At 37.1% G+C, this 72,089-nt stretch overlaps 2 protein-coding genes across 2 annotated transcripts; one reads left to right on the top strand and one right to left on the bottom strand.

Moving 5' to 3' along the window:
- Nucleotides 1-48,097: 48,097 nt before the first annotated feature.
- On the bottom strand, nt 48,098-61,784 carry BBS12 (Bardet-Biedl syndrome 12). The gene is made up of 3 exons (XM_008689492.2): nt 61,684-61,784; nt 54,223-54,285; nt 48,098-52,431 (listed from the first exon to the last, which is right to left on the bottom strand). Exon 3 carries the CDS (start codon nt 52,419-52,421, stop codon nt 50,280-50,282), a length of 2,142 nt encoding a protein of 713 aa, XP_008687714.1. The 5' UTR covers nt 52,422-52,431; nt 54,223-54,285; nt 61,684-61,784; the 3' UTR covers nt 48,098-50,279.
- Nucleotides 61,785-62,017: 233 nt separating this feature from the next.
- Nucleotides 62,018-66,598, top strand: LOC103661807 (centrin-4). Its single transcript, XM_008689491.2, has 5 exons — nt 62,018-62,139; nt 63,359-63,505; nt 64,124-64,252; nt 64,859-64,996; nt 65,183-66,598. The coding sequence occupies exons 1-5, from the start codon at nt 62,137-62,139 to the stop codon at nt 65,270-65,272; spliced, it is 507 nt and encodes a 168-aa protein (XP_008687713.1). The 5' UTR covers nt 62,018-62,136; the 3' UTR covers nt 65,273-66,598.
- Nucleotides 66,599-72,089: the final 5,491 nt, after the last annotated feature.

Raw genomic sequence — 72,089 nt, 5'->3', positions numbered from 1 at the left:
AGTATTTGCTTGGTTAATTTTTCCTAACTTTTCTCAGCTGTAAAATGGGCATACTGTGGTATCCATCTCACCAGGTGTTTGTGAGGATTAAATGAGTTATTCCAGGTGAAGTACATATAATAAACATTCAGTAAATGTTAACAATATGATTATCTGCTATAAACCAATGCAAAGCTGACTCACTGATAATTACCAATTAAAGGCCAAAAAAGTAAAAGATAAACTCGTATTTACTTATAAATAGACAAAAATGCTTTAAAAATTTTGCAATGTTTCTGTATGGGCCAAGGGCAGCCAGCCCTAAAATGTGCTGGGGCACCTGGGTGGCTCAGTCAGATTAGCATATGACTCCTAATTTCAGCTCAGGTCATGATCTCAGGGTGAGATTGAGCCCTGTGTTAGCTCCAGCTCTGTGCTGGGTATGGAACCTGCTTGGGATTCTCTCTCCCCCTCTCCCTCTACCATTCCCCCACCCCTGATCCCTTTCACGCTCTCTAAAATAAAATAAAATAAAATAAAATAAATAAAATAAAATAAAATAAAATAAAATAAAATAAAACGTGCCACTTTGGCATATTGATTTTTTTTTAAAGATTTTATTTATTTATTTGACAGAGATAGAGACAGCCAGCGAGAGAGGGAACACAAGCAGGGGGAGTGGGAGAGGAAGAAGCAGGCTCATAGCGGAGGAGCCTGATGCCGGCTCGATCCCATAACGCTGGGATCACGCCCTGAGCCGAAGGCAGACGCTTAACAGCTGTGCCACCCAGGCGCCCCAAGGCATATTGATTATTTTGAAGTAAAAAGTTACTTAAGAAACAGCCAGTACAGGGTGGAACACTCTGACCCCCTTTAGTCTACAAAATATCCCACATGAAAGGGACTCTCCCTCTACCAGCAGGTAAAGAGGCATCCTTTTTACCAGAGATAGGGAATTTAGAGCTGAAAAGGCTGTATAAAAAAACCTTGTTACTTTTACTAATTTACTACCCCAGTCCAAATTTTGTTTAGAATTCCTTAATAATTGGACGTTCCAATGTACATTTTCTTGAGCCTCTTAATTCCTCACTTATCATTTCTTTGTCTAAAAAGTATAAAACTGCTTGCCTTACTCATTTCTTTAGATCTCAATTTCATTATTGGACCCCCCCATGAGCATGTAATTAAACTTTGGTTTTTTTCTCCTGTTAATCTATCTCAAGTCAGTTTAATTCTTAGACCAGCTAGAAGAATCTTGAAGGGTAGAGAAAACTTTTCCTCTGCCAAATTTCTTTGACCCAAATATCTGAAGCTAAGAACGATTATGCGGCCAAGCTTTAGTTTACACTGGTGAGTTTCTGGAACACACTGGATAGTTGTACTTTTTATTTAAAGTACTAAGCCCATTTTCAACCATGCCATTAATTTTGGTTTTTAAACCAAAATAACATTCCTTCTTCATCTGTGTTTCCTAGAATGAAAAAAAGTAATATTTTCCTCTGACTGGTTCTATATTACTCTTTTTATTTAGCTGTCACATATATTGTGAACTAAATTTTCATGTCTTTTAAATTCTTCTCTAGTAGTAGGCATTTGTAGGCCACATATTCATTGCTGGCTATTTTAAATATCTTTAACAACTTTAAAATGGTTTCTCTTCCTATTCTTTTCCATCTTGTTCTTTTCTCCAGGGTCCAGATTCTGCAAGTCTGGACATGCCCTTCTGAGAGCAGCCCTAGGGGAGGTGAAATGATCTAGGGATTTCCCCTATTGAGCATAAAACTAAAACTTCTAAAAACTCTCATCTTGATTTCTTTCCACATTCATTTTTCCATTTGCCTTTCTGACACACTTCCTCCTCTCTAACAAACTTCCTATCTTTCAAGTGTCTCTAAGATGGGACGTGCATTTTTCCGTGCCTCTCATGACTGTGACAGGGTTGTGCCCTCTCTAGTCTGAAAACCTCCTTGTTTCTGGAGGGTCTATTAATTTGGTTGGAGGCATCTAGTGCCTCAAGGAGGATTAGAATTCTTAAAGCANCAGGAATGCAAAAACAAAGAAGCAATTACTGTTCAGCTTTTGTGTTTCAAGAATAGATTGTGAAACCCATAGCTGGGACAATAGTTAAGAAAGAAAAAACAATCAGGGCTTTTTAAGAAAGAAAAGGTTTTTGTTTGTTTTTTTAGTTCCAAAAGGCTAATTTTAAATATCAATAAAAAGAATCCCCGAAATGAAGTTTAACAGAAACAATATCTTGTAGAAAAAGTAGATGAAGAATTACCCAGGCCACAGCCTAGAAAAGCATTGCCCCAGCAGAGGAGAAGAAAGTGACCCAGAGAAAATGGCTGGCATATGGGTCAGAAAAGGGGCATGTCCTACTTCCTGATGGGGTTGAACCCCAGGAGAGTAATGGAAAAGAATCTACCAAAAGGTTTTCAGAATGCCAAGACTGGGGAGTCTCATGTCCTAAGATGTAGCTCTCGGATGGCAATAAGCTTGGTGCTGCCTCAAGCACCTTGTTCATCCAGCAAGGTACAGAGCACAGTCAGTGCTTTCTAGTCCCTGGGAGGAACGAAAGGATTTGGGGGGGGGTGCTGTAGGGCTCTCAGGGATAGGATGCAGAGGTGCTACAGTGGCTGCATTTGGGGATCAGTTGAACTCTCACTTGTCTCCATTGATGATGGCCACTTGAAAACCAAATGTAACAGCACGTCTAGGTGGCACAGGTGTCAGTAACTGCTGATAAATGGAGACTGCTACATGATAGCATGGTAGGAGACCAAGGATGTAGAACAGTGGCCTAATGCCTGGATACCTTAGAAGTCCCTTCTAGTTAGACACTGTTGGTCCTATCCAATCCCCTTTATTTGACCAGTACACCGCCCTCAGCTGTTATGAATGTTGGCTGATAATAACTCACCTTTTGGAGCCACCCTTCTCCAGAGAATTATCCTCATCAGGGAACTGCCCAAAACTATCTGGGAGGTTACCTCTACCCCATCCCAACCAGGGAACCAAGGACTGACTGACATGGGTACAAAAACCTGTCTCCCTTGCCTCAGGGGTGTCAACTTTGTGGTGCCATTCACACTCCAGGGCTCCATGGCAAGCTGAGGCTAGATTTCAACAGGAATTTCATTGTGTTTAGCTTCTTCCTGAGGTATCCTGCTTAACCTCACTGCCTTACAACTTTCTTCTGAGAGGACTCCTTCAATCAATCACTTCCAGAAGAATCCCTGCTTTAGGCTCTGCTTCTAGGGGATCTAAGACACTCCCTCAAACAGTTGTCACTTTGGGAGAATTGAGGGATTGGGGAAAATTCTTGAATGACTGACCAAGTTTAAATTTGAAATAACTAAGAAACTCACTGAAATGATCGAATTTACTGGATTATGTTTTGAGATATCAGGCAACACATGTAGGGGAGGAAAAACTTTTCTTCTACCCTCTTAGGTTTCATAGCTAGGGGTCCTAGGAATTAAATTTACAACAAACAGATTAACTAAAAATAAAACATACAAATTCATTAATTTTTAATTTTACGTGTATGGGAACATCACAGAAAGAAGTGAATATCCAAAGGAGTGGTAAGATTTGAGCATATATACCATGTTACTAAGGGATGAGGAAGGGCAGACAGGCATTTCTGGGAAAATAACTGACTTTTTAGAACGGAAGGCAGAAGGCACTTAATGGAAACACAAATGACTTTTCTTAGAAGATGAAAGAGCACTTAGAAGAACAGATGGGAGCTACAACAGTTTGTGACAATGTTTGGGTGTGTTGTCAACTTTTCAGCTTTTTCCCGGGAAGAGATTAGATTTGCTCCTGGGGAAATTGATGACAATTAAATTCTTTTGAGAGGTTCTGCTTTTAGGCAGATAATGGATTGAGGAACTCCAATGCCTCTAGCTCAAAGTAATTCTTTTTTTTTTTTTTTTTTGAGAGAGAGAGAGCGAGAGAGTGAGCGTGGAGGGGGGGAGAGGGAGAGGGAGAGAGAGACTCTTAAGCAGGCTCTCCACTCAGTGGAGAGCCTGATGCGAGGCTCTATCCCATGACCCTGATGCCAAAATCGAGTCTGACGCTTAATTCACTGAGCCACCAGGTGCCCCAGCTCAAAGTAATTCTTATGTCAAAAGGTAAAGACTAAGTTTAGTTATAAAAAATTTAAAATGTTACATTCCTTCACACCAGAGGTCATGCTATAAAGTATTGACTCTTATATCTAGAAGGCACTTTTCTTCTTCACCCATCAGAGCTTTTCTTGTCCTTTACAGTCCTGATCACCTGCCACTTCTTCACAGCCTCCATTTTATTGGCATGTTTCTAGTGTCAAATCAAAATACAAAGACCAGGAGAGCTGGCCAAAAACCAATACGGAGCAGAAGTGAGTGTATTCCTTTGCCAGGGAAAAAAGAGCCATGTCACTCAAGAAATGACTTGAACAGGAATTTAGGATTAGAGTTAGGATAAAGTACAAAGGAGGAAATTCACCAGTGACGCCTGAGTTCACATCTCTGGTTGCCTCACAAGGCAGATTGTAAATGCTCCTTTCCAGCTGGGTATCACATGGGCCCTAATATGGAAGGGAGGTCCAGTTCTCAGAGCTCCCACAGCTCTTGTAGTTCCCAAAGAGGTCCAGGGCCCAGTACATTGGGCTTTCTAGCATGCTCAGGGTTGCATGGTGGCCAGACTGCTTTGGCAAAGTTTTTTCTTTAATTGTAGTTAGTAGTGCCCATGCTTGCCTTCTTCACCAAACTGGAAGCTTGTCAAATGAGCCCCAAGTTCTCACACAATTTTGCACCCCCTACAAAGCTATATACAGAGTATAATACTCCATTACAGAAGTCTGAGTAGGGTTTGAGTAAGCAGCATAATAACTGTTTAGCTGTTTCTTGAATGACATGCCTCAACAGTGGCTGCCACATAGCTCCAGAAGGTTGGTGTGAAGTAGAATCTCTGTCCTCTCAGATCAGAGGAAGGCTCAGTTACCTTTTCTCATTAGTCCACTAACCCTGGTGAAATTATTGACCTTACAATGCCTAAAACACAGAGTCTGCCCTGAGCAATAAATTTCAGTGGGGTGAGAAAGGGAATGGTAGCAACAAGATCTGGGAGGTGCAGAGTAAGCAAGGGCCCCAAGTACCACGGGGAAGAACAGACAGCTCACTGTCTCCTGGTCACCAGTTTGGCTTCATTGGCTCTTGATCCATAGTAGGGCTGGAATCATCAGCTCTCATTGTCTATTGTGATGAACTGGAATTTTAGGAATTTTGGCAATGGCAATAGTGGGGAATAAATGGGTAATTGAAATCTCTTCATGAAATCTCTCTAGATACTGATGAACTGACATGGAGTACAAACCAGCCAGCCAAAAAATAGCTTTTCAGATCACGGATAAACATTTTAGCCCTTTGGGATAGAAATCTTTATCAAATGTATGATATGCTTTTTGTCTTTTTCGAAGAAAGTATGCTGAACATATTTAGCCTTTTCTAGAATTGCTCAAGAGCACCATTAAGGGGGCAGATTGAACTCTAGACTGGCCTGCACTCCACTATTGTCTGCATGTGCGGTTTTATTTTCTTGTATGTTTATTTGTCTACTTTTGAGCTTTCCTTTCACTCTTCTTCTGCTAGTCTGTCAACCACCTCTTTATAAACGTTCTCAGTATACCTACTTGTAACAAATCTCTCTGTGTTTGGTTTTAAATCTTCTTAGAGTTTGGACATGAGGTGATCATGATTGTGAAAATCCAGAACAAGGATTGCCATTACCTAGCATGAGAGCTACTTGCCCCATCACTACCCATCAATCACTAAAACCCTGGATGTGGTCTTCAAAATAATTCACAAAAGATGTTCCAAGTAGCTCCTACTAATTGATTAGAATTAGTATGGGAGCTGAAACTTACCTGCCATGGGATGGTGGTAGCAGTCAAATCCTGCAAGAAATAAATAGCACCTCAAACTTGGGCGATCTGATGAGAGTATAATATTCTATTTACAGAAGTCTGAGTAGGGTTTAAGGAAGCTGCACCCTGCCATATTCTGGAGTTACTAACAGTGGGAACAAATATAAACTCTAAGTCTGAAGGAGAGGGAGCAGTTAGATTCTAGAACCTAAATCTAACTGCTGCCAGGAGCTATGGTCTTGGTGGGAGGCTGCAGCCAACTTACAAAGACCCTGCTGGGAGAAAGATGTGAGAATTAGTCCTTGACCTCCCTCATTCTTCTCATATACTCCAGTGTCCTTTCCAAATGGCTAAACCGAAGTAGAAGGCAAGATAGATTCCTCTGATGCAGGCCATACCATCTGCCTCCCAGAGCACAGAGGAGGGAGAAGGGATGCAGGAGGACCAGAGAACCTCTGGCATAGAGAGGAAATGTACTTTCTAGGATGCTAGAAAACTGGAAGCAGAGCTATCATCTGGGGTTACCTGGGCACTGATTGTACACTGATGTGTCCTGCTGGTGCTGAGTTTGGTTCAAGAACCAGGAAAGCCTGGTATTTATAAGCCCTTCATTAAATGTAATGACATATGGTGTTAGTGTAAGCTCTCTCATGGTAATTGAACACCAAGTATGAAAGGACAGGATTGTAGGGCCACCTGGGTGGCTCAGTCAGCTAAGCGTCTGCCTTCGGCTCAGGTCATGATCCCGGGGTCCTGGGATCCAGTGCCACGTTGAGCTCCCTGCTCAGCGGGGAGTCTGCTTCTCCCTGTCCCTCTGTCCCTTCCCCCCACTTGTGCTCTCCCTCTCTCTCAAATGAATAAAATCTTGAAAAAAAAAAAGAATTGTAGCCAGAATGATGCTTCTAGGTGGAAAAACCCTACCTCTACCTTGTATGGACAGTGTCAGTTTCATCCCCTGGCTCTTATCCCAACTATCCTATCCCAGGGACTCTGGGCTCAAAGAAAGCCATGTTGAAATATGCTACATCTGTTTCTGCTCTGTGGACATCTTTAGCTCATTAAATGGGAATTTAATTTATTTGACCTTTTATTAAGTATATATGTGGGTGTAGTTTCCTGTCGCCAGACTACAGCTCAGGAGAAACATTTCTTCTTCTCTGATCTAGACTAGAGTAAGTTTAATTCTATTTTGCAAAAGAATCCATTTTCTTTTATGTAAAACCATGAACTTAACTGAATATAATGACATTGATTTCGCCTGTTCAGACTATTTTTGATTCTTGGTTCTTCATTGTATTCCAGATCGTAGAGGTTGCTGGAGAGCCAGGTTCCAGATAGGCCTTCCTTCCCAGAGCTCCCCATGTGTGATTTCTCCTTTTCTATTGGCTCTCTCCCCTGGGCCTACAGCAGACTTTAGGCTCCCCTATTGTAAAATGCTTTTTTCCATCCCATTTCTCTCCTTTCCCTCACCCCTGACCGTTTTCAAAGACACATCTACACCTGCAATCCACTCTCTGACCCACCGCCCTCCCTCTTCCCTACACCATTATTAGTTTGACTATTCCTTCCCACACTTTGCTGAAAAATAGATATCAGCGATTAGATTTTTTGGCCCCCTCTGGTGTAGGATGATACACATCATCTTGCAGTGTTCTTGTCTTTGGATTTCCTCTCTCATTTTTTTGCTTCTCCCAGTGGCTTCTTCTCTGCTTCCATTATTACTGCCTGTTCCTTTTCTTGCTCTCCAAATACAGCAGTGTTTCCCAGGTTTCTTTCCCCAGCTCCTCCACCAAGCATTCACACTCCTTCTTGCATTTTTAGAACCCTTTCCATACTTTCTTCCTCAAAAACATCCGCTGCCTTTGCTTCAATTATCACTGCTCCGAATGTGAGTCCTAGATTTACAAACTTGGCCTGTCTCTGGACACACAGCCCTCTCATCCCCACTGACCTGGTAGATATATCCACCTCCATAAGCAGCCAGCACAAACTAAACTAGCCCAAGGCACACTCATTATGTTCCTTTGCAGATGATTACTTCTTGATGATTTACGTTTTGGCACCCTGGCTCAATACATTGGATTTTTCTTTGTTTAGCGGCTTTCTAGAGGCTTTTTTGTCTGCCACCCCTGCTTCTTTAAGTACTGTCCCATCCTAGCTACACGGCCATGGTCTTCCAGGATTCTACTTTCTCTGGCTTCAGTGGATCGGTTCCGGTGTAGATCCACAGTGTGCTTCTAAAGAGCAATTGCACACAGTGGTAAATGCCTCGACTCTGGAGTCAAATGCCTGGATTTCCATCACCGGGCTACTGTCCTCTAGCTCGGTTGCATGGGTTTTTCTAATTATAAAGTCAGTATGGTAACAGTACCTATTTCATAGAACTTTAATGAATATTAAATAAGATAATACAAATTTCTTAGCACAGTGCCTGGTATATGGGAAGCATCTAAAAATGTTACAGTTATATCCTGAGATGTTTGTATTTGAAAAGAAAGCAATGTCTGTCAGTTCCTCTCAGTGTCTTCTCAGACATAAACCTCAGGGGATATTAGTGCCACATTTGCCATGTGGAAAAAGCTCTTCTGGAAGAGGAAAGCTTGGTGTTAAGCTGCAGGGGAGACAGGAAATGAGAGACCTGGTGGCATTTGGCTCCCTGCCTCTTCTTGGCTCTCACTGCTCTCAGGGCTGGATTTTGGGAACTCTGCCTAAGCTGGTTCAATTTAACCTTCTCTTACCTGTCACAAGAGTAACTAACACCTTTAGCTCCCAAGTTCTTCTGATCACCGTGTCCTAAAGATTCTGCTTCTGAAATATCTCTGGCTTTGTGTCTTCTTCTTCGCTTCCGCTGCCTCTCTGTTTTTCTGGGCAGTGCAAGTACCTGCTCCTCGGTCTCTGTGGCTACAGTCTAACCTACAGTCTCATTTAAAACAATTGTTTTGAACTGCTGCTTGAGCATGCCATGTTCTTCCTCCAGAACCTCCAAGGGATCTGCACTGTGTTCTGAATAAAGGACCATTTTCTTCTACCTGTGGTTTCACTTCCGTTCTCAGGCTTCTCCCCACCTTCCTGCCACACCAGCTACTCACCACTTTACACACTGCAGTGAGCAGAACGACTGGCTCCGAATAGCTCTACGTGGGGCTATCTCTGTGCCATTGCTCGTGCTGCTGGTTTTATATCAGTCCTCTCAGCTTTTCTGCCATCATAACTATACAAATCTCAGCATCCCGCAAAGCTCATACTTTTACTTCAAGTAAGACTTGTTTCCCCAAGTAAAATGAACTCCTTGAATTCCTATACCATCGAGTTCTCATACATGGTGTTTTTGACTCCATTTTCTGTTATAATTGTATGTGTGTATAGACACTCAGTTCTTGGAGGACCAGTGTCTTACTTAACTTTAGCGACCCCAAAGTGACTAGTACTACAGAGACGGCTCTCAAAACACATTTTTTTGGAGATAATTAAATTAAGAAAAAAACACTCTCATGCTCGCTCCTGCAGCACATACACTAAAATTGGAACATTAGGTGGTAGCTACACTTGTGGGGAGCACAGCACAACATACAAACTTGTTGAATCACTATATTGTACACCTGAAACTAATGTAACACAGTGTGTGAACTATACTCAAATAAAAAAAAAGAAAAATTGTTCTCTGGTAGATTGGGCACAAAGCAGTTGAATATATGTGTGTGTAAGTATGTGTGTGTGTGTGTGTGTGTAAAGAAGAAAAGACAGAGAGAGGGAGAGAGACATATTTGAAGAACTGAATTAATTTCCACACCACAAATGAATTCAAGCTGCATTCAATTCAGCCAGTGATGCCAATTTTGCCTTGTATTGCTATTTTTGTTTGCCACTATGACAAACTGATTTAGTACATTTTACCTCAGTTCATATTCTATTTAATTTACTTCCAAGTTTCTATGTGTTTTATTTTTATGAAGTGTTATAATTGTATAATTCAATTTCTAACTTTAAAAAATAATCCAAAACATACTTTTTATCTTATTATATATGGTTCTTAACAATGTAAGTAAATAAAGGCAAATTGTGCTTTAGTCAAAATCAATAAAAAGTTTCAAACCAAATGTTTCCTATTAGCTTAAATGATGGCATACTTAATTTAATGCAGAACTAATAACTGGAAATTCAGGGGTTTTTTGTAATATACTTACTTTTTCAAAAATATCCTTCTATTTCTCCTCTGTAACATATTTCAGGATAAACTGATCTTTTGAATGAGAACTTAAAAATATAAGAAAGCACTGTTCATTCTGGAAAATTTTTAATATTATTAAAAATAATTATCCATGGTGTGCCTGGGTGGCTCAGGTGGTTAAATGTCCTACTCTTGGTTTGGCTCAGGTCATGATTTCAGGGTCGTGAGATAGAGCCCCACGTCAGGCTCCACACTGTGGTGGAGCCTGCTTGAGATTCTCTCTCCCTCTCCTCTGTCCCTCCCCTCTTGCTCATGCACTCTCTTGAGAAAAAAAAAAATTGCCCGCAAAAATAAAATATTTTGCTTAAAATATATAGATAGTATAATTTTTTCATTTTTATTCGAATATTAATGGTGATTTTTCAGGAGGAAAAACTTTTGCATCACGAAAGTTTTAAGCTGATCAGCATGAGTTACTAACAGAAATTTTGACTATCAAAATATACAACATTCATCTGTGAAAATGGGTGCATATTTTAGTTTACCGAAGTGTGTCATTTGAAAGTTCTTATCACATTTCCTCCTTAAGTACCTCCCTCTTTAGTGCCCACCCAAGGCAGGGGGTCAAGTAAAAAGCAAGAACCTGGAAAGTAAGTAGAATCATTGGAAGATGAGCTCTATGATTACCACAATTTCAATTTTAGGTATACTCATTCCAGACAGACTAGACGACCAGCAAACAATAAAGAAAAGGTAGTTTAAAAGAATCTGAGCCATTACATAATGTCTGCACTTGGGGGAACAAAACTTTTCTCCTGCTTAGGGTCTCCAGCTGGGCCTGAGAAGTAAGTTGAAATAAAACAGATTAAGAGGAGAAAAGCATAAAATTTTATTTTTACATGTACATAGGAGACTTCGCATGAAAAGGAAGAGTAAAGAAGTAGCTAGGCCTAACTGTTTATATACGAGGTTGAATAAAGAGATGCGATTGTGGAAATACTACCCAAAGCAATCTACATATTTAATGCAATCCCTATCAAAACACCAACAGCATTTTTCACAGAGCCAGAACAATCCTAAAATTTGTATAGAACCACAAAAGACCCCAAACCCCAAATAGCCAAAGCAATTTTGAAAAAACAAAAAATGAAAAACAAAGCTGGAAGTATCACAATTCCAAACTTCAAGTTATATTACAAAGCTACAGTATTTGAGTGCCTGGGTGGTTCAGTTGGTTAAGTGTCTACCTTCGGCTCAGGTCATGGTCTCAGGGTCCTGGGATACAGCCCTGCATTAGGCTCCCTGCTCAGGCGGGAGCCTGTTTCTACCTCTCCCTCTGCCTGCCACTCCCCCTGCTTGTGATCTCTCTCTCTGTGTCAAATAAATAAAATAAAAATCTTTAAAAAACAAAAACAAAAGAACCCCAAAGCTATAGTATTCAAAACAGTATGGTACTGGCACAAAAATAGACACATACATCACTGGAACAAAATAGAAAACTCAGGGGATGCCTGGGTGGCTCAATCAATTAAATGTCTGCCTTTGGCTCAGGTCATGATCCCAGGGCCCTGGGATCGAATCCCATATCAGGTTCCTTGCTCAGTGGGGAGTTTGCTTCTCTCTCTGCCTGCAGCCCCCCCTGCTTGTGCTCTCTCTATGTCTTTGACAAATAAATAAAATCTTAGAAAACAAAACAAAACAAAAAATAGAAAGCCCAGAAATGAACCCACAATTATATGGTCAACTAATCTTCAACAAAGCAGAAAAGAATATCCAATGGGAAAAAGACAGTCTCTTCAATAAATGGTGTTGGGAAAACTGGACAGCTACACACAAAAGAATGACTGGACCACTTCCTTACACCATACACACAAATAAACTCAAAAAGGATTAAGGACCTAAATGTGAGACCTGAAACCATAAAGATCCTAGAAAAGAGCACAAGCAGTAATTTCTCTGGCATCAACCATGGCAACTTCTTTCTTGATATGTCTCCCGAGGCAAGGGACACAAACATAAAAATAAACTACTGGGGCCATGTCAAAATAGCTTCTGCACAGCAAGGATATCAGCAACAAAACTAAAAGACAACCTAGTTAATGGGAGAAGATATTTGCTAATGACATATCTGATAAAGGGTTAGTATCCAAAATATATAAAGAACTTATACAAAACAACACCACGAAATCCACAAATAACCCAATTAAAAACAGGCAGAAGACGTGAACAGACATTTCTGCAAAGAAGACATACAGATGGCCAACAGACATACGAAAGGTGCTCAACATGACTCATCATCAGGGAAATGCAAATGAAAACTGCAATGAGATATCACCTAACACCTATCAGAATGCCTAAAATCAAGAAGACAGAAACAACAACAAGTGTTGGCAAGGATGTGGAGAAAAAGGAACCTTCTTGCACTGTTGGTGGGACTATAAACTGGTACAGTCACTGTGGAAGACAGTATGGAGGTTTTTCAAAAAATTAAAAATAGAACTGACCTATGATCCAGTAATTGCACTTTTGGGTATTTATCCAAAGAATATAAAAACAATAATTCAAAGGGATATATGCAGCATGTTTTTTTGCAGCATTATTTACAATAGCCCAATGATGGAAGCAGCCCAAATGTCCATCAACAGATAAATGGATAAAGAAGATATGGGATGTGTGTGTGTGTGGGGGGGGTATATATGATTCACTTATATGTGGAATTTAAGAAACAAAACAAATGAACAAAGAAAAAAGAGACTTTTTTTTTTTTAAGATTCTTAACTATAGAAAACAAACTGATTGTCACCAGAGGGGAGGTGAGTGAGAGGATGGGTGAAATAGGTGAAGGGGATCAAGAGTACACTTAGGATCACTGAGTAATATATGCAATTGTTAAATTGCTATATTGTAAACCTGAAACTAATATAACATTGTATGTTAACTTCACTAAAGTTGAAATAAATTTAAAAAAGAAAATTAAGAAAAAAGAAAATGCGATCTTTAGATCATGTTTTCTGATCTTCTTAAATATACCAGGCTTAATTGGAAGTAAAATTTTGCAGCATAGAGTACTTTTGTTAGTTTTATAGAAAGGCAAAACCGAAGGTTTAACATTTTCAAACTAGCGGTGCCTGGGTGGCTCAGTTGTTAAGTGTCTGCCTTTGGCTCAGGGCGTGATCCTGGCATTCTGGGATCGAGCCCCACATCAGGTTCCTCTGCTGGGAGCCTGCTTCTTCCTCTCCCACTCCCCCTGCCTGTGTTCCCTCTCTTGCTGGCTGTCTCTCCCTCTGTCAAATAAATAAATAAAATCTTTTAAAAAAAATTTTTTTTCAAACTAACTGAATAACATTATAATTCCAATATAATAGTTTTGATTTTTGATTATTCAAAAAACAATGGGGTAAGAGAGAAAAATAAAAACAAAAGGAGAAAATGTACATATCACAAAGTGATTTGGTACGATGCTGACTTATACTTCTAAGATTCTTTTTATATTTAAAAGTACTTTCATGTGTAGTGTCTTTCTGATCTTTACAACAAGCCTATCACTAGAAAGAGTTTCAGACATGGAGCCCAGAAGAATAACCTCTTTCTCCTTGTAATTGAGCAACAAGAAAAAAAAATTAGCTGGAAAACAGTATATTTAATAAAATGCTCATTTAATGACAGGGTTTTGTTGTCATTTTGTTTTGTCTTTTACTTGGGAAAACATACACTACAAAACTAAAGCGGAACGGAACAGGTTGGCTAAGGGACTCGTAACGGAAGTCTTCATTCACTCTAAAAGCAGGAGTTGGCATCGGTATATGTTCCAATAGTAGCTCATAAAAATGCTGCTTGTTTTCCAATATATAAAACTGCTTTTAAATCCCATGTTCCCTTAAGCTGTTTATATTATAACTTCATCAAAGTCAAGAACCTTCTGAGCTTGAACAGAATCTATTTTTTTTCCTTTTTTTTAAACTTTACTTTCCTTTTTCTTCTCTAAACACTTTGAGGAACTCCTCGCAATATTTGCTATAGAGTGGACAAAAAAATAAAAATGCAGACTTCTCCTTTTTAAAAAATTGATAATGAGTACTGAATACTCATTCTCTTTGAATTCTCTGTGCATAAACAGTCTTAATGAGATTGGAAACTATCATGCAGTAATTCTTGGAGAGAGTACATAAGATTAATGTGCCATTTAGAGAAAAAACAAAAAACAAAAACCCACTGAAATTCCAAGTATTATTACTGCTATTAAGAAATCAGAAAATCTCTCTGCTCCATAATCAGAAATACTGTAGAAAGAAGGAGCAGTCAACACCTGCTTGAAGGTTAGCAAGAAAAAAAATTATGACAGCTTGTTGTTGGTGACTTTCTTGCATATTTATTTTCAAAAAATGGTGGGAAAAAAGAACAGAGAATTGAAGTTGAAGTTATAAGAAAAGAGACACTGAATAGTGTTGATAGACAACTTGACAGCATAATATCCTGTCAGCTAAGAAATTCAGAATCCCTCCAGTCAGAATGGCTAAAATTAACAACTTAGGAAACAAAGATGTTGGTGAGGATGCGGAGAAAGGGGAACCCTCCTGCACTGTTGATGAAGCCACTCTAGAAAACAGTATGGAGGTTCCTCAAAAAGTTAAAAATAGAGCTACCGTGTGACCCAGCAATTGCACTACTAGGTGTTTATCCAAAGGATACAAGCACAGTGATTCAAAGGGGCATATGCACCCCAGTGTTTATAGCAGCAATGTCCACAATAGCCAAACTATGAAGAGAGCCCAGATGTCCATCAACAGATGAATGGATAAAGAAGATGTGGTATACAGAGATGGAATATATGGAATACCACTCAGCCATCAAAAAAGAACAAAGTCTTGCCATTTGCAATGATGTGAGTGGAACTAGAAGGTATTATGCTAAGTGAAATAAGTCAGTCAGAGAAAGACAAATACCATATGATTTCACTCATATGTGGAATTTAAAAAACAAAACTGATAAACATAGGGGAAGGGAAGGAAAAATAAAATAAGATGGAAACAGAGAGGGGGACAAACCATAAGAGACCCCTAACTATAGGAAACAAACTGAGGGTTGCTGGAGGGGAGGTGGGTGGGGGATGGGGTAACTGGGTGATGGACATTGAGAAGGGCACTTGATGGAATGAGCACTGGGTGTTATATGCAACTGATGAATCTCTAAATTCTACCTCAGAAATTAGTAATAGATTATATGTTAATTAAATTGAATTTAAATAAAAAATTTTAAAAAAGAAATTCAGCATTTTATTTTGGGTGAAATCTTTTTAATGAAGTATTAAACACTGCCACTTCTTTCCCAGTAGACACCAACATTTGGATCCATCTATCATCAGGTCGGATTTCTTCTCTTGTGTACATGAATGTACCAGAATGTTTTACTCTGAGTCAGGCATTAAAGCAAGCTATCCAGCACGTTTGTGTAGAAACTTGTGGTGAGTACATTGTTTAGATATATTCTATTCACCCCCATTAATTACTTAAAGTCTTAAAGTATTTTGCAAATCTATAAACAGGAAATCCTATGTGTAATGCCTTCTTCTAGCCTGTGTCTTCTTGTAATATTATACTTCAAATGTAATTCCTAGTAATCAGATGGCTAAATAAGAACCAGTTTCCAGAATTAAAAGAATGAAACACAAGATTAACTCAGACTGAAATACTAAGGAAACTCGGCCAACTAGAGGCTAATTTCCTGTCCCATCGCCTTCTGTAATTTCTGATCTTTAGGCAATACACAGACACAAACATGCATATAAAGGATCTACTAGAAAAAGTGAAAGAAAAACCTTTCTCTTTTATACCTACATTAAATAGAAGACCCATAACATTAATTGCACTAAATTATAAGCAGTGGAATCTTACATTGTTTCAACATGTCTGGGCATGTTTGGTGATTGGATTTGCTCCAAACCAAGCTCCCCGTGGACTACTTATAATCCAATGGTGGGAGAAGGTGGGTGGGGATTGTCAATAAAACTGTAGATACACTTTAAATTCAAGCTGGGATACCTACTCCACACAGATACATAGAAGCTCTTATTATACCTACATTTATTACAACTACATCTTGCATATCTATATTCTCAGTGTATGCTTACATATATAGTTATTGTATCTAAATAAACCCAACTGAGACCAGGAACAAGTTGAATTTGTTAATTCTACCATCAGCTTAACTCTTAAGGTGATCCAGGCAGAGATCTCGGTCTTGAGAGGGAAAGATGCTCTTAAGATTTTTATAATTGCTTATCCTTAATAATTTTAAATGTTGTATATAAGCCTTAGCATCTTACTAAGTGATAACCCATTGTGATGAAAAGAGTAAATGCCACTAGCACTAGAAGTCTTAAGATAACAAGAAATATAGCCATTCAAACAATGCTCTGGTGAAAGGCTTAAGTTGCAAACAGACCTCAATTATCTGTGTCCCTCATCATGAACATGGTAAATTTATCTGTATGTGTGTATATAATAGTACACACTATTATAAATGTATTGCTAAATAATAGAATAGTATAGTATAGTATAACAGAAATTTTAGTAAAGTATTATAAGAATTGCATTATAGTATAGGAACTGCAAGCAGGGAAAGGCTATTTATAGCACTGCTTTTCATCCAGAATATCTCTGAAATTTGGGGGTTTGGAAATACTGCAATTGCTATCATAAGGTCCACCTTCATAAATTTGCTATGGACTGAATATTTGTGTCTCCCCACAATTTATATGCTGAAATCCTAATCCCTAATATGATGGTAATAGGAGTTGAGGCCTTTAGGAGGTGGTTAGGTCTATGAGGGTGAAGTCCTCAAGAATGGCATTAATGCCCTTAGAAGAGAGACCCCAGAGACATACCTTGCCGAGTGAGTACACAGTGAGAAGATGGCAGTCTATGAACCAGGAGGCAAGCTCTCACCAGACACTGAATCTGCTGGCTCTTTGATCTTGGCCTTCCCAGCCTCCAGAACTGTGAGAAATAAATTTGTCATTTATATGTCACCCAGTTTTTGGTACTCTGTTATAGCAGCCTAAACTAATAAGACATGGCATTGTTTAACTGGAAGAGGAAGATATAGGACAGTAATCCTCACTGAGAGGACCATGATGTCCAGGCTAGAGTTTTCACGCTGACATGACAAATAGAAGAGCAGCAACAAGGTTCAACTATATACTTAAATGTAGGAGCCAGAACCCAGTGGTTTCGGTGTCTGACATCAGCTTGGAAAGATGAGAAAATCCTGACCATACTCTGTTTTAAGAGAGTGGCACAGTGAGCAAAACTGGTATTAATCACCTGAGGTCAGAGAGCTTGATTAACTAGCTAACCAGTGAGCATCAGAGTGAATCCGAACACTGTACTTGGAGGAAGTGGTATTATAGGCCCTATAGATTTCTTACAAAAACATGGTTTCTTACAAAACTTCAGTTAATAAGAGTGAGTTAGAGTGAAAGGTCTCAAACATTTTCTTAGTGTTTTATACCCCTTCTTCAATTTATAGCTACTTTTTGTAAATTACAAAAGCACTACTTTATTATAAAAAATCCAAATTATTTAGATGTGTTAATATAGAAAATAAAAATAAAAATTCCCAACAGTTTCATTCTCCAGATATTAACCGACTGCTGCTTATCTTCCCATGAAAAGGCAGATTTGGGAGCCAAACTACTTAGGCGCAAATTTTAGCTCGGTCACTTACTAGCTGTGTGACTGTGGAACAAGGACCTCTAGTGTCTTGGAATCTTATCTGTACAGGGATGGGATCCCATCCCTCACAGAGTTGCTCTGAGGATTAAAAATAGCATATATAGATCACTTGGAAGAGTGCCTGGTACATAGTAAGTGTGGTTTTTATTGATGATAATGATTATACAATTACATAGAAGTAGATATTTACACATACAATATAATGTAATTTCTATTTATAGCTTCATCTTTATAAAATTAGAATCATAGTATACATACTTTTGTGATACTGATCATAGGTTGAAGATTTGTGATGTGTCTCTTTGGACAATTTCTCTGACTTTTTTCTTTGCATTCTGCGTGATTTTTCTCAAGTTTGTCCTTCATATCACAGATTGCACCTTGCCAATTTTGCTACTTGCTGTTTCAGATAAATTATTTCCTTGATATTATTTTTAATGAATTTAAATGCATATGACATCAACTTTAAAAGGAACTCAAAGGTATAGAGTGAAAAACTCCCTCCATCCCTGTCCACCTGATACCTAGGTCCTGCCTAGAAGCTAGCACTTTTGCCATTTTCTTGTGGATCTTTCCAGAGGTATGTAAGTGTAAACAAATAAATGCAAATAAATACTTTTACAAGAATGTTAGCCTCTCTCCCAAACCTTCTTTACAATACATCTTGGAGAGTTTGCATTATTATTTCAAAAAAATTTGCCTCATTCTTGTTAATGGCTGCATATGCCAATGTATGAATTGCCATAATTTATTTAGCTGGCCTCCAATTAATGGGCATTTACATCATTTCAATATCTTACACAAACAATGTTGCAATAAATAACGCATGTATACATCATTTTAAATACATATGATTTTACACATATTTTACACACATATGACACATAGGATAAAGTCTTATTGGCATTTGTCCTATTTATAGATATCTTTATAGAGATAACTTCTCATAAAAACTATCTGATATTATTTTAAAAAACCAACTACCTACATTTAATTTAACTATAATTTAATTTAATGTAGATAATTAGTCTGCATTTTAATATCTAGTTTTAGTTATCTACATTTAACTTTTTCCCTATATTCTTTTCATTGAGATATAAAGTATTTGTAGACTCCTCACTATAAATATACTCTTTAGCTTACTTTAGGGTATAAAGTCTTTCCAATTTATTACCTGAAATTGTATCCTGGATTGTCTTCTTCTGGAAGTATGGAATTTTCATAAGTCTTTTACATGTTATGTTCTATTCTTTTCTTTTAAAAAAATTTTTATTCAGCTTCTGTTCTTTAACCAAAGTCTGTTCTTTTGAATAACAGAATTAGCCTCAAATTGCAAAACTGGGAAATTTTTCCTTGATTCTTTGCTCGTTGATTCCAGGAAACTCTTTGAGTTTTTGCTTCTGGTCAAGAGTTTGAGGGCTGGGGGTTGACAGTTTGTGTTCTTTGTTTTGCCCATGGGCAAAACAGCTGTTTTCTTTCTCTGTGTTGTTAGACTGTGGACACCATCAAGGCAAGAATGCATTAAACTCGATAGGAAGAACACTGGAGCTTTGGTGTTGCCCCTGCAGGGCACCCTGTGGGAGTAATGTTTTGGTTAGTGAGATTATCAATCCTAACTGATTTTGGATTCAGTTCCAAATATCCTTCCTGCTGCTCTATCCTTTATTTCTCTAAGCCACAGTACAAGAGAAGAAAGTGGCAATTTAGTGGGTCCAGCTGGGGCCAAAAACTAGCTATTATAAAGAAGAGAGTTCCCTATTGGACCTCCTACCTTCTCTAACCCCCATCCCACCAAACCATTAGAGAGAGTTTCAATCTCTTGTCCATCCTTTAATATCTACTCCAGCTTTTACTGAAGCTTTTGCTTATTTCATACTAAGTGTTCTTGGCAGGGGGTGGAAATTTGTTTTAGTCCAAATGATACAAACTTAAACTTAATTGGTAAAACATTAGTTAAGTAGAAGAAGAATAAAATTTCCCCATCCAATACTTGGTCAGTTTATTTATTAGATAATTTGATTACAAAAGTCTTGAAAAGCAACAGATGAATTCAGCTCCTTTTATTCCAAAATGAAATAGGAGGTCAGAAAATAGGATCACATTCTCTTAATTTGTTGAATTTTACTTATATTCAACTAATCCCATTATTACCCATAATAATAATAAAATAATAAAAATGGTTTTCCCTTGTAGGTAACTTTTGGTTTCTCTCTTGCTGCTTTTAAGATTCTCTCTTTATCTTTAACCTTTGACATTTTAATTATTATGTACCATGGTGTGGACCTCTTTGGGTTCATCTTGTTTGGAACTCTCTGTGCCTCTTAGTTGGTAATAAAAATTTACGTACAAGAAAAACCTATAAGGCTATCAGCCGATGTTTCAGCAGAAACTTCACAAGCCAGAGAGGAGTGGCATGATACATTCAAAGTGCTAAAGGGAAAAAAAAGCTACAACCCACTTTACCTGGCAAGGTTATCATTCAGATTTGAAGGAGAGATAAAGAGTTCGCCAGACAAACAAAAGATAAAGGAGTTTATCATCACTAAACTAGCCTTATAAAGGGACTTCTTTAAGTGGAAAAGAAATGGCCATAATTAGACATAAGAAAAATATGAATAAAAAGATGTAAAATGTGACAACCTATACATAAAGTGTGAAGGGAGTAAGAATAGAAATAAGAGGAAAAAGAAAAAGGAAGAAAGATTTCTTTTGTTTTGTTTTGTTTTTTTAAGGATGTGTTTGGACTTAAATGACCATCAAATTAATATGGATTGCTGTTACTTACTTAGGATATTTTATATGAACCTCTTGGTAACCACAAACCCAAGCCTATGATTGATACACAAAAAATAAAGGGAAAGAAAGCCAAACAAAACACTACAGATACTCATCATGCAAAGAAAGAGAAGAGAAGAAGAAAAAAAAGAACTACAAAACAACTAGAAAACAAAATTTTAAAGTGTCAATAAGTAAATACCTATTAATAATTACTTTAATGTAAATGGCCTAAATGCTCCAATCAAAAGACATAGAGTGGCAGAATGCATTAAAAAAAACACACACACACAAGACTGATCTGTATGCTGCATACAAGAGACTCACTTCGGATCTAAGATGCATGCATGCTGAAAGTGAAGGAATGGAAAACATTCACTATGCAAAGAGAAGCAACAACAACAACAAAAAAAAAAAAAAAAGAAAAGAAAAGAAAGGAAAAGAAAAGAAAAAGAAGAAAAGGAAAAAAAAGAAAAGCTGAGGTAGCAATATCAGACAAAACAGGTTTTAAAAAAAGACTGTGCAAGAGACAAAGAAGGGCATTACAAATGATAGAGGGATCAATCCAATAAAAGGATATAACAATTGTAAATCTCTACAAGCCCAACACTGGAACACCTAAATACATAAAGAAAATACTAATGGACAAATAGAGAAAAATTGATGGTAATACAATAATAGTAGGGGATTTTAACACTTCACTTACATCAATGGATAGATCATCCAGACAGAAAATCAATAAGGAAACAATGTCTTTGAATCACACATTTGACCAGATGGATATAACAGATATACAGAATAGCCCATCCAAAAACAACAGACTGCACATTCTTTTCAAGTGCACATGGATCATTCTCCAGAATAGATCACACTGCAGACCACAAAACAAGCCTCAATAAATTTAAGATTGAAATCATACCATGCATATTTTCTGATCACAATGATATGAAACTGAAATAAATCACAAGAAAAAACTGGAAAAACACAAACACATGGAGACAAAGTAACATGATACTGAACAACCAATGGGTCAATGAAGCAGTCATAGAAGAAATAAAAAAACCACATGGAGACAAATGAAAATGAAAATGCAATGGTCCAAAATCTCCAATACGCAGTGAAAGAAGTTCTAAGAAGGAATTATATAGCAATATAGGCCTATCTCAAGAAACAAGAAAAAACTCAAATAAACCATCCAATATTATGCCGATAGAACCTAGAAAAAGAAGACAAAACAAAGCCCAAGGTGAGTAGAAAAAGGAAATAATGAAGATCAGATCAGAAATAGTGTAGAGACCAGAAAAAAACAGTAGAAAAATTCACTGAAACAAAGAGCTAGTTCTTTGAAGATAAACAAAATTGACAAACCTTTAGCCAGATTCATCAAGAAAAAGAGAAAGGAACCAAATAAATAAAATCAGAAATAAGAGATAATTAACACTGACATCACACAAATACAAAGGATTATAAAAGAACACTATGAAAAATTATATGCCAACAAATTTCACAACCTAGAAGAAATGGATAAATTCCTAGAAACATACAATCGTCCAAAACTGAACCAGGCATAAACAGAAATTCTGAACAGATCAATTATAAATAATGAACGTGAACTGGTAATCAAGAAACTACCAAATAATAAAAGTCCAGGACTGGATAGATTCACATGTAAATTTTACCAGACATTTAAAGAAGAGGTAATACTATTCTCATTAAACTATTCCAAAAAATAGAAGAGGAAGGAAAGCATCCATATCTATTCTATGAGGCCAGGATTACTCTGATACCAAAACCAGACAAAGACACGAGAAGGAAGGAAGGAAGGAAGGAAGGAAGGAAGGAAGGAAGGAAGGAAGGAAAGAAAGAAAGAAAGAAAGAAAGAAAGAAAGAAAGAAAGAAAGAAGAAAACTACAGGCCAATATCTGTGATGAACATAAATGCAAAAATCCTCAACAAAATATTAGCAAACTGAATACTGTACATTAAAAAGATCATTCACCACGATTAGGTGGGATTTAGTCCCAAGATGCAAGGATGGGTCAATATTCACAAATCAATCAATGTCATATACCACACCAACAAAAGAATAAAAATCATATGATCATCTCAAAAGATGCAGAAAAAGCATTCGACATGATTTATCATCCACTCATGAGGGGGAAAAAACCCTCAAATGGAGTTAGAGAGAACATACCTCAACATAATAAGGCCATTTGTGAAAAACTCACATCATCCTCAATGGTGAAATACAGAGCTTTCCCTCTAAAGTCAGGAACAAGACTAAGATGTCCACTCTCACCACTTCTATTCAATGTAGCACTGGAAGTCCTAGCCACAGCAGTCAGACAAGAAAAAGGAAATAAGAGGCATCTATATTGGTAAGGAAGTTAAATTGTCACTATTTGCAGATGACATGATATATACTTAGAAAACCCAAAAAACTCCACCAAAAAGCTACTAGAAGTAATAAATGTGTTCAGTAAGTGGCAGGATACAAAATTAATACCCAGAAATCAGTAGCATTTTTATACACTAACAATGAAGTCACGGAAAGAGAAATTAAAAAAAAGTATCAGTTATAATTGCATCAAAAATAATGAAATATCCAGAATAAACTTAACCAAAGAAGTGAAAAACTTGTACTCTGAAAACTACAAAACACTGTTGAAAGAAACTGAAAATTACATAAATAGAAAGATAGAACATGCTCATGGACTGGAAGAATTAATATTGTCAAAATGTCCATATTATCCAACGCAATCTGCAGATTCAAAGCAATCCCTATAAAAATACTAACAGCATTTTCCACAAAACTAGAACAAATAATACTAAAATTTGTATGGAACCACAGAAGACCCCAAATAAGCAAAGCAATTCTGAGAAAGAACAAAGCTGGAGGTATCACAATTCCAGATTTCAAGATGTACTACAAACCTGTAGTAATTAAAACAGTATTGTACTAGCACAAAAATAGATACATAATCAATGGAACCAAATAAAGACCCCAAAAATAAGCCCAGGTTTAAATGGCCAATTAATCTATGACAAAGGAGGCAAGAATATACAGTGTGGGAAAAGAATCTTTTCAATAAATGGTGCCGGAAAAACTGGACAGCTACATACAAAAGAATGAAACTGGACTACTTTCTAACAGCATATACAAAAATAAACTCAAAATGTATTAAAGACCTAAATATGAGACCTAAAAACATAAACATCCTAGAAAAGAACACAAGCAGTAATATCTCTAACAATGTGCCATAGCAACATTTTTCTAGATATGGCTCCCAAGGAAAAAAAAAACAAAAACAAAAGCAAAAATAAACTATTGGGTCTACATCAAAATAAAAAGCTTTTGCACTGCAAAGGAATCCATCAAGAAAACTAAAAGACAACCTACTAACCGTGAGAAGATATTTGCAAATTACATATCTGATAAAGGGTTAGTATGCAAAATAAATAAAGAACTTACACAACTGAACACCAAAAAACCAAATAATTTAATTAAAATATGGGAAACATGAACAGATATTTCTCTAGAGAAGACATAGAGATGGCCAACAGACACATGAAAAGATGCTCAACATCATTAGTCATCAGGGAAATAAAATCAAAACCACAATGAAATATCACCTCATACCTGTTAAAATCAAGAAGACAAGAAACAACAAGTGTTGGCAAGGATGTGGAGAAAAAAGAACTCCCCTGCACTATCAGTGGGAAAGTAAATTGGTACAGCCACTGTGGAAAAAAGTGTGGAGATTCCCCCAAAAAATAAAAATAGAAATACCATATGATCCAGTAACTCCATGATTGGGTATTTACCCAGAGAAAATGAAAACACTGACTTGAAAAGATATATGTTCCCCCATGTATTATAGCAGGATTATTTACAATAGACAAGACATGTAAACAACCTAAGTGCCCATCAATAGACAAATGGATAAGGAAGATGTGATACACACACACACACACACACACACACACACACACATGCACATACATACGATGTAATAAAAAAAAGGATGAGATGGTGCCATTTGAGACAACAGATGGAGCTAAAGGGCATTATGCTAAGTTAAATAAGTCAGACTGAGAAAGACAGATACCATATGATTTCACCCCCATGTGGATTCTAAAAAAAATGAGCAAACAAAAAGCAAAATCAGAACTATAAGTACAGAGAATAAACTGATGGTTGCCAGAGGGGAGAGGGTGGGGGATTGAGTAAAATGGGAGAAAGGGAAAGGGAGACACATGCCTCTAGTTATCAAATGAGTAATTTTGGGGAATAAAAAGCAGAGCATAAGGAACACAGTCAATGATATTATAATAGTGATGTAATGGGACAGATGGCAGCTATACTTGTGGTGAACATAGCATAATGTATAAACTTGTCAAATCACTAAGTTGTACACCTGAAACTAAGGTAACATTGTGTGTCAACTATAAATAAATAAATAAATAAATAAATATCAAAATGGCAAACATCTATAGCACTTACTCCTTGTCAAGCAAATTCTAAGAACTTAATATGTATTAACTCACTTAAAGCTTGATACATAATGACTATACTATGCATGAAGCTCTGCTCTAGCTGAAATGGCTTGTAAATCTGTATCAGAGCTTCCCAGTGGCCAATTTAAGAATGGAACAATGAAAAGTTACATCAGAGTGACTATAAGTTAAAAATAAGCTAACTTGTCAGGAAGAGCCCAGAAAATTCTTGTTTTTGTGAGCCAAGAGAAAATTCTTCCAAGGATCTTAAAAACCTGGAATGTGTAGAGCACACCAATGTCAACCTTGATTTTAATAATTAGATCCATAGACTAATTTCCTTATAATTTTCTTCAGTGTAGGCAGAGAGTTTAACATCCAAGCATAGCTGAGGAAAAGCTGTTTTACAAGAGGTCAACATGATATGCTGTACATAGAAATTCTTCTGTAACCTGGCTTGATCCAAGTATGAAATTTTGACTATTTTGAGAAAGAGATGATCCATTAGGAAATCCTCCATAAATGTTATTTTCCAAACTGAGATTTTATAATTATGAGGCAGCATAATTCAGGATTCAAAGATATACTGTGTTAGGTAACTAACAGGCAGACATCCTATGTTATTATTTGAGGATGGAATCATAAGATTCAACAGTCAACCAGCCAAAGGATTCATGTCCTATTTAGAAAGTATTAGAAACCTAACCAGGATGCATGCCTCTTTATGGAGGTAGGAGTAGGGAGTACCTTGTAACAGGCCAAGAGTCTTTAATACAACTGTGGTTGTTTGCATTATTGGCTTCAATTCCTCATAACTTATTGTAACTTGGAGCTTGCCCTGTAACTTAGTAGTTCCTCCTACTAAAGGTGAAGTTGGCTATTCCAGTGTCTTGGGACAGAAATGACAGTATGCCAGTTCTGAACCAAGACCTTAAGAGACCCTGTATATTTTTGCTTGTTCTCTTGAGCCTATGCCATTACCATGAGATGAACTTACTTTGGATAGTTGCTGCCCCTTTCATCTGGGCCTAAAAATAAACAGGTGTTGAGCAGAGATGTTCTAACCTATTTGTAGACCTTCAGCATGAGGCAAAGCCAGGTGCTGCAGGCGCAGGCACATCTTCCCTAGCCACTTCACAGATCCATGAGCAAAATAAAAGCTTTTGTTAAATGGCACTGGGATTTTTTGTGTGTGGTTATTTGTTACACACCAATGGCTGACTATTGCAATTGTGCTAGGTCAGTTTCCAACACATGAAGAACTAGAAAATGGAGGTTCTAAATTTTTACCCCATAGAATATGGCAATGATAATTTTAGCTTGGAGGGTTTTTAAAGCAAGTTTATCAATATAAACTATAAAATATATTAAGAAAGTACCCAACACAATGTCTATCTATCATTAAACAATGTAAATTCTTGAAGCCGCAAATAATAGTAACAGCTATATTTTTTTAGAGACAAAGGTAGGCCAGGTATTACACTAGACACATTAATTATCTCATTTCACTTTCATCAGTCATGCAAGGTAGATGGTAAAAATACAAACTTGTGTCAGTGAGTACTGGCCAACCAATAGTTACTTAAGAGGGTTAATTTACAAATTCCCTGTAAGTAACAAAATCTTTGGCAGTTGTTCTCCATTCTATTATTAACTAAAGAGGTTTGGAATAACTTTCTGAGGTTTGGAAACCACACTTTGGTCACTGTGCCTACAGAAATAAGACTTAGTACCTCCACTTCCTCTGGCAAATATTTTCTGGGTCTATGACAACTTCCTTAATTTTCTATCCTTGTGACTTGTTAGTGTTATAGTGATTTTATTGCCATGATCAGAATTGAAGATGTTTAGTCAATTGGCATTCTTACTTACTGATTAAAAGGAAAGTCATATTTTTGGGGGGGCTTCAATGAACCTCTTCACCTGAAGACACTTAGTCAAGTCTTCTTACATTGTAGATTGAAAAGCACAAGCGCACTCTTTCTGCACTCATCCTATAAAGAGGAGTCTATTCCCTACCCTTCAAATCTAGACTGTTCTCATCACTTGCGTTAGCCAAAAGAATATAGTAGAAGGGAAGTTATGACTTCCAAACTAGACCTTAAGCTTCTGCCTTGATTCTCTGAGAATGCTGCCCTGAGACTGACATGTGAGGCAGCCAGTCTAGCTTCCTGAGGATGAGAGGCCACAGAAGAACCAAGTTCCCCTACTGATAGCCTCACAGCAGCTGCCTGATATGTACTTGAGGTCATCTTGAACCTCCAGCTATAAACCTAGGAAAAAACAGTAGCACCCAGCCAACACAGAATTTGAGAAATAGTAAATTGTTGTTGGTTTAAACCACTAAGTTTTGGTGTGGTTTATTACACAGAAATACATAGCTCATACTTTTTCTTCTTATTCCTGGTAGCATAGGGGGAAATATTAGATAATTTGGGAAAAGGTAGTTAACTAAGGAGAACAGACAGCAAGAAAATTCTATGAAGATGGATCATACAGCTTTACTTCACCAACAGGAAAGAAGAAAAATGAAGAAGTATCATTGCAGATTAGAAGAGATGAATGAGTCTGCAGATAAGGGAGGTAACCAGTATATTGTGGGGGGACAGCTCTGTCATTTCACCTTGGTGACCCTGCATGTCCAAATAGGCCGGTTTTTGTCAGAAGCCTGCCCTACGTCTGGTGGAGCCTCCTTACGTTCCTCTTGGAATATGAGAACCTGAAGGCTTGTGAGGAATGGCTACCGGGACATTTCTCACTTGCTCTCCTGTCTGTCGGGGAGACTGACATAAGACAGTTTCTCACTGTCTCCCTGGTTCTGATGAGGTGTGAGGCATTCTGCCTCACTCCCCCTTAGAAGGAAGCGCAGGCTATAAAATAGTTTACCTGCAATCTAGAATTCCCCCCTTGGCAACAGAGAGTATTTCGACTTGCTTTGTAATCATCTGGCCCTTTGTTTCAGTGCCATCCTTTTTGGTCTGTGAAACAAGCACCTTTGGCTACTCTTCCATGTCTGTGTAAGTAATAAACCCTCTAACGCTAAAAAGAGCTCATCGTCTTTACTGGCCAATTCTCGGAGGCCTTGGCGGTGGCCTTGCCTGTTGTCTGACACAGGTAGGTAATGAAAAAAAAAAAAAAGAAAACTTGTCATAAAGAATTTAAAAACAAACAAATCATAATTTTCTAGTTGAAGTAGGATGATAATTTGACACATTTTCTGTTCTCCACCCTATCTCAAATTTCATCTTCAGTAATGAATACATGGATTATCAACACTTCAGTTGTCATCCATGACCCTAACTAACCTTCACAAGTTCATCTGTCCCATCAATAAATGCATCTCAATAAATGAAAAACCTACCCTTGGAAAGACAGTCTGGATTGGCTCGGAAGCAAAGGTACAGCAAATATTTAAAATTTTAACTCATATCTCAGGGAAACTGTATATACTTTGGCATAAATTTTCAAGTTACTGAAATATTTAAGACAAAACTCATGAATTCTCTTTTTTCTTATCATTGTTAACTGTCCATAAAGAAAAACAAGTCAGAAAAATAAATCAGTAATACTAGGAATGTAATTTTACTGCTATGTAAATTATTTTCCAAATAAACAAAATTTGGGTGGAATGGATATTCTCTGTACAAACGAACCTGACTCTCAAATTGCATAAATATACCTCTGATATTAAAGTCTTTAGGGAAGGATGTAGAATTTAGGGAAACTTCTGGTGAGAATTCCCATTCCAAAAATGTTTATTAAAATGAACTTCTTTTGTTTTTTCATTCTCCCCACTACCTGTGAAGGTGAAGAGTCCTTAAATGTGAAACACTGGACATCAGAAGGAATAAGAAGAAGAGCAAAGGACTTGGATTATAAATAGAATAACAGAGGCTCTGAGTAATCAAGACGTACCTGTGAACACATCCTGTGCAAAACCTAAACAAGGCTTCTGGCCACTCTGGTCAGATAGAGAGCTACTTTTGCTGCACGTAAATAGAAAGCTAAATGAGCCCATTTTTATTAAGAGGATATTTGAGCCATGTGGAATGTAAACAATGAAAGTGGTCTAGCCAAACTAGTTTCTACTTTATGCAGCACCATTTATTCTCCCACACTTAAAAATTTTTAAATGTGTGCAGGCCAATATGGGGAAAGGGTACTCATCCATGAATACAAATGTAATAATACAACTGACATCCACTGAGTGCTAACCACGAGCCAGGCATTATAATTATCCCATGGGTCTCCTTGGCTCTAGCTTTCCCTACTGTAATCTACTTCTCCGCTTAAAATTAATCCGAGGCTGCCCAGTGCTTCCAGAATGAAACACAAACACTTGAATCGGGGACAAACAGTTCAGCCCTTGCCAGCCTCTGTGGGATCCTCCCTGCCAGGCTTCCTTCCCATCTTAGATCCCCCGCCCCAGATAGACTTGCAGTTTCCCGGAGGTGCCCTGACGTCCATGCCTTTGCAAATGCTGTAGCCTCTTCCAAGCCTGTAGCCTCTTCCAAGCCCTACACTTTCTATCCCCAAAAGAGTAAATGTTCCTTCTTATTCTGTAGTATAATCTGCCTATGACTACGCCTGCAGTGATTTCACAGTGAACTTGCTCCCTCCTTCATGCTTATGATTCTAGTGCTTAGCCAAGAATAGCAGTCAAAAAATGATTATTGGGTGAATAGTGAACTTAAAGAAACGTGTATGAGTGTGAGCTGAGTGTGATCCTGGTGTGAGCTGAGATAGTGGAAATGTCTGTTATAGTGAAGATGAGAAGCCTTCTTCAGAGAAAGAGTACACTTTTAAAAATGGCACAGAGGTGTAATTTTTCAAAAGCTAATTATACTGATGGCTATAGATGCAAAGTCTCTCATGCATTGTTCACAGGAGTCCAGAGACTACACGTTCTTATTTGTGAGGGTAAAAGAAAGATGTGCATTTACGAATAAAGCAGACAGGGTTCCCATGTCTTTGTATCAGGCTAGTAGAGGTAAAAGAGGACTAACGTAAACGTTAGTTTTCATGATTCACCTAACACATTAGCATCTACTTTTTTTTTTTTTTTCCTGATCCTGGGATTGGAAAAAAGTGCTTAACGTGACTTTAAAGAATTATATTGGCAAAAAATGGAGCTAAAGTTTCTGGGACCATAATGAATGCACAGGACTTTCTTTGGAAGGGTAAAATTTGACTGGTGTTCTATGAGTCAATAGGAACCTAGGAAAAACTTTACAGGATAAGTAAGGAGAAAGGAAAAAGAATGAATCTCAATATTATGGAAATAATATTGGATTTGGTATTATAAGATCTGAAATAAAGTCTGCCTCTTCTTTTTCAATACTGGCATGGGCTAGTTATAACTTCTCTATGCTTGCTTCCATATTTATAAAGAAGTTAATTAAGTATCTCGGAGATTTCCAGTTAATATGGTAGATTAAATCAACATCGGAGATCTGCTGATTCCACAAAGCTTTAAAAGTTTTAAAACAGGTTTGAAAGTAAGAAAGGGAGCTCTTCAAATAGTGAAATAAAGAGGAAATAAACCAGGATGTGGAGGGAGAGCTAGCGCTAAGAACAGTCACGGGGCATTAGACAAGGTATACAGCTAAAGAGCTGGACCAGATTATTACCATAGGAGGAAAGAAGGTAAGGTATATATGGCCCCACGCATGTTAGGTGCTATAGCAGAGGTCCTTTCATAAACCTAGGGGTCTGAGGGGCCCAGAAATGGCCTTTCAGCCATAAAATGGGGTCCAAAAAACCCTAATATCTGATCCAGAGATAGGTACAGAAAAAAGTCAATTGCATAGGAGTCAAGGATCATTGTTTGGTAGGAGGATTATATATCAATTCATTAAATTAAATATACATATAAAAATTTAAGAGTAACCACTTAAAGAACAGAAATAGTATGTTAATCTTCCTCTTGTCTAGTAGATCAATAACAGACAGTAAAGAAAATGCATGGTAAATAAATATAGAATAAGATGGTGAATGTCAGTTCAAACATTAATAATCACAATAAAAATAAATGCATTAAACTTATTAGTGAATTAATAGTGACAATAATAAAAACTGATTGGGAAGAAATCAGAGAGGGAGACAAACCATGAGAGACTCTTAACTATAGGAAACAAACTGAGGGTTGCTGGAGAGGGGTGGGTGGGGATTTGGAGAAACTGAGTGACAGGCATTAAAGAGGGCACGGGATGTGATGAGCACTGATTGTTGTATGCAACTGATGAATTACTGAATTCTACATCTGAAAGTAATGATGTACTGTATGTTGGCTAATTGAATTTAAATAAAAACAGTGACAATAATAATAATATATTAATATTCAGCACATAAAGTTATAAGATTTAAATGAAATAAATGCTATGTAAATGTTAATTGTTAGATACAATGCAAAATGTTGTTCACTCTCAATCCAAGTTCAGTCTTTACCAATAACCTTTAGGACAAATGAACTGGAGGACTGTTCCCAAAGCATTCAGAAAGTTCACTATTCAACTTGTATACGTGCCTCTCAGCTAACGATTTCCCAACAGACAGGAATGGCAGCCTCCTGACAAGATGAAGCACCCATGTCATTGAAGATTTCCAGGCTTGTTAATTTCTCCCCATTTGTTTAGTGTTACTGGACTTAAGTTGGAAAAAAAAGGAAAACGATGGATTCGGCTTCCAATTTACTTTGTCCTATGTTCCATCTCTTCAGGAATTCAATTTGAATGTTTTACAATGTAAATATTGTGTTAAAAATACAAAGCAAAATTGGATCAAATGAAATTTTGAGTCATTAAATAACATTTGGCATGATACTACTATAAAAAATACTTTGGTACTGCTTCCAGAATACAGCATTTTAAAGCCTGATAAGAAAACTTTCTACCTCAGTGGGTTTCTGGTGCTGCTCTAAAGTGTCAGAGGGATCAGCAGGGCCTTTGAGGCCATGGAAGGAATGGGGTAGGATTCGGAGCAGAAGAGACTCCAGGTGCCCCCTCATTGCTTCTTTAACTTGCTCAGGGTTCAACTGAGCTTTTGTGTGAGATTTCATTTGAAAATTGTGCCATAGCTATAGAGAGGAGAGGAGAGGAGAGGAGAGGAGAGGAGAGGAGAGGAGAGGAAGGAGAGGAGAGGAAAGAAGTTAAAGAACACTGAGCCCACATTGTTTTACAGGTGATGAAACAGAGGTTCAGAGAAGGTAAGTGGCTTGCTCACTGCTGACAGAGCAAATAAAAACCCAGGGACTAGAAAGCCTTTTTCTCCAATACTATCTCTATATTAGAGACAATAATTTTGTTTTTTCTCTTGACAAAAGGAACTAAGGCATTGTATTAAGGGTTAGGACTAAAAATACAAATAAATCGTGGTCTTAGCCCTTTGGGGCCTTTGATTCTATGAGATCAGCTGAGAGAAAGTTTTAAGAGGGATGGAGCCATCAACAATTTTTAATGCAGTCACTAGAACCAAGAAGATAAGAACAAAATAACCCAAGGAAATGAAAAAAATAAATAAATAAAAGGAAAAGGACTCATACTTTTAGAGCAGGTGAAATTTGACTTTGTTATTGCCGTGATTTTACATTTATACCATCACGGTGAAATAGATCACTGACGAAATTAATATCTCCATAGGTTGTTAAGAAGAAACTAGATAATCATTTGCTAACATGGTCTAGACAAATGGCTCCAAACCTTTCTGATCACATGTTTCAGAGTTCCCGGGACCACACTCACTTCTGACAACTGCAAGTTCAGGTGGTCCCCAACACTACTCTCAGCTTTGATAATTCACTAGCAGAATTCATAGAACTCACTGAAAGCTGTTATATTCAGTTATGGTTTATTACAGTGAAAGGATACAGGTTAAAATCAGCCAAGGGAAGAGGCATATAGAGCAACGTCCAGGAGAATTCCATGGATGGAGCTTCCAACTGTCCTCTCCTTGTGGAGTCATGAATGGTACTAACCTCTGGCAATGTGTGACATTACACCTGGAGTATTGCCAACCAGGGCACCTCACCTGAGCCTTGGTGTCCGGAGTTTTTACTGGGGTTTGGTCATACCTTCAGTGTCCAATTCCTCTGAAGATGAAGCTGATACTACTTGGTCCAAAGCCCTTACCATATATCACATTGTTAAACCATCTAGTGTAGCCCAAGGTCCTCAGGTAAACAAAGACAGTGTTATCAGGCAGGACATTACAAGAGATCATTTCCTGGGAGCTGAGGGCAAAGGCCAGGCCTCTCTTTAGATTTGGTTAATTCTTTACCTTTATAAATTAATAATTTATATACGAGTACTACATACAGGTATATAATGGACATTATGAAACATATAAAAATAGAATTTATTAAAGGAATATATAAAAAGTTAAATACCAAATCCAGAATAAGGAAGCCTAGGTCTCATCTCACTCTGCCATAAAAAAACCTTTGTGTCTCAGTTATCTTGTCAGTAAAATGGGAATAATTAGCATGGAGCTCAATATCTATATTATTATCCAGTATATATCTTAAAAAGGAAATAGAGTTTGAGAGTGTGAAGGGATAGATATTTTCTGGGAGTGGCTGGATTTAGAAAATTCAGTAAGTGTGGGGAAAAAATATAATACATTAAAAACCAACAACAACAAAGAAAAGTGCTTTGCTCTGAGGAAGTTCTTAAAGTTGTGCTAATATAATAATGTATTAAATGGTGCTGAAATAGTTAGCTTGAATGTCTTGTACTAAAAAGGAGTTAACTAATTTACCAAAAAGTGTAAAAGAAATTAAGTAAGAGAAAAAAAGCTAAAATGATGCAGTGTGCTTACATGTTAAAAATATTGCATAGAGGGGCTCCTGGTGGCTCAGTTGGTTAAGTGTCCAACTCCTGATTTTGGCTCAGGTCATGATCCCAGGGTGGTGAGACTGAGCCCTGCATGGGGCTCTGCACTTAGTGAGGAGTCTGCTTGAGATTTTTTCTCCCTCTCCTTCTGTCTCTCCCTCATTCTCTCTCTCTCTCTGTAAATAAATAAATAAAATCTTCAAAAAATATATTGCATAGAAAAAAAGATATAAATTAAGTACAATGAAACAATAAAGAACATGGAAGAAAAATGGCTTTATCAGTAATTAACTATATGGGTTTCTCTGGGTTTCAGTTTTCTCATCTATACTTATGGAAATTGGAAAAAAAAATCTATAAAATTCCTTCTAGCTACAAAATTACCTATGGCTACCAAAGATTTGATCCTCAATAAAGGATAATACATGTAAAATATGTATTTGCTTAGTTGCTAAGAAACAAGATACACTCCTTTTTCTGCAGTTTTATTTTCCTTAAGTGAAAACAAATAGCATCATTAATAAAATATTGACATAAGATCTGTCAACCAATGAAGAAACAATTGGAAAAATTAAGAACTAGAAAAAAAATTACACATTATCTCTGAATCTGGCTAATATCATGGGTGCTTATACTATTGGTGATGGCTTCAGAAAAATTAGAACAAAGCAAATTTAAAATGATGTTTGCTTTCTTTGTAAAAAAAAATTAGATATAAGAATAAAGCATAATCTACAAGTGGCTAATGGAATAAGGAGTTCTGGAAATTCATGAAAAGATTTCAAAGGTAATAGATTGCATGCAAAACAAAGCTTATGAAATTAGTGGCAATGTTAAATTGACTCAATTCTAAAGCTGTAATCCTGGAACCAGAGGAGTCAGTGTTGAGCCATATTGTAGCCTACAAACATTGTTGCAAAAGGAAGGAGACATTTTCCAGAACCTCATAATATGGAAACCAAAGATCTTAGAAATGTGAGTACAGCTAAAGAAATATAAAAGAGCCAATACAGTAATGAAACTCTGGAACATATGAATAAAGAAAGTGGGAACAACTAAATTCATAGAACCTGGGAAAGCAATCCACAAAGAAAGGAAGGCAAATCTAGGATTGTCAGCATATTAATGGCAATTAAGAAAAAATTATTGGTGATAATATAAAAGAAAGGAAATTAAATTGATCTTAGATTCAGTTTGATGACTGGTGAAATAAATTACAGTAAGTTTTGCTGAAAATAAAAAATATATATAAATTAGGCAATTCTCTATGGGAATTCAAAGTTCTCTTAGTTTTTCTTAGATTTGTCTATTTATTTCCCAGAGTTAAAAGTAAATATAGACTAAAGGTAGACTCAAAGAACTAGAGCAAGTCTCAAAATATTATCTGACCAAGTACTACAAGACACCATCCCAAAATAGAACCACAAGGCTATTTTTCAGAGTTCTGAAGACAGGGATTCTATAGCCATCTCTGGAAAACAAGTCCAATATTAAATGACCTGTACTGTCAAACATTATCTTTGTCTCATCAGACTTGCTTTTATTATAGATTTAGATTACTTAGCTAATTTTCCCTGTATTTTTAAGTGGAGGAGTCTAAATATCTATTAATGTTTTCTTGATGACTCGGTTTTCTGGGAGCAAAATCATAAATATACAGCCCCAAAACGGATGATCACAAAGTGAATTCACCCCTGTAACCACAATTCAGGTCATGAAATAAGAACCCTGCCAGCATTTCCCGAGCCCAGCTGTTCCCCCTGCAGGGCACGACCCACCCTGCCTCCCCAAAGATAACTACTAACCTGATTTCAAGCACTTTGGTTTAGATATGCCTATTTTTGAAATTAACAAGAATGGTTAAACCATATGTTCTCTCTTTTTTAGTAGCTTTTTAAATTGAGATACACTTCACACAACATAAAGTTCACCACTTTAAAGTGTACACTTCTATGGTTTTACTGTAGTCTCTGTTGTGCAATCATCACCACTATCTAATTCCAAAATATTTCCATCTCCTCCTACTTTTCCCCACAAACAACTTGCACCTACTAGCAGTTAGTCTCAATGATAAGTTCTCTTTTGCTTTTGGCTTCTTTTGCTCAAAATTATGCTTGTGAGATTCATATGCTGTGATTGGTAGCCAATATTTTTTTGAATAGAGCTTAAGGAGTAAGTACAGGTTTTTCTAACTAATTATGGTCCCATACCAAAACTAATGGTTTAGACCCTGCTTGCAGTAGTATAACCAGGGAGAGTTAAAAAACACTGATGTGTAGACTCCATTTCAGATAAATAAATTATAATCTGGGGGTGCGGTAGGAGTAGGCTTTGGCTTTAATAGTTTTAAAAATTGTTCAGATGATTCTGTTGTATAGCCAGAACTAAGAACTACTATAAACCACTAATCAGTAAAAGACTTGGCCTGATGAGAAGGCAGCTCTAATTAAAAAGACAGTCTCTTGGACCCTCAGGCACACTGAATTAGATTCTTGAGACTGTGAGAATCTGCATTTTGACAAGTGACCCATGTGCTTCTTATAAGGCAGTTTCAGAAATACTGCAGGAAACCAATAATTATTTCTCAAAAAATAAATGACTTCATCAACAGAGGTTTCTATTGCTTTTAAATGAGAAAACACAGATGCCAGTTTAAAATACTGTTAATACATTAAAAAGAAACTATTTTCATATATGATTTAATTAGAGTGATGAGAGGAAAAATATATTACATCTGCCTCATTTCTTTTAATTTGGTATCAGTCCAAAGTGAAAACCTATTGGGAAGTAGCCTTTTCCACCTCCTGCTCTGAGGTTAACACAGGAAACAGGTCTACTTTTTTTAGACATCAATCCAGTCTCAGTGTTGTCAACAGACTCTGAAATTCGCAATTCGCTTTTCATTCGTAGTGGACAACATACAAAGAATCTTCTTCACGTCACTAGATAAACACATTGGGAAATTTTTAAAATGCAATTGCCAAGAAAAACGGCAAACAAAATGAAAAAGGAAAAAAAAATTCAGAAAAGGAAAAGACACCCCCAAACAGTCTGAAACAGACTTCATTATATATCGTAGCATGAGAGTAACAACTTCACACATTGATCAGTAAGAACAGTTTATTAGAAGCTAGAGTTGGCATTGTGCCCTTGGAATGTATTTCTATCATCTGGTCCTGCTGGGGATAGTTTATACATACCCAGGGTAAAGACAGTGCTTTACATACAGTACTCTTTACATCCTCAGCTCTTAATAATGTATCATTTTCATTACTGAAAGATGTCTTCCCTTACTGAAGTGTTCTCTTGGTCTACTGTGTGATTATCAATATGACCTGGTAACTTTTCACCTTATCAATTGGTCACTAACAGTAAACTAGGTTCTGTTATTTAGTACATTAATTCAATACGTTAGATAGCATTTAGTTGTCTAAACATACTAACATTTCTAAAATAAAATTTTAATTTTAGGATAGTTTAGATGCACAGAAAATTTGTGAAAATGGCCCAGAGAATTTCTATATACCCCATATCTAGTCTCACTTATTATAACATCTTTTGTTAGTATGGTACATTTATTACAACTAGTGAGCCAGTATTTACACATAATCATTTACTAGAATCCAGAATCCATACTTTGTTCTGATTTCCTTAGTCTTTACCAAATGTCCTTTCCCTGTTCCAGGATCCCATCCAAGATACCACATTACTTTTGTCATGTCTCCTTACACTCCTGTGGGCTGTGACTGTTTTTCAGACTTTCCTTGGTGTTTTGTTTGTTGTTTTTTAAATAATATTGACAGTTTTGAGCAGTGCTGGTCAGATAAGTTTTAGAGTGCCACATACTAATAAACTTTCAAAGATAATTTATTCTTAGATTCAATTAACAAATTAGAAAAATTTGACTTAAAGTAATCCTAAAAGGAAAAAAATTCTTTTGGAAATGGTTCAAACTATTAGAATCAATTCAAATAGACTTGAACAATTGGTCTTCGTGTATATAAAGGTATAATACAAGATAGACTACTTATGACTAATAGAATTATTGTCATTTCTAAAAATCAGAACTTTACAAATAAATATGAAATTATTTACATTCCTCTGGGTTCCAATCTTTGCTATTGTTTTCACTTATATAGCCATAAAGTTCATTTTATTTTATTATCTTTTTTAAAGATTTTTACTTATTTATTTGACAGAGAGAAAGAGCACAAGCAGAGGGAGCAGCAGCAGGAGAGGGAGAAGCAGACTCCCCACCAAGCAAGGAGCCCAATACGGGGTCCCCATCCCAGGACACTGGGATTATGACCTGAGCTGAAGGGAGACGCTTAACTGAGTGAGCCACCCAGGGACCCCCATAAAGTTCATTTTATCTTGAGTTCTGTTTTTTTATTTTTCACTATTTATAAACTTGTTCACGTGTTGAAGTAAAATGTATACTTGACATTTTTAAAAAGCAGTCTAACAGGGCTCATTCTATTATACTAAAATATCATATTTGTCTAACTACCCCACTGTTGAACACTTGGTTTGTTTCCATTTTTTATAATTCTACTATTAACATCTTTGCACAAGAACAACTTAAAGTTGAACCAATTTGCATTTTCTCCAGCAATGCATATAATGCAAGCTTTTCTGCACAGTCACCAACCCTGAGTTCTTTCATATATTCTCTACTCTAGTATTTAATGCTGCTTTAAATTTGCTTTGCTATACACTGTTATTATTGGAATGAAGTTGTTCATTTTTTCATGTCTCCTTGTGAAAACTGTTTCTTCTTTTTTAAAAAGATTTTATTTATTATTTATTTGTCAGAGAGAGAGAACAAAAGCAGGGCTGAGCAAGGAGCCCAATGTGGGACTGGATCCCAGGACCCTGGGATCATGACCTGAGCTGAAGGCAGACGCTTAACTGACTGAGCCACCCAGGCATCTTGGTTTCTTCTTTTTCAAATGGGAACTTAAATGCCAAGCTTATGGATAAAATTAGATGGAGAAAATTTTATTTATTAATATCCTCTTAGGGAGAACTGCCCTTTTTGGAAAATGGGAGTTTGTAGTCAAGGGCAAATATAAGAAGAGCTCTTTTGAGACTAGGATAATTTTATTTTATTTATTTATTTATTTATTTTATTTTATTTATTTATTTATTCGACAGAGATAGAGACAGCCAGAGAGAGAGGGAACACAAGCAGGGGGAGTGGGAGAGGAAGAAGCAGGCTCATAGTGGAAGAGCCTGATGTGGGGCTCGATCCCAGAACTCCGGGATCACGCCCTAAGCCGAAGGCAGACACCCAACCGCTGTACCACCCAGGCGCCCCGAGACTAGGATAATTTTATTGATTAAGAAGGATGGGGGATGAGAGAGGAAAAGCAAGAAAGAAGGGTATAATGAGGAAACAGTGAAAGGTCAGCACTACACATTTTGACATCTGCCCGCTCTATAACTTACTCAGATCTTAAAGCACTTTTAACAACTCATGAAGTGCATAATATAAATGGTTAGATTAGTTGTAGACACTAAGATTGGAGAAGTAAAGGGTGGAAAGGGAAAGAAAAAAATAGTTTGCCAATAGAATATAAAAGGCAGAGAGAAGCAAAAATGTGTGTGTGTGTGTGTGTGTCTTTGGGGGGGGCACAATAAAATTCTAAATCTTTTTAATTTTTTAAGTAATGTCCACGCCCAATGTGTGGCTTGTACCCACAATCCCAAGATCAATAGTCTCACCCTCCACCCACTGAGCCAGTGTTTTTGATATCAGAGTAACTGGGTTTAAGATTTGGGTCAGGTTTAACCCAAGTTTAGGGTACCCTGACTGCTGTCTGGATTATATATATTTATACATTAAAAATAGCAAGCTTTTAATAGTGTGTCACATTTAGTTTTTCCTGTCATTTCAAAATATTTTTATTCTTGTAGTATGGAAAAATATATCTACGTTCAATGGTGCCCTCTCTTTTTTAATTTCCACTAATTTATCTCCCATCCACAAAAGGGATGCATAGGTTATTCCAGTTTCTTTGGGGTTTATATTTTATATTCTGGTTTCTTGCAGATTTATAACTTATTTGCTTCTTTTGAACCCATTGTAATTTATGGATACAGCTGTGGTAACAAAAGATCTAAGTTAATTCTTTTTCCTATCATTAAAAAAGTTATGAGGCACCTGAGTGGCTCAGTTGGTTAAGCGTCCAACTCTTGATTTCAGCCCAGGCCTTGATCTCAGGGTCGTGAGTTTAAGCCCCTGGGCTTAAACACTGGGCTCTGTGCTAGGCATGAAGCCTACTCAAAAAAAAAAAAAAAAAAAAAATTCTCTCTCTATTGTATTACTTCTGGTTTGTAATAAAATAAGTCGTTTGAATCTATAAATGGCCAGTTTTTGAAACCCCAGTGTTACAGACATCATGCACTAAAGCTTTTGTAATCAACTTTAAAGTCTGGCCTAATCATTATAATCTTTTAAGAATTTTTTCAGGGACTTTTAAAAGTACAATTTGACATTTTTGCCCCCTTTCAAATGAGTTTCGCTATCACTCAAAATCTGTCAGGGATTTAAATTGGTAATAAGAATCATAAAATCTAGAGCTGAAAGGTATAATAGGAATGACCTCATTCAACTTTGTGATTTAAAGGTCAGAAAATAGAGGCCAAGAGAACCTGAATTACCTTCCCAAAGTCATAGCCAGTTAATAGCAGAGCTGGGACTATGACCCCTGTCTCCGATCACCTCAAAACATACAATAATAAAAAAGGAAGTGCCTTTTACTTTCACTATCCTTTTACTTAAATCTCCTAACCTTTATATTTATGCTAACCCACACTAAAATAATCTCACCTTTCATTTTGTGAACTTGAAACCAGCAGGTCAAAATTTTCAGAGGATAAGAGTGGAAGTTTGCCACCTACAGGTCAAAAGAAAGAAGAACTCTTTTAGGTTTTTCCAGGGTAAAGCTCTGATGACCCTTACAAAGCAAAAGTGTGTTTTAAAACACTTCTTTGGGAGAGTAGCTCTCAATATAGCACAGGAAGACTTTTATCAACGGGATGATGCCTTCATTCTCATCACTGTTAGTTTGACATGTTTCTGCACTGTTCCTTTTCCAATAGTATATGGTGCTATGCTTGTAGAAAAGAATGATAGAACAGTGAACAGTATGAATCCATAATTGGAAGCCCATGAAAATGTGTCTTAGCAACTGAGACCATCTCCCTTTTTCGGTCAGAATTTCCTCCTCACTGCTAGAAATATCTGAGTGGGCAACAAAAATCCTATAATGACGTTGGAACTGGATAACCATTTGGAAAAAGTTCTTTTAGAATCTTATATCTCCTACTAAAATAAATCCCAGATAAATATTTAAATGTGAAAGATGAATAAGACCATAAAATTACTAGAAGTCTCTATAGGCAATTGTAATATAATCTTGGAGTAGGAAAGCCCTTTCTAAACATAACACCAAAGGAAGAAAATCAAAGGAAAATATAGATATTTTACAAACATTAAAAATATAAAGAAATCACTGTTCTTTCTTAAAGATTATTTAAGATGAGATTGCATTTTCTCACTAATTAGTCAAGAAAATTTTAATACCCAGTGTTGACAGTGGCTGTGGAAATGACACTTAAATTTGCAGAGCTTTTTAAAAGAACAATTTGGCAAAAATATATGAGAAATGCTAAAATGTCCACCTAACTGTTGACCCAATATCTGTCTCTAAGAATTTATCCAAAGGATATAATCATGAATAAGAGAAAAGATTCAGTACAAATACATTTTTATAGCCTTCTTTATAACACTAGCCAAATGATAGGATATGGATTAAATAAATTATAGTAGGTTATTATACGGGGATATGATACCATTACAATTATTTTACTGAACTCTATTTAATAATATTGGGGAAATCTCTTAATATATTACTTGACAGAAGTAGGTTATATGGCAGTGTGTTTAGTATGAGCCCACTTATTAGAAAAAACACATATACATCCATATATATAGACAGGGCTTTAGAAAGCTGTATACCAAATATAAAACATTACTTTGGTGTGTAGGGGGAAAAGAGATTAAGAGTTTACTCTAAAAATGTTCTTGAAGAATAATGGAAAGAATTTAAAGATGAATGTACTTCAAAAAACAAACAAACTCGCAGGATGGATGTGTGAATAGGGAAGAAAGAGAAAAAGGTGGTACATAGTTAAAGATAAATAGAATGGGGTCTGGCTATGAGGAAAGAAATAAAAGTACTTAGGCTGGAGGTGCCAGAACATGTAATAAAATTGATCAAGGACACAGTCGGATGTGAAATAAGAGCTGGTACATCATGATCCAGGAGCCTGGAAGTCAGGTCACAAAGCAGCCCAGGTAAATCAGCATGCTTGCTACTCATATAACATGGACTTTGTTATCCTGGGAGTCAATCTAAAACAGTTTAAAAGTATTCTAGTATTCTTTATTTAAAAGTATTCTTTATTTAAAGACCTAAGCTGTCAAAAAAGCTCCATAAAAACATATTGCTAAAAGGTCACTCATTAAAAATAACAAAGAAACTAGAGTTTTTAGAATGGCTCATTGAAAAGTATTTCAAAATGTCTGAGGGTATGTCACTAAAATACATATATTTTTAAGTCTCAGTATTTTTACATATAGAAGATAGAGCTAACCAAAATTCATTTGATTTTTTCACCCTTTATTATGATTTTTTAAACATGTTTATTTATTTAAGTAATCTCTACACCCAACACAGGACTCACAACCATGAGATCAAGAGTCCCATGACTTTTTTTTTTTTTTAAAGACTTCACTTATTTATTTGAGAGAGTGAGCGAGAGAGATCCAGGGACTCTGGGATCATGACCTGAGGCAAAGGCAGCCGCCTAACCAACTGAGCCACCCAGGTGCCCCTGAGTCCAATGACTCTTGATGAGCCAGCCAGGAACCTGATTTTCACCATTTAATGAATAGTTTGCTCTTAGATCCCTTTCTACTCTATCAAAATAGATTGATATTCTGCCATATGCAGAATTTATAAATTTGTTTGTTATTTGTGTACCCATTAGCTTCTAGAGAAGTGATATTTAAACTTTTTTGATCATATGACCCAATATATGCATATTTGTATCTACATATATGTCCAACCAAACTTATAGAAATTATATAACCTACAGAAAAAGTTAAAATTACAAAAAAGAGGGGCGCCTGGGTAGCGCAGTCGTTAAGCGTCTGCCTTCGGCTCAGGGCGTGATCCCGGCGTTACGGGATCGAGCCCCACATCAGGCTCCTCTGCTGGAAGCCTGCTTCTTCCTCTCCCACTCCCCCTGCTTGTGTTCCCTCTCTCGCTGGCTGTCTCTGTCAAATAAATAAAATCTTTAAAAAAAATTACAAAAAATATAGGCAGTAGAAATTCTAATACATTCCTCTTGCACCACATTGTACCTACCTGTCTGTGCATCTGCCCTTCATCAGAGACCACTGACTGCTGTTAGCATCTCTCAAGACCCACTGCCAAATTATACCTCCTTTTTATCATTCTTTTCTCATGGAAGGGAGAACCTCTAGTTGGTCCACAGGAGACTGATCTGTTGCTTCCAGAACCTGGAGATAAGGTTAAGTTCTGGTGGCTTTAATAAACATCACGAAGTAGGTGATTGTGGTTATTAGATATCACTACAGGGGAGATGTCCCCCAAATCAGTAAGTTAACAATCGGAAGGGCCACAGGATGCTGCCACCAGATAGCATGTCTGAAATACAACTGAGTAAAAAGAAAGCAGTATCTCATTAACTTAACATCTGAATAAAAAGTATGACAACAGAAGTGAGCAAAAAGCTGACCTTCCTGGTTAGTGGTGGGTGTCCAGTATTGTCCTGAAGAGAGCTGTCTGGCTAGTGCTGTATCAGAGGGGTCCCTTGGTTTCAATTCCAGCCTCAACAAGCAATGTTCCTAGCTTCTCAGAGACTTTCAGACATAGGAAAAAGCAATTCTTGGTTCAGTTCATGAGTATTCTGCTTTTTCTAGTAGTTATGTTACAAATACAAATATGAAGTTAGCATCTTGGTTTACACAACAATTCTCTTGTGAATTTGGTTAGTACAAGAGTTAATTCCTCTGATGAGGATTACCTCTTATTAACCTGACAAAAGTTTGTGGGCCTGGAAAGCTATGCTCATGGAAACCCTGTCTTTTGGTGACTGCAAGGCACTGGCACCCTGAGAGACCCAGGACTCCTTTGACGTACCATTGCTTTCCCTCACGAAACAGAGCCTTGTAGAGTTGAACGATGGCATGAACTAGTGAGCCAAGGACTGCTCCTGCACTTAAATGAGTCATTAATGGCTTTGTAAAGTTCCAGAGGATGACTCTAATGTTATACTGGTCTGTGCTTTATACAGAAAAGTCATCCTTTGTAAAGTTTGGCCATTAAAGTCAGTATCTTAAAAAAAAAAAAACAAACTTGATACAGTGCAGATCTCTGTTATGGAAGTTTATTTAGAAGGGTTTGTGAAAGCGATTCCTCTCCTGAGTTCCTGGGAAAGAAATGTACTTCCTTTACCACGCTTTCTGCAGACTCCATGTGCTCCTGTGTTACTTGTAATTTCATCCAACTCTTTTCTGAGTTTTGTCAGTTGTCATTCCATAAGCTGTTGTTTGCCATCTAATTTCTGAGAACTTCATTTCTAATGTGTGCTGATTTTTCAAAAACTTCAATCTAAATGATTTAACTCATTTAAAAATATTTTCATCTGCGTTATAGCTAGAGTTTTTTTTCTTTTGGGTTCTCATGGTCTGTTCAAAATTCTTTAATCCATTTTAATCTCTTTCTTGTACAAAGGTCATTTGAGGTTAAATAGCATTTCTTTTTCCCCTCACGTCCAAATTACATGGATTGTTGTGGATCCCATCATAGAGGGGTTTCCTATGGAGATGTGGATGGGCCAGGGTCAATTTTTCAGCTGCATGGCTCATGGTCTCCCTCCTGTTATAAATGAAGAACCAGAAATAGAGCCTTTTGTGTAACCCTTCTCTATTTGTCAAAGCTAAGACTGGTTGGAAAGATTTTCTGCCTTTAGCACTGTGTTTCCTAGAAGTCTACAGACCTTGCCTTCAAGGTTATTTATTTTCAGAGATCTTTTCATCTTGAGTCGGCTGGCCACCCCGCCTAAAACAAAATGAGATTGTTTTACCATTCCCAATGTAAATCTTCCCTCTCCTTTATTTCAAATGTTCCTGTCCTGTTCTATTTTATTTCTTTCCAATCATTTTTTCCTCAGAGTGTGGCTCAGTCATCCTGGAAGGAAGCATGTGCTGGATATTTCTGATATTCTTCAGAGCTTAGATAACTATAGCACTAGTCAATTCTCTTTCACCTACACATCCACGTAGAAGCGGGGGTGTTTTTCCTTTTTGTTGTTGCTGTGCACTCACCCAGAATGTGATGCCTGTGAGCTACTTCTCGAATATGTTTACCCATCTTTCTGTTCAGGTGGAGTCCTTTCAACAATTTTGGGGACTATAGCTTACAATGACCTGGAAGTAACTCCTTCACTCTTGCTGCTTCCCACTTCCTTTTTGCTCCTGCATCTGTCCAGTGTCTAGATAGGCAGGTATACCTGGCCATATTCTGAATATGTAGGGATTCCATTGCTGGAATTTCTCGAAGATTATTTTGTGAAGAGCCAGTTAACCCCTGGTCCAGGAAGGGTTACTTATCTTTGGGAAGACTGACTATGATGTGGACGTAGGATAACTGCAAACCTTTTTGTAGTTTATAATATTAAAGAAGCAGATTGGTCTCAAAGATGTCAACACTTCTTTAGTCTTTTGAGAAATGTCTACCTGCTTATGCATAGGGTTTCCTGAAAAACCCACTTACTTAAACGAATCAAGTTTATGTCCCTTTGCAAGGACAGTGCCTTGAGTAATTAAAACTTAAAGGTATTCCTTGTAAGAATTAGAAAAATAGCTGATAAACTACATAACAGTACAAAGTTTTTTACAATCTGGAAACAAAATGAACTTACGAAATCTGTATTAAAATGAGACTTCTAGTGTCAAAGGAAAGTATTTATAACAAGATTTTCCTAAATATTTAATAGTACTACTAATACATGCAAATACCAACTTCACAAAACATCTATTATATAAAGTGAGCTGAGCATCTACATTAATATTAGTGGTGCTCATAATCTTCATAATATTTTAACACAAACTAAATGTTAATAGTCCACAGGAGAGTAAAAGTATCAATATCTACACAAGTAAAATAATACACTTTATTTTAAAAAACAGTTCAACACTTAATGTTGTTTTTATTCTAACTTTGAACAAAGATGGTATATATAACTGGAATGATTATCTGTGCAAGATTTTCATGTGACCACATTTAAGGCAACCCCTACACCAAAAGTCATATTCTTTTACCTGAGTAGAGGATAACTGAGTTATATTTTCTAATACATTTAAATTATCTCTATAAATAAACTAGACACTCTTTTCTTGTTTCGTTGTTGTTACTTTACAGAAAAAGCTTCCTTCCACAGTTAATACTTAGAAATACACTTTGGAGCCAAATAAAATCTTAGTGTAAACTCCAGCTCTTCTACCTACTAGCTGTAAGACTTTGGGCAAGTTTCTTAACCTTCTTAAGCTCATTTCCACATCATACAATGGAGAAAATAAATGTTTCAAAGACTGAGATAATATACGTGTTATGGGCTGAATTCATATGTTGAAGTCCTAATCCCCAATACCTCAAAATGTGACTGTATTGGAGACAGGCTCTTTAAAGAGGTAATTAAGTTAAAATGAGGTCATTAGGGAGGGCCCTCATCCATTATGACTTGGTATCCTTACAAGGAGAGGAAATTAGGACACAGATACAGAGAGAAGACATTGTGAGACACAGGGAGAAGACACCCATCTACAAGTGAAGAGACCTCAGGAGAAACCAACTCTGACAACACCTTGATCTCAGATTCTTGCCCCCAGAATTGAGAGAAAACAAATTTCTGTTGTTTAAACCCCCTAATATGTGGCATTTTGTTATGGCAACCCTAGCAAATTAATACAATATGTAAAGAATCTGGAATAGTGCCTGGAACATGGTAGGTAATCAAGAACTTAATTACTACTGTTAGTATTTCCCCAGAGCTTTTCTAATCAACTCCACACACAATTCAGTTCTTGTTCATTTAATGGCTAAGTGGCAAAAGAGCAAGACTTTGTTGGGATACACAGAATGCTATGGACTCTTAGCATCCCTGCATGTTCTTGCTGGATTTGAGCTCTTTTTCTAGGCCATTTTTCAGGGATGTGTTTCCAGTGGGTAACCTTGAATGATGATGTAATATCTCACTCCAGACCAAGAACAGGCTTACTTCTGCTTACTATAAAGGTTGTGATTTGCCCAAGTTAGTTGTTCCTCTCCTATAGCACAGCCTATTCTGCATGCAGGCATTCATCATGGGCTCTTTATGTCACCCCTGTGGGACTTGAAAGGACAGAGAAACAACATAAACCAACATGAAGCTCTGGCTACTATAAAGTCATTTGTTTCTGATCTAGGATTCTGCTTTCTGCCAGTATCCCATTAAATATTAACTGTTAGCTTGTAAACAGGGTAAAATCTCAGACCCTGCACAGTTCTTGACTGTTTTGGCTGTGAGGGTCATGGTTTCTGAAAAAGATGAGAGCCCCACTCCTCTGGGTTAAGAGATATGACTCCCTGGATCCAAGAGTAAATGTTCTCACTTAAGTAGTGGGAAAGGGGAAGGGGAATGAGTCCCCCACTGTCCTGTTAATTTATGTTTGGAGGCTAAGCAGTGAGAAGTAGGATTTAAACAAGCCACCCAAATGGTGTATTGGTTGTTGCTCACTCACCTCAGGGTAGGAAAAGCAACGATATTAGATATTAATATGAAAACAAGGCAGCATGCCCCAGGGCTCTAGCCAAGAAGTGTGGCTATTGCTGTGAAGGGGTCCTCAAAGCTAAAACAAATGCTACCAGCAATGAGGAAATAAAACTTCAAGTAGACCAAAATTGCAAATTTGTTTAGCACAAGTTGGGCAGCTGATCAAAACCAAAAGTAAATGCAAAACATTCCTTACTGGCATGGAGCCATTCTCTCCCTCTACACTTCTTTTGTGTATGTGTATTTCCAATTTATTTTTTTTAATTTTTTAATAATTTTTATTTTGTTATATTATTCATCATACAGTACATCCCCAGGTTTTGATGCAATGTTCCATGATTCATTATTTGCGTATAACACCCAGCGCACCATGCAATATGTGCCCTCTACACTTCTTAATAACTCCTTTACCCTCTACCCTGACCTCAGTTGCTTTAACGAAAAAGCCAAGTGTGATGGGAAAACCTAGGGGAAGAAAGTGACTCAAACTTTTACAGCTGTTAGATACAGGTGCTCAAGTCACCATTCTACCCAGTCCCATAGGGGAAGTTGGTACTGGGCACAGGGTGGTCAAATGTACCAAAGGCTGCAGGACACTGAAGAGGTGCAGTGTTACATGGAGGGCGAAAAAACAAAGATCCCCAGAGTCTGGGGGCTCCCCAGATACTGGGAAGTGCACAGGAAAGAAGTTGGTACCAACACTGAAGACAGGGGTCAAAAAAGAAAAAAAGAGCCTCCTTGGATGCAGCCCTTACCCCTGGCTCCTTCCTGAGCTCCCAGCCAGGGAGATAACAATCTCATCGCAATCGTTAAAGCTCCCATACAGGGGATAAAGTGACTAAAATCAACTGCTAGTATAAGAACAAATTGTTATGAAAATACCTAACTGGTATTGAGGTGTTACATGCTTATATTGTAAATGCTTATAAAGTGCCAGAGGAGATTTCCCATTTAGATTTTCCCATTTCTTCATATAGAGAAATGAGACAAACTTCCTGCCATCTACTACCATGCCCTAACCCATCCTAACCTATTGGTGGGTTGGGATTTAGTGTGAGTGCCTCTATGCTCTGATATCCCAAATGTTCACTATATAAATGATGTTCTGGTGGTAAACTTAGAAGCTTGTCTCAATGGTTTTGACTGTGGCCATTATCAACCTCTACCAGTAGAAGTGACTGTTAAACCCAAACAAAATTCAGAACTCTGTTTGCCAAGTAGTTTCTCAGCATTGTTTGGACAGAGTCATAGCACTTAATCCATCTGGGAGTCAGAAGAACAAATGTTTTCTCCTTATTAAGACTCTTATTCAGTATTGGAGGCAGTTCATAATGCCATCGACGGCAGCTGTTGTATGTGAAAATGTACAAACACAGAAACCAGGACAATGTGTGACTTGGGGTTATGTGCTAGTATGTGGGAAAAAAAGACCACAGTAGGTCTCTCCATTAGGGAAGGGGGATTTTTTTTTGGCCCATCTATTGCACCCTGTAATTTTGTCATTGACACCCAAGATCAGTAACTCAGTCAAAGGTCCCTTGTGTGGGTCATGATGTATGATACACTGGTCTTACAATACATTCAAGCTAATAAACAGACCCCCCCTTGGAATTTAAAACTGACTAAATTCAAGACCCTAGGGGACATGATTGAGGTCAATACTGCAGACTGGCTTCATCCTGCTGCTGTTGATAATAGTAGAGTCGAGTCTGTTGATAATAGCAGCCTTAATTAACTGCTATATGAAACCAAATGAATAGGTATGGTATTGACTAAATAACCTGTTTATCAGATTAATCAGACTAGTAGAGTGGCATTCTTACATAAAAATTCAAATTTGGTTAAGAGTATGCAGGTTAAGAAGTAAGTAGTTGGAAGAGGATATCCATTATGGGCTCTGAACGACACTGCATACTTTCTGGGTATGCCATGAATGCAAGGACCCGACCTATCTTTACCCAGTCCATGTCTCAGGCTTGTGTTTACACTGAGCAACCTTGAAGCATAAGGTAACAATGCCGCCCTTGGACAAAAAAACAGGATTGTTTCTGGTCACTATAAAAGCAGTCAATGTCCTAAGCTCAGCGTTCTTTTCCATGACACAATCCACTGTGTGTGCAGGATTCCATCACTGGCCTTTTATGCTGCTCTTATGGGGCTCAGAGAAATGGGAATGGATACAAACCAACAGGAAGCTCTGGCTACCACTTGCATTGTGAATAATAAAAGTGCTTTGTCTCTGATCCAAGTGTCTCATGTATCCTGAGATACATACCATGGAATAGTTACAGGCGTTATACCCTGTTAGCTTGTTAGTTGGGTGAAATCTCAGACCCTACAGTTATTGACAGACATCAATAATTTTCTTCTTGGTAATGGCTGGCATTTTAGGCACTATGAATTGGCTACTAGGAAATTTATTATTAGCATGATATATTACAAAATATTATTTCCCAAAGACTTAGCCAATAACACTACAAAAATAAAAAGCCCTCTGTTTCCTGTGAATTTAACTGTGTGTGTCCAAGTCCAGTAATAATTTCACTGTCTGTCTGAAGTACTAATAGTACTAAATCTAAAGCTCGGCGCCATGCCTCAGTCTTTGGTATAACAACGTCGTAAATTCTTGGAATCTGTTCCAGTTTATTTGAAATGCCTGAATTAAAGATTCCACTATTTAGTTTACCATATTCATTCAAGATGTAAGATGAAGGAGAGCCAGAGTCTGTGGCATTTTGTAGATGCTGCTGAATGACTGTGCTGGCTTCAAATTCTGATGAGCAATTGGCCGTGTTATATATGAGAGCTGAAAGGTATTTGTGCCATCCATTTGCCAGGCATTTAAGCACAGTTGATCTGTACAGTGCCAGAGATGAGGCCAGCCAAGAGGAAGTATTATGAAGCCATCCTGAACAGACGTGATTTCTTTTACTCAATGATTGCTCTGCAAGAATTTGAAGATGGCTAAGACACAAAAATTCAACTGCACCACCTCCAAGGAAGACCTTTTGCTCTTTTAGAGCATAATAAAGACGATAGGCACAAGTCCAGAACCTATCTTCTTTGGATTGCATCTGTGCAGTGACTGGGCTAGTGAGCACTACTGTAACCAAATTAATTCCTTCTGTTTTTATCACGATTGTGATTATGTTGATACTATCTATGACATCCGAGGGAATACTTCTCCAGAAGGTCACAGAGACCCCATTGCCTACACAGTTTTCATTCACTTGTGTGACGTAGGTCACCTGTACTGCTCCTGAAGCTTCTGCAAAAGCCTGCATCACACTGCTATGCACTGACCCAAGTACCAGCCGCTTACTGTGTATGCACTTTTCAATTAAGTGTTCAGACACATTTCCTTGTACCAGGATGAGGTTCACATTGAACTTAATTAATACTTGTAATACATAATTTGTCCACAGTTCTTCTGAGCTGTCTTGTTGAACCTTCATGCTTTCTAATAGTGTGTTAATATTTGTAGCCTTATTAAATCCTAAGTGGCGATAATTCTCTGTGAGGTCACCCTCGATGAGAATAATCCGGTTAGGTTGATTCTGTAATTCCTTGATCAGAGTAGTATTAGATATTGACACAACAGTGATAAATCCTGGACAGGCACAAGAAAAAGTTTCAGGTACACCTGGTACACGGCACGTGAAGATTCTTGAAATGTCAAACCTAAACGGCATTGTACAGTTGCCTTGCTGCATACTTGCATTCTGATACTGCAGCCGTACTGCTTCATCTACTAATTTCATGCTGCTCTGATCTCCGTGACTCAAACCCATCTCCAACTCTACAAAATCATTACATCTGTAAGTATTGGGAGGAGCTGCACCATGTTGTTCTAGAAATCCATCTTGTTTGTTTATCCACTGATTATTATCTGTTCTATTAAAATGCCTACTGTGGATTAGTACTGACTTTCTATAATGGTTGCCTGTGAGCAGACTGTTTTTCAGAGTTTGAGGATTTTGTACCTTGTTTTTTTCGGCTTCAACTTCAGCCTGAGGTCTAAGGAGTTTAGATGACTTAACAGGTATCCCAGAAAGATCGTAAATGGTTAGTGATGGAGAGGCAACATCTTTGAGATCATGCTCTTTCTGTAAACCAGTATCTGAAGGGATTTGTAGAAAAGGGCACAAACTGACGCTAAATGTTTCAAGTCCGGAAAATGTCTTTGTGCTATCTATATGGTCAAATACGTTGTGGACAGGTATTTGAAGGGAAACTACTTCTTCAATGCAAGAGTTCAAGCCTTCCGACATTACAGACACTACTAATGAAATGGGGACACCTAAATGGAGACATTCTTCAGCAGCACTGCTCCATGCACCAACGAGAAACAAAAGAGTACTGGTTCCAGTTTTATATGTGTTATTTTGTGCTTGAACTGCTTCATTGAGAAGTTGTCCCACTGCGCTGGTTAAATCCAAACTTTCAAGAAGCCTTACTGTTGAACTGATCAATACACTTTCATGACACTCTGCATCTATAATAAATTTAGATGATTTTAATGGGCCTAGGAAAGTTCTTCCTGTTCCTGCAAATGATGAAAGTTGTTGAAGTCCCATGTGCCTTCTTTTATTTATGATCCTGCAAGCCATCACCATGAATCATCATCTGCAAATAAAATAAAAACTTGGAGATTTATTCAGTGTAATTCATGGTTATAATTGTTTATAAAAGAAAAATCAGATATAGTCCCTGCCTTTGAGGAGTTTCTGGTATATAGAGTTTCCATTAAATATGGTCAGTGCAATGATAACAGTACTATAATGATTCGCAATATTGCAATAAATTGCGATAAATGATATTGCGTATGGGCATGTGGAGAAGGAACACTTCATCCAATAGAGGGAGTGGATCATGCAGGCAATGATCCTGGTAGTGTTTCCAGAAGAAGGCAATGCCCGAAATGAGTCCTGAAGAATAATCTGAAGAGTTAGCAAGTTGAAGCAGGCGGTAGTAAATGCCCATATATGTGAAAAAACACAGTGTTTTGGGGTAATGTAAGCGGTTTAGGTTTTTAGGAATATAAGAAAGTAGTAGGAAATGGGAGATGAAGCTCTAGAAAAGGGGCTGGGTCATGAACAGCATTTTGTGCCAAGTCAAACCTGATCCTACGATGGGAACCACGGAAGTGCTTTGAGTAAGGAAGGTTAAGAAACAGCTTGATGTAGAGTTTGAAAGCGTGTGCTCTGAATCTAGAAGTCTGGATTTGAACTTGGCTCCAATGCTTACTAGCTATATGAACTTCATCAAGTTATTTAACTACTCTGTCCACATCTGAAAAATAAGGACTGTAACACAATCTACTTTATAGGGTTATTATAAGGAGTAAATGAGTACAGTGCTTAGAACAATGCCTGGCACATAATCCCTTCTGAGTACTACTACTACTATTGCTGCTGCTGCTAGTGTTTTGGATAGATCACCACTCTGACAGCACAGAGAATGAATGGGGTGGGTGCCTCACTGGAGGCAGAGAAGCCAGCTAAGAATCATCTATAGTTATCTAGATAAGGAATGTGGAAGAGGGATGTAGGTGAGAGGATGGATTTGGTTACTGATTAAAATGTAAAGGGGAAAAAAGTATTATTTAAAGGGAAGTTCAAAAGCAATTAGGCTTTTTCCACATAATATTTCAAAATCCACATCAAAAACTAGTAAGACTTAAAAACTTTAGTCCAATAAAAAGAACTTTTTAACAAAATACCCCTTAATTGAAAAGCTGTCTATAATAAAATGACCTATCTCATGAGGCATGAGCTCTCAGTTAAAGGACTATAACTAAAATTGTAGATAATATAAACTTCTCTTCCAACTCCAAGACTTTATAATTCTTTGAATGATATTTTTTATCACAATCTTTTAAATCCAAAATATCAAAAAGCTAGCAATTTAGAGTTTTGCTCTTCATCTGATGAGTTTGTTTCTATAATTCCTGGATTTATCCTTGAAGCTGAGGAGCACCACTATTTGAGATATCTTAAGATCCGGAGGAAGCCATGACACAACTTCCTCAAGAGTAGCTTCCTATAAGCTTTCAAGGACTAAGGAGAAAAGCTAATACAGCCTAGGAAAAGGTATAATGAATTTTTTGAACTCAGGTTCAAATGCTGTTTTGTGAAAATTTCAATTCTATAAAATAAAAATAAACTCTTGATACAATCAGGCATATCCCTAGATGGCATCAAAACATACTCTAGGATTCCAATATTTTAATCCTGAGATCCATCATATCTTACAATTGTTTGATCTTACCATGCTTTCGCTGTCCCTCACCCCTCTCCCCCATATTATCAATTCTCTACTTACCCAGTTAAAATTCCTATCTGTCAATTATTACAATCACTCCCTTGCACGTATATCCTCAAAATCCTTATCTCTCTTTAGGTTCATCCTACTTACCTTGCACGTCCACTAATCTTGATGAAATCCAACTCTGTCTACTCCACGCTTACCTAACTGCAGCTGAAAATAAACAGAAAAACAAACACAAAACACAATCATGCTGGTATCATTTCAAACCTCAAGTGGTCCTTCTTGTTGCTTGGCAATGTACTTCCCCAGTTCATTTATCTTTTTTTTTTCCTTTTTATAAAAGGTTATTGCTTTTTGGGTTCAATTTTTAAAAGTCTTGCCTACTCCTGAATACAAAAGATATTCTTCTATACTTCTAAAAACGTTATGGTTTTAATCTTTTATGTCTATGGATCTACCTATTCTGGATATTTCATATAAATAGAACCACACAATACGTGAACTTTTGTGTCTGGCTTCTTTCGCTTAGCATAATGTTTTTGAGGTTCGTCCACATTGTATTACGTATTGGTACGTCATTCCTTTTTATGGCTGAGTAATAGTCCACTGTATGTATGTATCACTTTGTTTATCTGTTGATGGACATTTCAGTTGTTTCTACCTTTTGACCACTATGAATTGTGCTACTATGAACATTTGTGTACAAGTATCTGAGTATGTTTTCAATTCTTTTGGGTATACACCTAGGAGTGGTCACATGGTCATTTTATGTTTAACTTTCGGAGGAACAGCCAAACTGTCGTCTATAGCAGCTAAATTATTTTACTTTCCCACCAGCAATATATGAGGGTTTCAATTTCTCCACATCCTGTTGTATTGATTTCCTAGGGCTGCTATACCAAATTACCAAAAACTGGGTGCTTAAAACAATACATTTTTATTCTCTCACGGTTCTGGAGTCCAGAAGTCTGAAATCAAGGTATCTGCAGGGCCATGATTTTTCTGAAGGTTCTAGGGAAGGCTCTTCCAGCTCCTAGTTGGTTCCTGGAGGTCCATGGCTTTCAGTAGCAAAACTCAGTATCTGTTTTTCTTTCATATGGCTTTCTTAAAAGGACACCATTCCTTGTATTTAGGGTCAAACCTAATCTGGTATGACCTATCTTAACTAGCTACTTCTATAAAGACCCTATTTCCAAATAAAATCATTCTGAGATTCTGGGTGGACATGACTTTGGAGGGAACACTATTCAACCCAGCATGCTCACCAATACATATCTTCTCTTTTGGCTTTTTTTTTTTTTCTTCTGTTTTTATAATAATACACATCCCAGTGGGTGTGCAGTGACATTTCATCACGGTTTTGATTTGCCTTTCTCTAATGACTAATGATGATAAGCATCTTTTCATGTACTGGTTGGATCTTTGGAGAAATATCTATTCAAATCTTTTGCCTATTTTAAAAATGGGATTGTCTTTTTGTTGCTGAATTGTAAGAATTCTTTGCATATTCTGGAAACTAGAACCTTATCAAAATACAATTTATAAATATCTTCTCTTTCTGTAGGTTGTATTTGCTACTTTTTTGATAATCACTTTGATGCATAAAAGTTTCCCATTTTAACGAAGTTGAATTTGTCTATTTTTTCTTTTGTTGCTCATGCTCTTGGTGTCATATCTAAGAATCTATTGCCAAATCCAAAGTCTTAAAGATTTGACCCAGTGTTTTCTTCAAAGAATTTTATAGTTTTACATTTTATATTAAGTTCATTGATACATTTGATTTTTGTATATGGGATGAAGTAGGGGTCCAACTTCATTCTTTTGCATTTGGATGTTAAATTGTCCCACCATAATTTGTTGAAAGACTATTCTTTTCCCAATTAATGGCTTTGCATCTTTGTCAAAAATCAACTGGCAATAGATTTTTGGGTTTATTTCTGGACTCTCAATTATATCTGATTGGTTTATATGTCCATCCTTAAGCCAGGACCACATGATCCCATGACACTGATATCATCACGACTTGAGCCGAAATCAAGTCACATGCTTAACCAACTGCGCCACCCAGGTGCCCAAAGACATTTTTTTGATTACTGTAGCTTTGTGATGAGTTTTGAAGTGAAAGAGTGTGACTCCTCCAACTTAGCTCTTTTTGTTTTAGCTTTTACATTTATATTTATAATTCATCTTAAACTGATTTTTGTAAATGGTGTGAGGTAGGGGTCATTTTGTTTCTTCCTGGATATCCAGCTGCTCCAGAATAATTTGTGGAATAGGGCTGTTTTTTTTGCTTGCTTTTTCATTTCTAACAAGTACTGAAAGCTTATTAAGTATGAGGCACTTTACATGCATTATGTAATATAGTTCTCATAATATTATGAAGTATGTATACACTTAATCTATTAAAAAGAAAAACAGATAAGTAACATACCAAATCTCACAGCTAGTAAATAATAGGTTATGAACTAAAATCCAGATTCGTCTAATGCCAGAGTCCCATGCTATTAACTACTATACAATACTGTCTTCTGGCTGCCCCTCTACCCAATGGGATAGAGATTCACCTTTTCTCCTGTAGAGTCTTCCACTGCATTTTCCACTTCCAAAACTTCTTGCCTTCTTCCAAGCCTGTGCATACCCTTAAAATGGATATGCCCTTTCCCCCCCCAAGCATCAGAGTCTCTGTTTGTGGTTTCCTCTTTATACTAAGTTTAAATCACAACATATTACTGTATGAACGGAAAACTCATAGAGAATTTAGGACAAAAGGAAAAAGTCATGGGCTATTTCAAACTTATTCAAACTTTCAAAGTCTGTATTTAATTTATGTCAAAACAGTTTTCCCAGAGAAGACATGAAATTATTTAAACAAAACTAATCTACAGGCAAAAAGTTACATAAAACTGATCTCAAAATATTCCAATTATTTCACTTATATGTGGAACCTAAAAACAAAACAAACAGAAAAGGCAGAAACAACCACACTGGTGGTTGCTAGAGGGTAGGAGTGTAGGGGATGGGCAAAAAGGGGTGAAAGGGAGTGGGAGGTACAGGCTTCCAATTATGGAAGGAATAAGTCACAGGATGAAAGGCACAGCATAAAGAATATAGTCAATGGTTTTCTATTAGCATTGTATGGTGATAATTGGTAACTACACTTGTGATAAACATAGCATAACATATAGAGTTGTCGAATCACTATGCTGTACACCTGAAACTAACATAATATTGTGTTAACTATATTCAATAAAAGGAATAAATAAATATTCAAGAGAAATGCTATTTCAGCATTTGAAGACTCTATTCCAAGTTTCAGCAGCAATTAAAAAAAAAGTCTTAGCATTCCTAAGTTTAGAAAAGCTCCTAAATGATTATTTTGTAGAGATTAATTAATTAACATAAAATAAAAACTCAAACAAAAATCCCTCATCTTCTAAAAAGTTGAGTATAAAAAGGCAAAGACAGTGAAGAGGATGGTGAAATAGATAATTTCAAAGATAAAAAGCATCTCTGGTAACTTTTCTTGCCATTGAATTGACACACTCTGATTTTTGTTCTGCCATACCTCAGCACCAATGTTTTCCACAAACAGCTGTTTTATTATTGGGTTCCCTAACAACTTTACTTGCCTGCTTAATGTTTCTCTAACTTTCTAAGTGTGTAATAGAAGCACAGTCATACTACTTCACTGAGTTTTGACATCAAAAGCATCCTTCTTTTCCTAGTATCATGTCTAGTCTTGTTTAAGGCATTTGGTTTAGAATACCAAGACATGGAATACTTTTCAGGAGTTGAATTTTTAAAAATATTAATATGGGGCTCCTGGGTGGCACAGCGGTTAAGCATCTGCCTTCGGCTCAGGGCGTGATCCCAGCATTATGGGATCGAGCCCCACGTCAGGCTCCTCCGCTATGAGCCTGCTTCTTCCTCTCCCACTCCCCCTGCTTGTGTTCCCTCTCTCGCTGGCTGTCTCTATCTCTGTCAAATAAATAAATAAAATCTTAAAAAAATAAAAATAAAAATATTAATATATTCTGACAGGTATGATTAGCTTTTTTCATTATCAAAATCAACAGTTTGTGTATCTCCAGTCTATTCCCAATATAGCATTCTAATCATATTCCATTATTTAAAAACCTTCAATGTGGAACATAAAGGTCTTTACTCCTTTGTCTGACACAGGAGCCCCTTTAAAAAATCAGCTCAGAGTCTTTCACTCCTCTACTCAAAATCTTGCAAAACCTTCCCATTTCACTAGGAATGAAAATCAAGGCCTTAATAAAGCCCTAATAATCTACACTCCTCCCTCTTACCCCTCTGTTTCCTACTACGCTATCCTTCGAGCACTCTGCAAGTCATGCTCCCTAACTTAGAGTTTCTGTTCCAGTTATTCCCTCTTTCTGGAATGTTCATCCCTGAGAAATCTATTGCTTCACCACCTCTAAATATTTACTCAAATTTACCCTTTTCAATGAGGTCTACCCTTGAGTACCCTATTTAACACCACAAACTCCTCTTTTCCCTCTACACTTGGATTCCCTTTAACTGCTCTACTTCCTTTTTTCCATAACACTTACCACCTTATAAAGTAGTACACAGTTTACGTATCTATTTATTATTTATTGATCATCTCCCTCTGTTGGAATGTAATTCCCAGGAGGACAATTTTAGTCACTGAGGAATCCTACATACCAAGAATATTGTCTGACACACTGCTGACACTCAATAAATATTTGATGAGCAAATGAATGAATGGTTCTCACAGTATTTGCTATCTTTAAGTACAAAACTGACAAGATTAAACAGATGCCACTGTCAGTATTACTCCACCAAAATTTAAGTTTCAATCACCTTTAGAGCTGACATGATTCCTATTTGGCACTGTCTTAGTTGAGACCCCCTTAATTGCTTCCAAAATGGTTCCTCCTTCACATGGTTGTCAGAATTATTTTTACAAAGCACAAACCTAATCAAAGCACTCCACTGCCTAAAAATATCTATCTCAGAGATTGAAATCTTTACTCCTTAATTTGACATAGGTGTCCCATAATTGGACCTCAATGTAATTTATGACTCATTTTCCACCTTTCCTTATAAACCCTATGATCTTGCCACACTAGAACATACATTTATTTTCATTTTTACACATGCTATATTCAGATTTGAATATCCTCCCTTTCTTCACCTTGGCAAATGCTACATATCTTTCATGACCCAAGACAAATGCCACATTTTTTAAAAATCTTATTTATTTATTTGAGAGAGATAGTGAGTGAGAGAGAGCATGAGTGGGGGGAAGAGCAGTGGGAGAGGGAGAAGCTGACTCCCTGCTAGCAGGGAGCCTGACGCAGGGCTCCACATTTTTGATACAACCTTCTCCAGTGCCCCAGAAAGTAGTGTCTCCTGCCTGTGCTCAAGCACTTTCTACACACATCTACTAAAGCACTTAGCATCCTGAATTTAAAACTCTGTATTTATGTCCATGCCTTTCTCCCCCACTAATCTGTGGGTTCCTTGCTTTTATTCATCTTTATACTCTACACTCAGTTCCTTTCAAACTCACCCAATAGTTGGCACAGTAAAGGACATGTGGAAAGCATTAAGTAAATTTAGTAGAATTAAGAGTGCCAATGGATTTAATATTTTCCTAGACTTATTATTATTATTACTACTACTACTAAGGTTTCACAATACAATTGGATTAGTAAGAGCTATTTTTCAAGACTAAGTAGTTCCTAGACCCAAGACCTAGAAATTGCAATCTGAGGCTATAATAAAAAAATCATTTTTGCTAGAAGTTAATTTCCCAAATATAAGAGCCTAAATCATAAAGTGATATAAAAGCAGATTAACATATTACTGAGCCTTTTAATTGCCATAAGAACAAAATTGATCTAGGTTAGAATTCAGTTCTGTATATTTGGTCACTATTCACTTCTGGGTCTCAGAAATCCCCTCAATATTAGTAGTAAAGATGAAGTAAATGTCCTTGAAACTCATCAAGAGCAACTTTCCCGGTGAGACTAATGGCCCGAAAAATCAAAATACAATTAACCCTTAAACACCAGGGGTTCGGGACCTGGACTACTGCACAACTGAAAATCCAAATATAAATCCTGACTCCCCCAAAACTTAACTATTAATAGACTACTGTTGTTTGGAAGCCTTACAGATAACAAAAAGTAAATTAATACATATTTTATATGGTACATGTATTATATACTGTATTCTTACAATAATACCTTAAAAAAATTTTTTTTCAGTAACTCTAGGCTATAAAGTTCAACACGGAGTTTTTTGAAATTGCAGCAAATCTCCAAAAGAATCCATGTATAAGTAGGCGCGCACAGTTCAAATCCTTGTTGTTTAAGCGTCTACTGTATTATAATTGAGTGAATGAACATTTTACTTAATTCACAAAATATCTTGAACTTGCATAATTTCTACCGGAACAATTTTATACAGAAAAATTACTTCTAATATTAGAATAAACTTACCTATTTTCCAGAATTCTAATGTGTTGTTTATCTATGATTACAAAGCTTGGGTATCTGACTGGCATATAATGTGAACCCGACAGGATGATGGTTTTGGAAAACGTACCATGCTTCTACATACTACAGTATGAACAGTGATTTGGGAGACTGCTTCAAGAATGTACTTTGTACTTGTACATTTTTCCTGCCCTGACTTCAAGGAGATAAGTGGGATGAAGAAAAAAACAAACAACAACAACACTGGGCAAAAGTTAACGTTCCTTTTAACTGGAGAATGCTGGAGAATCCAGAATGGTTTTTGGAAAAAAGTACTTACTTTGCAGAAGGTACTGCAGGAAGCATAAAAAGAGTCCTGATGTGTAAGGAATTAGAGTTAGAAGTTTTAAAGAACTATCGCCTCTTCATTTCCACCAGGAAGTCAGACGTCCACCTCATTCTCTCCCCCTTTAGCTGGTCTCCGACCAGATTCACGACTGGACAAATCAAGTCTGGCCCTCTGGACAAGAATTTGCTTTGATTTACAGGAGTTACGGGCTTCTAAATCTCGGCAGTAACTCAAGTCAAATGGATTATCAGGCTATGTCTGACTCATGACTGTGGATCTATACTGGATATGGCTGGAAAGCCGGCCAAATCTTGGGATTCAACCACAGGAATGGCTGAGGGTGACAGTGGGGTAGGTGTCTGGTCGTGACAATGGTTGGAGACAAAGTCCTACCTGGCAAATAAATACTACAACTTTGGTAAAAACTCTTCCTATGCAGAGAGGCTTGGTGCATCCCAACACCCATCCTGCCCCCATACCCACTTCCTTCCAGCCATTCGGCTAGCGCGCCAGAATCCCTCCGAACCAAGTACGAGGGAAATGCTAAAGGTCAAGCTCCAGACACTGCGGAGGCTGAGAAATACCTAGCGGCCCATGGAAAGGTCAGTCCCCTCCACTCCGTTAATCCCAGCCGGATGGCAAACCAAAACTGGACCAATTTACCCGGCCCGCCAGGCCCTTCATTCTCATCCTTTTCCGGCGCACGAAGAGGTCAAAAAAGCAAATAAAGACTCTCCGCGTCTGCACTAATGCCTTAGCTGTCGGTGGAAGCATCTCGTTACTAACCTCGCTCTCTTCTCCATCTTCACGCGAGGGTTCAGATCCCAGCTTCCCACCTCAGACGACGTTCTGCCTGGCACTGGGACAACGAAGCACCGGGACGAAGACGCCCCCTTCTCCGCCCTCATCTTGCGCATGTGCGAAGCAGAGCCAGCGGGGCGGATGGGTGGGGCTGGTCGCTAAGATACAGACGGAAAGTTCTGCTTAATGTCCGCTAGGAAAGGCAGAGCGTTACTCTATTGGTAGAGAGTAGAGAGAGGGGCCCGGCTTCAAGGGCCCTCTTTTCTAATTACTGGGTAGAATAACTGTCAATCAGTACGCAAGCCTGGTGGGCGGGGCTGCTTGAGAGGGCGCCAAGAGCGGCCTTAGCAACGGTTTCTGAATTGTGTAGGCTGCAGTTGGGCTGCGCAGCTAGCGGCTGAGACTGGGAGGTCCCCGCTGTGGGCACCGGCTGGTGACATGGTGAGTGCCAGGCCGTAACCCCTTGCTGGGCCGGGCTAGGGCTGAAGTTTCAACCCGGAGCAAGGAAGGCATTTTGTTTGGTTCATGAAATGTATTATTCACCTCCTGATCCTCCAGTGTCATTTAGTAACGCCTTCTCTCGTGGCCAACTAGAAGCACGTTGCCCGTGGCTCTAGGGACGCAAGAACGGTTCACTCGTTCCTCGTCGTCCCCACCAACCGCTGATGCCAGCACTCTGCCATAGGTTCCGTGATGGAAACAGAAACCACTGTTTAGCCAGAGCGGAATTGAATACTGTGAATAAGAGGCTTAGAAACTGTTGGAGGGTCTAGGCCTCTAAGGAAAGAGGTCCCGAACTCCGAAAACGTGGCCAGGTAGCTCCGCACTCAGCCACTGTTGGGAAGGTAAAGTTCTGAAGGCTGGAACTGTCGAGGCAAAGAGCACACCTGTGTATCTGCAGTCTAGGGACCAAGAATCCGCCGCTGCCGCCCCGTGAAACCGGAGACGAGGCGCACAAGAACGTGATCTGCAGCTGCTATGTCTGCCGCTACTGCTTCTTAATCCAAAACTGGAGATGATAGTGAAATAAGGCTGCAGAAAAACCCCAGGAGTAACTCTGTGACCTTGCTTGGCAACGGAAAATGGCACATAGCAGGAAGATGACCTTCACCTTACCTGGATACTGATAATTGGCCCAACATTTATTCTTACTCCGATCCCTGGAGTAGTTTTTCATCTGGAAAATGTAGTTTTTTCATTTCTCAGCTTCTGCAATATAGAAAAGTACACTAAAAGGTGGGAAAAGGTATTATGTTCCAATCAACCATATCCCACAAAATAAACAAATTTTATTGTGAGACATATAGGCCTGGATGAAAGGTGTGCCTTAGACACTACTTTTTACATACACCAAGTGAGGCCAGTTGTATTCTGACATAACATCTACTGTTGGAGCGTGAATGTGCCTTTGCCTCTTCTCTCTCTCAAAAAGCACTAGTTTGAAGAAAAGACTTAAGTGGTAAAAAGAACCAGGCTTTCCACCAAGATAGTAATAACTAAAAGCATAAATATTAGCAAAGGAAAAAGGGAAATTGCTGATGGCCATTATGTAGTAGGGAATATGGTTCTTGAATATGCTTATTATTTTTATCATCGATTATTCTGGTTCTGGTAAGTTTTCCAGTTACATAGTTTTTCACGCCCATTTGTATTTTTACAGGCATCCAACTACTGCACAGGTTCAGACCAATGGAAGAAAAGAGCAGCAAAACTTGAACTGAATGAAACCCAAAAGCAAGAAATTAAAGAGGCCTTTGATTTATTTGATGTTGATGGGTCTGGAACCATAGATGTGAAAGAATTGAAGGTTTTGAAATTACTTCTAATTCTTTTTTTTTTTTTAAGATTTTATGTATTTATTTGACAGAGATAGAGACAGCCAGCGAGAGAGGGAACACAAGCAGGAGGAGTGGGAGAGGAAGAAGCAGGCTCCTAGCAGAGGAGCCTGATGTGGGGCTCGATCCCAGAACGCTGGGATCACGCCCTGAGCTGAAGGCAGATGCTTACTGACTGCGCCACCCAGGCGCCCCTGAAATTACTTCTAATTCTAAAACATTTTTAAAACCATCATTTATTTGTGGCAATCTTTCAATCTTTAACAGCAGCCTTCTAAAAGCTTGATATAAAATCTCTTCATTGTGGACACCTACACCCTCAGTATATATACCTGCCTCGTACTAATAATAACAAAACTGTATCTTGTTAGGCATTTTATTCTTGTCTTATGAATGAGTACAACAAAACCCAGGATGTGACAATGCCATATACTATGGCATAATAGGATTGCAACCTAGGCCTGCTGACCTGACTTTCTAGGTTTATGCCTAGTCCATAATGAAAAAGAGAAAATCTAGCCATTAATAGGTAATTTAAAAGCTAGGAAGGAGAATGTGGCATATTATAATTTATTTGCTTCCTATTTCAGATTGCAATGCAAGCCTTAGGATTTGAACCCAAGAAAGAAGAAATTAAAAAAATGATAGCTGAAATTGACAAAGAAGGAAATGGCACCATTACTTTTGAAGATTTTTTTGCCTTAATGAGTGTAAAAATGGTATAGTGATTTTATTTTTCAAAGAAATACAAGCAATAGCCTTCTACATTTTTGAACAATCAGAGGTTTCATAGAGGAAGAACTGGAATTAGGTCTTTAAAGATGGGTAGAATTTAGATAGATAGGAAGAGCAAGATTAAAGATATTTTCAGGGTAGTAATGAAGACTGTCCAGTGTGGAGAAGGTTGTTAGGAAATAATAAGGATATATGGCTGGATAGAGAGAATGGGGTCAGCATTTTGAAGGCTTGAATTCAGCAAACATCTCCTGAGTGCCCATTTTGCCAGGCACTATTCTAGAGAGCACTGGATGAGATAACCTCCCTGTTCTCTCACAGCTTACATTTTTGATAATGAATATCAGTTACTGGTGTTAATAATAGATACATTCTCTTTATCATCCTTGCTTCTTCCACTTTAACAAACCCTGAATATAGATACCTTGAGAGCAAATGTGAGTGCATTGGAATAATTGTTGAAAGTTATAGCAGTGAAGTTAGACCTCAGCTACCTGGTACATTGCTGCTCTAGACCTCAAACACCTATAAGTCCAATCTGATAGAATAAATGAAAGATTAGTGACATTTAATTGCTTCTGTTTTTAAAGAGTGAAAAAGATGAAAAAGAAGAAATATTGAAGGCTTTCAAATTATTTGATGATGATGATACTGGAAGCATAACGCTAAACAATATCAAGAGGGTTGCTAAGGAACTGGGGGAAAACTTAACAGATGATGAACTTCAGGTAATTTTTTACTTTTATAATTATAATTTACATGTATAATTATAACATACAATTACAATTTATATATAATTTATAGTTATAATTTAATTTAGTTGGACTCAAATACATTCATTTATGTATTTGAATATTCATTTATATCATTATTCATTTTTAATGATTTCACATATATTTACATTTTGCTTACAGGAAATGCTTGATGAAGCTGATCGTGATAGGGATGGAGAAATAAATGAGGAAGAATTTTTGAGAATGATGAAAAAGACCACCCTTTATTAATACTTTTTTATTCCTTCTGCAAAGTTAACAACATTATATTTGCTATACAGTTTCATATCTGAATGTATTCATTTTTGATTTTTAGTTTATATGCACAAATTTCTCTTGATGTCTAATCCATGTGAGAAGTTACATATTTCTACCAATATGTTGTTAAATCTACAGCACCAAGAAACAAAGAAAATGTAATGATTTTTGTGAACTATGGATCCCAAATCAGTATTAATTCCAACTGCTACTTTTAGAGCTCCAGGGTCTAAAGACTTAGAATTTTTTTAAGTTTAATGAAACTGACCCCACATCCAAATGAACTGTTTGCAAACAAGCAATTAGTTTCCCTCTTATTTTCCTTTTGTGCAACTCTTTAAAACTGATATTTGCTTTTCAATCAGTTATTCAGATATGTAAAGTATTAAATAAAATTGCCTAGCAACTACATTATTTGCTAGTTTTCCTCTTATAAAGACATTCAAAGCAGCACTTGCACTACGTAGATTTTCCTGTAAGTTTGACCCTGCAAGTGAGTGTTTAAAACCTCTGTCTTGGGAGGTGCTAGAGATTTTACATATGTTATCTCAATGTTACAACTTGGAAGCCGGTAGTATTAGCTCCATTTTATTACATACGAGAAAACTAAAGTTCAGAGAACTTAAAAATTGCTCAGTTATTCATAGATAATAAGACATGGATTCTAAATCTTGTATCCTTATGCTTCACTATGCATCTTTCCTATGGATAAAAATCTCAGGATAACTTAAGTGTATATTTTCTAACTCATTTACGATTACGACTCTTGTAATTTAACTTTGTTGTTGTTGTTGTTGTTGTTGTTGTTTTTTATGAAAGAGCTGAACTGTTGGGAAAGGCAGTCTCAAGATACAGTCTTTTGATCCCCCACTGAGTGTTCCAGGCCCAAGGACTCGGCCTTGGGCCTGGAACACTTCCTTACCAAGAGAGAGAGTCTCTAGAACTTATGCTGGAATTGTCTGTGAATATCTTTCCATTTCAGACTCCATGTGTACTTTTTTCTGCTTAAGCATGTATATAATATGGTGCCCGTGTGTGTAATATGGCTCCTGGCCAACCCCACTCTGGAAGGGGATCTCCCCTTCGGAGAGGGTGGGGTCCTTCTGCTGCACAACAAGATGGCTGTTTACTGGCCAGTTGCCCTGTATAAGCTTCTGGGAGGGACCTGCTGGCCATGGGCAACCGACATTCACTACTGAAACTGATACTGCTCTGTCTCTTCTCTATATGAGTGAAGCATTGTTCTACTCAGTAGCTGACTGCATTGTGTTTTCCTTGGCAATTAAACTGATACCAAGATGCACTGGCAGAAGCTCTCAGATTTCTGCTCCTGATAATAGGCAACAGATGCCACTTGATAGATACAAACTCTTCTTAAACCTAAGTAATGGTCTTTGGAGCAAGAAAGGATTATAGAAAATTAACTTTAATTGCCCCATCTAGTTCACTTCTAGCTCAACTGAAATGAAGACTCACAAGAGAGGTTTTTTTCAATTGAAACTAGAATGGCATATATGCTTATGCTCATCCAGTGTTTCACAGTATCTTTAATTCCTAATTATGCAGCATTTCCTTCTAGGCTAAGATAGAACTAGTAAGCATGCTTCATATGTGAAAATTATGGCCTTTAAGTTGTTAAATGATTTATATTTTTAAGTGGGTAGTATACTTAAAAATACACATGAATAAGTTGAAAAAGTTCTAAATAGAAGTCTCTTCCTCATTCAATCCCCGGTTCTCCCCCAGACAGAATGTCGTTTATCATTACCTCAACATGGTACAGAAGTGGTAGCCAGTACATTGAGGCAAGAGACAGGAAAAAAGAGACCAGAAAGGAAAAAATAAAATTCTTTTTATTTGCAGATGACATTAGATAGATGATAGATAGATAGATAGATAGATAGATAGATAGATAGATAATCCCAAAGAATTTAGAGATTGCTGGATGCAAAGTTGTTATGAAAATACAAATATAAGCACAATTCTATTTTTACAAACTAGGTATGAGTAATTAGAAAATTAAAGAGGCTATTAATAGTATTAAAAATATAAAAATCTTATCACTGAATCTAATGAAGAGATACAGGTCTTCAACATCAAAAACTCTAAGAGTACTGAGAGAAGATCTAAATAAATGGAGGAATATTATTATATTCATGGATTGGAAAACTCAATATTATACAGCTGTCAATTCTCCCTTTATTGATCTATAGCATATAGTGCAATAAAAATCCTAGCCTATGTGAAACTTGACAAGCCTATTCTAAAATTTATATGGAAATCCAAGGGACCAATACAGACTCGAAGAACAAGGTGAGAAGCTAGCTTGCCTGACTATCAAGATTTAGTATAGGATCATAGTAATTAGAATAGTGTGGTGATAGCTAGGATAGGATAATGGACCAGTGGAATAGAATAGAAAGTCCTGAAACAGACTGTATGTATATGGCCATTGATTTAGGATACAGGTAACTGCAGAGTAGTGGGATATTTTCATTATAATAAATTGTTCCCAGTCAGTAGGATATCCAAAAAGAATAAAAGAAAATATGACCTCCAACCTGACACTATACGTAAAAACTAATTCTAAATTATTACTGATCAAGACATAAAAGGTAAGAATATATGATCATGACCTTGAGATCAGATTCCTAATTAGGAAACAAAAACCAATAACTTTAAAGGAAAACACTGATAAATTATACTATAAGAACTTCTCTTCATGAGAGAATGAAGACATAAGCTACTAAGTGGAAAAAAATATTTTCAGTAAATCTACCTGACTAAATACTTGTATGTAGAACATATAACTTTTAAAAATCTTTAAGAAAAGCCCAATTTTTAAAATCAAAGGACTTGAGTAGGCACTTCATAGAGAAGGATATGAAAATGGTCAAAAATATGTGAAAAATTAATCAAAATAAGGAATGTAGTAGGCTGAATAATGGCCTCCAAAAAGATCCATGTTCTAATCCCTAGAACCTATGAATATTATATGACAAAAAACCACACAAACAAAAAGCAACTTTGCATTATGATCAAATTAAGGACTATGAGTTAGATTTCCTGGATTATCTAATGGGCCCTAAAGGTAATCACAAGTATCTTTATAAAAGTGAGGCAGAAGACACTAATATAATCACCGAGGCAGAAAATATTGTTGCCAGAATGGCATGGATTTTCATGAACATTCTTACGTGTTTCACAGTATCTTTAATTCCTAATTATGTAGCATTTCCTTCCAGACTGAAGAAAAATAAAAATACTAAAGATATGATGAAGCAATGTGCCTATAAGCCCAGGAATGCTGGCAGCCGTCAGGAGCCAGAGGAGTTAAAAAAAAGCTTCAGGAGGGAGTGTATCTTGGCTGGCACTTTGATCTGGGCCCAGTAAAACTGATTTTGAACTTCTGGACTCCAGATCTGTGAGAGAATAAATTTCTGTTGTTTTAAGACACCAAGTTTGTAATCATTTGTTACAGCAGTCACAAAAAATTAACACAAGGGCAATACAAGTTAATATCATCCTGAGATAGCACTATAAATCCAGCAGCATGGGTAAAACTAAAATAATAATTCAAAGTATTGCTAAGAATGTGAAACAATGGAAATTCTCAACTACTGCTGTACATTGCTTCAGCTGTTTTGAAAACAGTTCGCATAATTCTATAAAGATGAACATATGCCTATGTCATGACCAGCATGTATTTCTATATACATATCCAACAGAAATACGTGCACATGTATGCCATGAGCCATACAAAAAATATTCCATGGCAGCAATATACATAATAGTCAAAAACTGAAAACACTCTAAATGTTCATCAACAGTAAAATGTATAAATTGTTACATATTTATATAATGGAATGCATCTAGCAATGAAAAAGATTCACCAACATACAGCCACATGGATGAATTGCAAGCATAGCACTGATTGAAAGAAACCAAAAACAAAAATATATGTTCTGCAGAGATGCCATTTCTATAAAGTTTAAAACCAGGCATATCTGAACTGTAGAGTTAGAAGTCATGACAGTGGGAAAAGGGAGGAAGTAGGAGGCTAAGGGGGCTTGCACGGGATTTCTGAAGTGTTGGCAACTTCATGTATCTTGGCTTATACAGTAATTACCTATGTGTTTACATTGTCTTAACCCATTAAGCTGTTTTTTTAGCTTGTTCATTTGTGAGTATTGTACTTCAATAAAAAAGTTTTAAAGATCATTCATGTCCATATTGTTAGGCATCATGATTTTTGTCATTTACACTAGCGACATAGAGATAGTCCCAGGGTAAGGAAAATTGATCAGCCAACACGCTGACATATTAGAGAGGGCTGCCAAACATCCAATTGCAACAGGACCTAGTGGACCTTCATTTGTTCTCCACTCCTTATTAATCATCAGAGCCAATACTAGAAAGAAACAATGTCCGTAATTAACATGCAAACGTTTTCAAACAAATACATTTCTGTTACATCTTAGTTATATCCATTTTTTGATGCTAATGTATAATTATGCCCTATTTTTCCCTTGATCAATCTTGCTACAGGTTTACCAGTTTTGTTAGAATTTTTAAAGAATTGACTTTGTTTATCCTCTCTATTGTGCCTTTGTTTTCTATGTTATTAAATTTATTTTTATTTTACTTCCTCCTCTGTTTATTGGTTTTTTGCTTTTTACTTTTAAGGTTACTTCTTTCTGTTACTAATGTTCAGCATTTTTTTTTCCAAAGGGTAAAATTTTTCCTCAAACATCCCCTCTAAATATACATTTCAATATGCAGTAGGTTTACTGTGATTTCATCCTAAATTTTAAAAATTTTATTGATTTATTATAAGTTATTAATACAAGTGTGCTCTTTGCTTTCCAAATATACAGGGAATTCTTTAATTTTTAAAAGCTGCTTTTTGATAACGATTTATAGATGAATTGCATTATTGTCAGGAAGTGTCATCTGTATAATAACAATTATTTGAAAATTGTTGAAACTTACTCTTGTGCTTTTAAAACATGTTCACAAATTCTTTGATGTTCCTACCATCAACAGGAAGAGTCCTACTTTTCCTCCCTTTGAATATGAGTTGTCCGTAGTGACTTACTTGTAAATCAATAGAATGTAGTGGAAGTGACACTGCAGGACTTGTGACAATAGGTTAGGAAAGGTGATATCGCTTCTGCCTGGCTCTCTTTCTGAGCACCCAACCTGGGAATCCAGCCACCATGCTATGGTACGTAGTCATGTGGAACAACCACATGGAGGTATTCTGGGCATAGCTGAGGATTCCAGCCACTGGCTAGCACCAACTGCCAGACAGATAAGTTAGTAAGTCTTTAGATGGTTCCAGCATACAGCCTTTGCGCCACCATAGCTGATTCCGAGTAGAGACAAGATGTCCCCACTGAGCCTTGCCTAAAACGTAGATTTGTAAGCAAAATAAATGCTGTTATTGTTTTAAACCAGTACATTTTGGGATCGTTTGTTGAGCAACAGTAGAGTACAACATACATCCTAGACATTATAGTTTACCTTTAATTAGTATTTTTACAATTCCGCCCACGGAATTTTACAACAACTTAACTCCATTTACTTCTCTGACCTATTGTGCTATTGTCATGTATTTTACTTCTCTTTATAATCAGATTATTATCATTTGTCTTTTATAAACCAGTCTATTTCATTTAGATTACTTACATACCCTTTCTGGTGCTCTTCATTCCTTTATGCAAGCCTTTGGTTCCATCTGGGATCATTTTCTTCAGGCTAAATAAGTCTTTAGCATTTGTTGTGGTGAAGATCTACTGGTGATAAATTCTCTCAGCTTTTGTTTGTCTGAAAAGGCCTTAATTTTTGCCTTCTTTTCTTTTTTTGAGTAATATTTTACTATGTATAGAATTCTAGATGAAATGGCAAGAGGGTCTTTATTTAAAAATTTTTAGCCTTTTAATGTCATTCCATTATGTGTTGATTTCCATAATTCTGTAGCTTCATCGTTGATTCTTTGAAGACAATGTGTAGAGTTTTTTGCCCTCTAAGTGCTTTTAAGATTTTTCTGTTTGTCCTTATTAGCAAGTATAAGATGAACCCAGGTGTGGTTTTCCTTATATTCTACATGAGATTCATAGTGTCTTGATTCTGTGGTTTGATGGCTTTTAATCAGCTTTGAAACAACTTAAGCCAGTATTTTTTCAAATACTGTTTCTGAGCCATCATCTCCTCTTTCTAGAACTCCAATTAAATAAATGCATGCTAGACTTAATCACTATTCTTCATATGTCTCTCACACTCTTTTTGGTGTTTTCTATCCCCTTTTCTCTCTGTGCTTCAAACTAAATATAGTTGTTTTCCAGTTTACTGGAAGTTCTCTAAAAGATTCCAGGTCTCTGTTGAAATTCTCCACATTCTCTTCAGTTTTACTGAACACATGAGTTATCTTTATTTTGAAGTCCCTGTCTGATTACGTCCATAGCTTATCTCTAGGTTGATTTTTGCTGTTCTTTTAAATTGTGGCTTTTAATTATTTGGTTCTTTTTTTTCTTAGCTAGATATTGTGGATGAAAAATTGGGGAGACTTTAAATGCTATCATCTTCTTTCACAGAAGGTTGAGTTTTCTTCCAGCAGGTATATAAAATATAGAAGGATACTTTTGGTTCTTTTGAGAAATGGTTTTCATCATTATTAAGGATCTTCTATTTCATGTTTGCCCTTACTTCCAGATGTAATACTTCTGCATTGACTAAAAGCCCAGGGTGCTGACTGACACCACCCTGCCCCCTTCACCTTGCCTGGGCT

Source organism: Ursus maritimus, unplaced genomic scaffold, assembly GCF_017311325.1.
Source record: "Ursus maritimus isolate PB19 unplaced genomic scaffold, ASM1731132v1 scaffold_11, whole genome shotgun sequence".
In the NCBI taxonomy this organism is placed as follows: Eukaryota; Metazoa; Chordata; class Mammalia; order Carnivora; family Ursidae; genus Ursus; species Ursus maritimus.
This window is presented reverse-complemented; position numbering and strand designations above follow the sequence as displayed.

Bases quoted from the DNA above. Each gene is read 5' to 3' on its own strand.
- LOC103661807 (XM_008689491.2), top strand. The intron at 63,506-64,123 runs GTTTTGAAATTA...TTCCTATTTCAG, and splicing joins TAGATGTGAAAGAATTGAAG to ATTGCAATGCAAGCCTTAGG. The intron at 64,253-64,858 runs GTATAGTGATTT...CTGTTTTTAAAG, and splicing joins CCTTAATGAGTGTAAAAATG to AGTGAAAAAGATGAAAAAGA.
- BBS12 (XM_008689492.2), bottom strand. From the start codon at position 52,421: ATGGTGATGGCTTGCAGGATCATAAATAAAAGAAGGCACATGGGACTT.